Consider the following 72,089-nt stretch of genomic DNA (forward strand, 5'->3'; position numbering starts at 1 on the left):
ACAAAGGCAAGCATTAGAGCTGTCTGCTGAGGTGCCAGTGCTAGAGAATCCTCCCTCTACCAGATATGGGACTTTGAGGGCCTCTTAATGTAGTTCTGGCTCTTCCCCCCCTCCCCCCTGGAACAAAGGAGTTGGAACAGGAATAAAAATTCCATCCTTGAAGCCTAAAATTGGTATGATAGTTTGTATGACCCCCCCATCATTGCAGCTGCTGTCGCCCATCATTTTAGTATTTCAGATTTTGGGAGAGTAAGAGGAGAAAAAGAAAATTCCTGGATTCTGCCTGCTCTGTTGGTAGACGAGAGTATCTGATAAGGATTCCAGACAGACCAAATGAAGAGCTTGTTGTCCCTATACGTAAAACAGTAATGAGATAATGTACTGACCCTGAAGATCTATTGTAAAAGGAACTTTCTTACCAGCTGGGGTTTTCTGATCTCACTCAGTTCTAATTTTCATTATTTTCAAAATATATCATGTAACAAAATCACTGTCTACAGGTTTTCTTACTTTATTATGGCAAAGACCACCTTTTTACTTTCATAGAAGAAGCTCCTAATAATATGGTGATGTGCATGGGTTCTGAAAATATTCAACTAAAAAGATAGTGATAACTCTTGTTTGTGATGACCACATCTTTTATGAATTCTTGGGTATTTTCACTACAGTGAAACTGCGAGTGGTCACTCCTCTAGTGTAGATGGGATTGGAAAAGAAAAATAGACTGTAAATAAATAAATATGTATGTATGTATTGTGACAGACCTAGATCAGCCATCTGCTGCTCACTGGTGGGGGGAATACATGCTGGAGCTTGGGTGAACAGCTTTCTCTTTCTTGAGTAAAAAAAAGGACAGAATAATCAGGCAGGCACGTAGTGTCAATGAGAACTATCTAGAAGCCATGGGCCAGTTAGACACCTGCAGCCAATTAAGACCTGTGGTGCTGCTTTAAAAGGTCTCATCCCAGCCAAGGAAGGAGGAAGGAAAAGAGTGAAGGACAGGAAGGAGGAAGCGCTATGTGGAGGTGTGGGTGTGGGTGTGGGACTGATGAGAAGTTCCTAAGGAAAGGTGCGGGGAGGGATTGTTTGTGGAACTGGCCCAGAGAAAAGCTACCAGATTGAGTGTCAGAACCCTACCTGTTGCCACTATCTTAGGGTCCCTGGTCCGGAACCTGGAGTAGTGGGCGAGCCCAGGTTCCCTCCAACCTCCCCGTAACATCTCAACCTTTCTCGAGAAGGGAGATCAGGACTCTCTTATGAACTAGCCTGTGATGAGCATAGATCAGTAGGCTGTGGCTCCTGCCTCTTGTAAAGAGAAAGAGGCTGTGTGGAGGAGCACAGCGAGCCTCTGAGGCTAACACTATCTGCCAGGAGCCCAAGACTCACGGGGAATAGCCAGAGCTCTGCCACGGTATCTATGCATTTATTTGTAACTTGAAGCCTCATGGAATTCTAACTATGATCAGCAGCCCGGAACCTTGAGTGCTATCCTTCCACATGGACTAGAGCCAGCGGTTTGACTTGGCTCATGGGTCTTCAGCGGGTCATCCATATTTCATCCACCTATCCTCCATAGGAAACCAGTGTTATAATAAGGCCCAGGCCTGAGAAGTGCTTATTTCTGAGGCACTGGGTGTCCTACTGTTCCACCTTGCAGAATTAATATATAAAACCAGACAGCAAGGACAGAAAATCATGCTCAGTTCCTCAGTAGTAGAAAAACGGTGTTTCCCTTTAAGTGTGATTGACAGCAGTGGTATTGTCAGTCAGCCTTTAAGAGCCTTCCTGCGTGTGTGAGGCTTGCTGTTTTCTAAGCAGTCCTGCTTACGTCATCTGTGTGGGTTAGCTTCCATATATGGGCATGGTGTGTATGTAGGGGGTTGCATATCTTCATCTTCCACAGTTGTTTGAAGGGTGTGGGCAAAGGCAGGACTCCAGGCTCCAAGAGTGAGGAAAAGAAATAATTTGGTTTCTAAATTGGGAATGGACATGAGTGCAACTGAACCACAGAAACTCTTTGGCCAAACCCCACAAATTTGGGGATGTTGCTGAACTGACCCTATCAGAATAAAATGGTGATGTATAAATACTGACTCTGGATGGTTTTAGTGTTTTGCTCTTACAATGCAAGTATTTGTGTGTTAAAAACAGTAAGAACAAGACATCTGAAAATTAGGATTCTGTGTCAGGCTGTCAATACCCACAAGCATGCAGCCTTTCATTAAAATCTGTTTGACATTTTTGTTATGCACAGAGAGCCAAAAAGATGCCAAAAGCCTGATATTTGTGATCACATCCTCCTGCTAATATAAGACACTGCAAAGGCGATTGTATTAAAACATTCTTTGCAAAAGACTGAACAGTAAAAATAAAAGAATAAAAAATAGACTTAAATGTGAGATGATAATTCTAGATGCTCTTATTGGGTGAAGTAATTTTCCTTTTAACTCTTCATAAATATGTGAAATAATAAGTAACATGTTTAATTCCAATTTTCCACAAGGGTTTTCAAACCTAAGAAAATTGTGCAAAATTTAATCATTCAGTGAAAATCATGTAATGATCATGTGTCACGTGACCTGGCAGGAGAGATATTATTATGTCACAACACCGTGAGTAAATTATCTTACTGGTGACTCGCTTAAAGGTCATGGAGATCATCTGATGCATGAGATGGAAATTTCTCATGCCAAAACAATATTGACAGCTTATCAAGCAGGGAGGAAAGTACAATAATAAAATAGAATGTAAGGTAAGATAACACTTGCTACTGAAGGTAGAAAATACGACATGGCATTTCAATTTTAAGGTTATAGGCAGGATGATATGGTATGAAGGTTTAGATGCAAAATAGTGTAACTTGCATGTGAATTTATTGGAGTAAATACAAATACAGTATTTTAATGTATACATACAGAATATAAATATATAGTGGATTCTAAAAAGAAAGGGACACAAACATGGTACAAACAAAGGAGCACTGAGATGGCCTACAACTTGCAAGAATCTTGGCCTCCTTCTTCCCTTTTTATTATAGTTATTCTAGCATGGATGGAGAGATTCAAATTTCACCAGTTTTAGTTGTATTTGTAATTCTGTCACAAGAATTCCCTATTGCTTTTATTTAGTTTGATTTATTGACCATATCCATCCTACCATTTTACAGCTTCAGCAAAATGTAAAAGGTGGAATGGCCAGATACACACAATAAAACATATTGTGGTATGATGCAGTACATTAGAGAGAGAGATTTGTGAACTATACTGGACATTAAAGTCCTCCCATTGTGTTTTCACAAACATGTTGTAATGAAAGCAAACAAGTTGAGTGCGGATTGAGGATAGGAAGTTTCACTGAGGTTCTGATTCATCAAATCATGGATGTTCTTGTTGTTAAACATTGACTAAAGGAGTGACCCTTGTTGAATCGGGCCTTATCTTTTCATGCCACAACTTTAAAATTTAATCTTCTTGCTTCTCTTCTCGTTAGAGGCAAGAGTCAGCACATTCATATTTACCTTTCATATTTGGTGAAACTGCCATATTACTTTCATCAATAACCCTCCCTGAACACCAAATTAATTTGAATGAATTGACTGCAAAGATGTATGAGGCAAGATTGAAAGCATAATAGCACTGAATCGGTTTGGATGACATGGTTGTTTAAACGGTGGCAGGTGCCACAGCTTGCTTTACAATCATGCTGCCACTTTTGGAACCCAGTGGTGGAGCCGCTCTGTCGATAGCAAAGGTTGGGAATTTCTCAAAAGAAAGGATAATGTGAACAAGTCCTGAGAGACATTTCAAGAGAAAGGTTCTAGGTAAACATTACTGGAAAAGGTCTGAACAAGTCTGGCTGACATCTATCCAACAATACATTTTAAAAAGGGAGACCACATTAACCCAAATGAGGCAGTGTGCTGATTATATGAAAATCAGAAACAGGAGTATGGTGTGCATGCACAAGAAAAGGTGTTGAAAGCTACTTTGAAGTCTCTAGTTTTATATAAATATATATCTCTTGACTCTTTGCCTCTAAGGCCACTCATAACACTTGATTAACGAACATTGTTTACTCAGCTTCTGAATAGTTATTTTGCAGAAACAAGTTGCTTATTCATACCATTTCTCCACTGCTAGCTCTGTCCACCAGTTTTCTCCTCTATTTTTTAAAAGCACTTGTAAAAGGGCATTAACACCCAGAAAGTATCTGTTCTAATGCAGTATGAACGTTCAGGATAGCCAGTGGAAAATACATTACCTTTGAGTCGAATCTGTTTGGTTTGAGAAATCTGTTTCTTGTCTGGTGTAACAGATTGTCTGGAAGAGTGTACTGTACCTGCTACCCACAGGTCATTACTCAATGGAAATCACACTTTAAAAAAGCACAGTGTCAAAAGCATGGAGGAAATAAATCAGGCTAGATCAGAGATCCCTCTCTGTGCATATGCTTCTCCAAGCATTTGTATCTGGTTCAGAATAAGGTTAGCTTCAGCGTGTGATGTTTCACATCTGTGGATGGGTGTCAAAATGCTGCCAATTCATTTTCTTATTGGTACTCTTCTCATTGCTATCATATCTTTCTAATGTTCCTTAACCCAAATTAATAACATCAGGGTTTTTTTTTCATTTGTTTCTTAGGACTTTTGTAAATGTGAATTTAAGGATTTGGGGGATAGATCATCAGCTAGTGTAAATCAACATGATACTATTGGCATTGATGGAGCTGAACTAGTTTATATCTAGTAGTGATATAATTTCTGTTTTTGTTAGATGAGCATAACAAGGGTCCTGCATTTTCTTTTCAAAACTTGCTAAGAAAGAAGTTGAACCTGATTCTCTCATGTACAATAAAAGAAGATATCTCATCTCTTTGTCCAAAGAGACAATTTGCAAGTGTAGCATAAGGAAGAATTATTGTATTCTTGGTACAGCAGTCAATGACAAGAAAGACTGTTGAGTAATGAGATTTTTCTTGGTTATTTGCGGGCAAATCCTGATGGTGAAAGAACACTGTGGCATCTCCCTCACAGTAACAAATGGAAAACTCTTCACTTTGGACAGAAAACCAGAGAGTTAAGGAACATTGGAATGGTGATATTAGATCAGATCTGAAATCCACCTTCTCTCATGTTCCATCATCAACAATGGCCAGCAACAGATGGTTCAGAGAAGGTGTAAAAATCTTACAATTGCACATGTGAAACAGTCTACCTTCCCATTAGGTTTCATCCTGATCTTGAATAGTTAGCTTATAGTGAATAGGCTTAAGCCCGAAAGCATGACGTTTTCACGTCCTTTCCAAAAATGTAATTATCGTTATCTATTATAACTTTGTCTATTCTAGCCACAGTAAAAGATGAAGGCTTAGGAAAATATTTTGGCTCCAAAATATCCTGTGAATATTCTCTACATGGAGTCATTCATACATGTTTTAGTGAGACGAAGGAGTCAATTTGGATAAAATTGTGCATGTCTGAAAACAGCTATCTGGAAGAGTGTAGGTGGGCTGGTTATTCTTATCACGAGCCACTATTTGACTTGTGGACATCATCTAGCAGCTAGATCAGGAGTGGGCAATAACTTCTGCACAGCTGTGTGTACCAATGGTCGTAGTTCCCATTGGCCATAGATGGCCATTCCCAGCCAATGAGAGAGGCGAGAAGTGGTATGGACCGGGACACCACTTCCCACAGCTATCCATTGGCCGGGAATGGCAATCTGTGATCACTGGCACCTGTGGCCGTGCAGGTAAATATAGTGGTGAGGGCCCGTCAGAAGCTAACCCTAGTGAACTGGATCTGGCCTGCGGGTTGACAGTCACATTAGAAGTGTCTGTTATAGCTAAACTGAGTCACAGAATGAATTCCAGCAGTACTAGTAAATTCTGGTACCATGTAGCAACTGTTCCATTCTTTGGAGACCTTGGATATCAAAGATTCTCAGCATCCAAAATCCATGGTGCAAACTCCTGAATTCATCTATAAAGGATCTAAAAAATAAACATGTTGAGTGCCAAGTATTCACTGTATCAGAGAAAATAGAAAAGAAAAAGCATATACAAAATAACACGCTCAGCCCTGCCGATCATTCAGCTTGGAATGGTTTGTTGACAGTTACACAGTTCCTGAGTTTTGCTTTGAATTTCAAGCTCCTTTGTAATAGGGCAGTGCTAGCTACCCTTTGAAGGTGCCAGAGGTGAAGGAACACCAGGGATGTGGATGTCTGAGCTCTTTCATCCCACTACTCAGAAGAAGGTATGGGACAGAGGCGAACAGGACATGTTTACTATAGAATACCAGTCAGTGCAGGCCCCAACAATCTGAAATGAGGCTCACTTCTTGTGTGGAGGATTTCAGGACTAGCTCAAAATATCTTAATATTTTTTAGAGCATTAGCTGAACCTAGTGGGATGTCTTTAGTTTCCAAGTTTTTAAAAAAAGCTCACACAATTGTACATACCATGAGGCAATGCTGTATCCCCACAATGGGACTGCCACTCCCTCACATAGTCTATCAGAACACCTTTTCTTCACTACTCAAATTCTAATTGAAGCCTTTGACAAGGGGAGTTGTTCTTAGACGCTTCCAGCTTTGCTTCTTCAAGAGTCTACTCACTGGGAGCAATGCACTCATTTTTGTAAGAAGAAAGATCCCTTAATTTGCTATTAAATTAAACAGTGTCAGTACTATTGCTGTAGAGCTGAGCGAATAATCCATAATGAATAATTTATTCAACAAATTTAGCTGCTCTCTCTGTTCACAGACTATCTGGAGACAGATCACAATTCTTTGAAATTATTGATGGATAAATTTGCAGTTAACCCTTCCCCCAATTTTGTGACTTGATCCTGCACAGCTTTGAATACCTGAACTCTTTGCCAGTCAAGGTGTGCAGGTCAGCTGTGGCAGATCAGATAAGTCTAATGTCATTTCTGGCTGGATCAGCATATGAACACTTCTGGCATTTTTTTTTAAATTGTTTCTTCATGCAACTTTGAAATGTGCCTTGTACAAACATTTGCCCAGCAAAACTTGATTGCTCCAAAGTTTACAGAAAGCAAACACAAGGGGGAAACCAAGGCAGCTACGGTATATTCATTTAAATGTGTGAATGAATATTTGCAGGCATTTTTTTTTTGCTCTGTTTGGCAAACTTCATCTAGAACAGTGAAACTCGGACCCCAAGAATTCAGGAGCTAAATTAGCCATCAGTATCAAGAGTCACAATAGTGTGAACTCATTATTTCATTTATTCTATATACATATATATAATTCTCACAGAAACATGACTGAGGAAGTATTATTATTTTATCAGCTACCTTGGAAAATACTACATTAAAAACATCCTGACTGGTTAATAATTAAATCACACAGCATTTTAATATCATGTGCTCCAAAGAGCCATAGGAGACACATTGAAGAGCCACTTGCAAATCATGAGCCTCAGCCTGAGTATCACTGCCCTAGAACATCCAGAATATACATTTCAGCTACTGCTAGCTGTTAACTTTTGTTCCTGCCCTGGCATTTCCCCGCCCCCTCTTAGTTTTTTGATATCCAACAATAAAGTAAATATGGGGAATGCAATGCATTGCCTAAGGCCATGATCCTACAAAGATGTACACAAACGATTAAATTTCTACACTGTAAGTAAACTTAAGCATGTGAATTATTATTTTATTTTTAGAATTAGTGTCTGAAGAGTGTCTGCCTACCAGTGGAAACTGGTTGGTGCTGATCAGCCAATTTTCCTTGAGTCTTGCTTCAATCCTTTATGCTTACGCATGGGGAGCTGGCTTTTGTTTCCATATGGGTAGTTAGATTAGATATCACAGGATATTTTCCCTGGTTTTTGAAATGTTATACACATTTGGTTTCATCTTGACATGGAAAGGGTCAAATGGCATTCTTTGAGTTTCTACTTTGGGAGCTGAGTATGAATAACCATTGAAACTGTCTCCTGGATATTTCAGGTATTCACATCCCCTTAAAGCAGAGAGCAATCCCAGGGAGTAACACCACTCATTAGAAAAATAGTACTTAGAGATGACAAACAGCACTTCAGATTGAAATGTAACAAGGTGGATCAGGAAATGCTTTCCTTTATTATGAGGTATATTTGTCTGTAGGATGCTCAGAAACATTTCACGAGGAGTAATGGTAGTTTGGACTAGGAAGCCTAGTCCGAACTACCTAGTCCGTGCCGCGTGTAGCCGCGCGGCACGGAGTCTGCACTAGCGGACATTTAAAAATGGCGGCGCCCGGCTTTATGCAAATGAAGACCGGGAAATTCAAAATCCCGGGCTTCATTTGCAACTCCAGTTGCCTACATTACCACCCTAGTTCTAACTAGGGTGGTAATGTAGACATACCCTTAGTCTTTAGACCCTAAGAGACAAGATGCAATTCTCCTCTCAGTCTAAAAAGACATACAGAGCTGATCTTGGTGGAAAATGTCCAGTTGATTTCAGTGCAGGACAGGGCATTCAGTGAGAAAATAAAGGGATACAAAATGTACTTCCCTGGATGTTTGCATGTCAAATACATTTCCTTTTTCCTAGCTGATTGACAAATTTTCTTTTGTTCTCTTTCTGTGGCATTTTCTGTTCAGGTAGGGTAAAGTGCTTATTCCTTTCCTATTCAAAAAGGATTTCAAAGCCTTAGAAAAAGCAAAGAATGGTCCTTGTTTATTTTTGCAAAGTTTTAACTGGTTCAACGAGGAACTAAGCCTTGTTAAAAGGGATTTTACTATGGGTCATCTAGAGTTTGAGGGGCTCCAGAAAAAAAAGGGGAAGAAAGCTAGTTTTTACTTCAGCAGGCTCTTGGCCACATAAAGTCCCTGCTTCCAGCATCTAACTTGCTGAACCCTAAGGCTTAGCCCTGCTGGACAGAACCAATTAATAGGAAAAGCCAGAGTAGCTTAAGGGAACTATTAAAGAAAAGCAAAAGGGAGAAATCCTCTGGGTAAATGGGGATATGAACTGAGGACATTTTAATTTTTTTTTATAAAGTAATGTTCATGCATTCTATCCCCTAATCCTCATATGCTTATAAGCATAAAAAGAAAGCAGCACAATTCTTTAAGCTACATTGCAGGTTTCTTTTCATAATAATCGAGTCACCTATGTTTACAAATAAGATATTATTCAACCAAATAAGATCTATTGTTGAAAGAATCACTGATATAACTTTGATAATAACAATAATTGGTAAAATACCAAAGAAAACTTAATTAACTTAGGAGTCCACTGTCAGTTAATCACTTTTGAAAATGGGATTTAGGTTCCTAACAGATTTAGGGTCTTGTGAGCATTTAGTATGTGTGTGTATATGCACTCACCAAAACTCATGACGTATGCTGCGTCAACTCTGTTATATTCCTTTATTAGTAATATCTCTCCCTCTCTCCCCCATTGGAAATACACGTAAGAAAATCATTTTTGGTATCAAAATTTCACCTTACCCTTAATTAACTTCTAGTATTTTAAGACTACAGCCTTCAGCTTGCTGCATGTGGGTAGACTCACACACCACTGAATTACTTGGAGTTCTGTGTGAGCTCAGGAGTCCACCACTGTGGGATCAATTGTAAATAATGAATTAAAAAGCTCTGTGTAACAGCAATATATGTCAGACTGGGCCTTGGAACAGAAGGTCATTGGAGGCTAATTCTTATCTAACTGAAAGAGGGGAAATGTAAATATTATTGAACTACTTTGTGCATTTTTACGGAATGGGTAAATGAAAGTCACTAAAGCCATAAAAATTAAGATACAAAATTTCAAAACTAAGTTTACAGTTAATTTTATAAAGCCATACTTAGGCAATCTAATGAAAGTTACTTACATGTCTAACCACAGTGTTAGGAACTTAACTTTGAGACTGAAAATTTTGGCAGAATCATTTCTTAAATATTACTGGGACTAAAGAATGTGTCTATTCTGAAATAACAATGTGTGTGTCTACGCAGCAATTCCGTTATTTCAAAATAACTCGAACTAATGGACGGCTTGTTCTGACTTCTGTAAACCTCATCCGATGAGGAATAACTCCTCTTTCAAAATAGCTATTTCAAAATAGGGCATGTGTGAATGCTCCACTGCTGCTATTTTGAAATAGCCCTGCCCCCCAGGGCCATTTTAAGTAATTTCTTCCCAGTGCTTCCTGGGACTTTAAATCGAGGTAGCGCTTCCCACATTAGGGAAGCCTGCCTTAGACTGATTTTGAGGCTTCCCTGTAGTGTGGGAATAGTTTCCTCTATTTCGAAATAAGCTATTTTGGAATATATCTTCCGGCATAGCTTATTCCAAAATGAGTGTGCAGTGTAGATGTACCCTATGAGAATATTATTCCCATCAATTATTCTCTATTATAAATGGCAAAAGACTTCCAGACTTGTATGAAGCTTCAGGCAATGCTTCTGTCTTTTAGTGTTTCTAAACTCATGAATTTTAGGAGACAACTTTAGAATCCATTAACAAATATAATCCACTTCCTGTCTGCTGGACCACGATCACAGGGCATACTCACCTCAATATTGCCACTTTACACTGTTATTCCACTTAAAGCATCAGAACCTCAGGAGGGACCAGGTATGATATGCAGTGAAGAAGGTGGTATAACATAATGATGCTATTCATCGTTCTGCAAGTATTTACATCAATCACTGTATAAGGATTTATTTCCAAGCCTCTTTTTTTTTTAAACTTGGCCTAAGTGTGGGTTCAGATGGAAGTATGCAATGCAATATGGAGAGGATCTTGATCTTTTCCTTCTTTGCCTTACTTGTAGAAATTCATTTCTCTTCTTTTCCCTGGGATGACCTCCAATTTGTTTTCTATTTGAAAGGCTAAGTCCATATGGCAGATATTTTCAGGCTTCAAAGTCTTTTGACCTTTTGAACAGTTTCAGTCTCAATTTCATTAATGAAAACACTTCCCCTTTTTCTGAATACTTACAAATGAGATATTATATTTCCATACATTTTATTCCCAGCCACATCTGTGAATCTAATATTGATCTGGAGTTATCTGTGATAAAAAGTTATTAATTTTGACAGATATAAGGGAGAAGCTAATATCCTCCTTTTACAAATACCTAATATTAAACTCTAGTGATGTAAACAAGAACTTCAGAATGGCTAGAGGTGTGTATGGAAATGATATAGGATCGAAAGTTGATAATGCAAAAGGGAAAGATTCATTTTAGAAAATTGATAAAATTGATAAAATGCATTGCCTGTGAAATAAGTGTAGGAAGAGCAATTTAGAATTAGGTATCTGTTATTCTCTCCATCAGGGATAGAAATACAACAGACTCATAAGGGACCAGATTCTATTCTGATATAAACCCCCCATAACTGGTGTAATTCCATTGAGTCAGAACAGAATTTCTCCTATAGTTTCTACTCAAAAGACATAAACGTAGCATTGAATCAATCTCACTGTATAGACATATCTATATTAGTTATTTTGAAATAACTAACTTCAAATTAATAACTTCCAATTTTACAAAATTGAAATGGCATGTCCTCACTACAGGGAAGTATCGAAATTAGTCCAAGGCAGGCTCTATTAATATGGATGTGCTACCTCAATTTAGAGCCCCAGGAAGCAATGGAATAATTCATTCAAATTGATTTGGGGAGTAGTTATTTTGAAATAGTGGCACCGGATCGACCACACTAAAATTCTTTCGAAATAGCTATTTCAAATTAGTGTTATTCTACGAGGAAAGCAGGAATACAGATTTCAAAATACATGGCCCATTACAGTAAAACTCCATTAGTCCAGCATCCAATGCTCCAGGACTCCTGATGGTCCGGCACCATCAGGAACCCGGAAGTGCTGGGGCAGCCGGACAGGCTTCCCCCATTCAGCTGCTGCTGAAACTGACCAGCAGCTGAATCGGGGAAGCCGGGAGCAGAGCAGCTGGGGTGCTGCCGGGTTGGTCCGGTAGCGCTGCCCCTCGGGGTTGTGGGACCAACCCGGCAGCACCCCAGCTGCTCTATTGCCAGCATCCCCGATTCAGCTGCTGCTGAAACTGACCAGCAGCGGCTGAATCAGGGACTCCTGGGGCAGAGCCTGACTATCGTAAGGGGGGGCTATGAGGGGTCTGGGGTGGCTTCCCCTCCCACCCCACTCCAGACCCCTCATAGCCCCCCCTTCCGATAGTCCGGCATATCTGATAATCCGGCACCCCCTGGGTCCTAAAGGTGCCAGATTATCGGAAGTTTACTGTATTTTGAAATAATGGGCTTGGTTGTGAGGACGCTCCGCTTTTAAATTCGACCTAGGAAGGGTTATTTTGAAATAATGCCCTAGTATACACCAGGGCCAAGTGACCATAATTCCTTGACCCCTGTTAGTAAATCTGAGGATAGGATGTTGTTGTTGGACAATAGACGATTAAGCTTCTTCTAAGGGTATTTTTGATATTTCCTCCCTTAGCAAATGTCCTCTTAATTTTTATGCTCTGTTCAAACTGACAAGGAAACTACTTTGACATATTGGAGTAATACTACATCTCTGCTGCTAACTATTCGGAGATCTGTCTTTGGAGTCTTCCTACAGATATGTTTTTGGCTCTTCTTAGGGATCAAATTCCAGTATTTTATCATATTTGGGTTTTTTCTGGATTATCCTAGGGCAGTTGTCATGATAGAAGATTCTGGAATGTTTGGAAGTTGTTAATTTGTGATGTGCTGGCAGAGAGAGAGTTAGGAGTTGGTCTGATATTCATACAGTTGTGCTGTTTGATTTGATTTAATTTTTTGTTATGCCAGACATCACTAAAGGCTTCAATACTATAACATTCAGGAAGTCTGTTCCTGTTTTCCTCTTCACACCTGACAACACTTGGTCACATATATTTCCACACAAAATTGAACCCATGATATTTCTAATCCCCAGCCTGTTTCTGGGATTTTCAGCTTTCCCGAGTAGTTTGCAAAAATCTGGAACATTCTTTACTCATAGAATGAAAGCTGCACGTAAGGTACCAGTACTGACTGGTCATGGCATTGAGATAGCTGCAACAGCATGTAACATGGCAGGTGAGATTTAATAAATAATTTGTTATAATAATAGAAAATCCTTGGAGGTTTCTAAGCTCCCACATCTCTATTTTTTAGTGTCACAGATACTTGCTATCATGCATATTGCAGTATTGAGTTTATTTTTTTTATAGATACCTTAAATAATTTTAGGTACTTTTAAAAATGGCTACAGTAGCTCTTTGGGCAGATTTGATATAAAAGGATCCTCCCAGACAGCCTCCCCAGGCTTCAAACTTACTCCAGGTAGATCTCTTAGGCTATCAACACGCTTACAACAAGGAGGAGACTATTCTCCAAGAAACCTTCTCAGCAATAAAACAAACTAAATTTCTCCCCACTATCTTCCTCAGAAAAAATTGTCAAGATTAGGAGAATAGCTAGGTCTACACCGGGCCAAATAGCAACAAAGCCTCTTCCCAAAAAGAATCGGAAGAAGTCAAGGTCAAAATGACCTTAGCAAGTTAGAGAAATGGTCAGAGGTAAACAGGATGAGGTTTAATAAAGAGAAATGCAAAGTGCTCCACTTAGGAAGGAACATACATACAAGATGGGAAGCGACTGTCTAGGAAGGAGCATGGCGGAAAGGGATCTAGGGATCATAGTGAACCACAAGTTGAATATGAGTCAACAGTGTGATGCTGTTGCAAAAAAAGCAAATATGATTCTAGGTTGTATCAACAGGTGTGTTGTAAGCAAAACTCTGCCGCTCTACTCTGCACTAGTTAGGCCTCAGCTGGAGTACTGTGTCCAGTTCTGGGCGCCACATTTCAAGAAAGATGTGGAGAAATTGGAAAGGGTACAGAAAAGAGCGACAAGAATGATTACAGGTTTAGAGAACATGACCTATGAAGCCAGGCTTCATGAACTGGGCTTGTTTAGTTTGGAAAAAAGAAGATTAAGGGGGGACATGATAGCGGTTTTCAAATATCTAAAAGGGTGTCACAAGGAGGAAGGAGAAAATTTGTTCCTCTTGGTTTCTGAGGACAGGACAAGGAGTAATGGGCTTAAAGTGCAGCAGGGAAGGTTTAGATTTGAAATTAGGAAAAAATTCCTAACTGTCAGGGTGGTCAAATATTGGAATAAATTGCCAAGGGAGGTGGTGGAATCTCCCTCTCTGGAGATATTTAAGAACAGGTTAGATAGACATCTGTCAGTGATGGTGTAGACGGAGCTTGGTCCTGCCTTGAGGGCGGGGGGCTGGACTCGATGACCTCTCGAGGTCCCTTCCAGTCCTATTATTCTATGATTCTATAAGATATGCAAATGCGAGCACGATTTCTTCTGAAAAAATCTGGCAGTGTAGCAGTATTAATGTCTCTCATAGTGTGAAGGCAGAGCAAAGGGAAAAGCACATTTCAGAGGTAAGGGCCCTTCACTCAGAACAGCAGGTTCCTTTTCTTTTGTAAATATTACAACGAGCCCGCTTTCATTCATAATCTCAAAGTGGTAAGAGCATCCTCCCAGTTTTACAGAATGGAGAACTGAGGTAATCAGATGGGTATTTAGCCTGAGCTCCTCAGTCAAAATTGTTGGAAGGAGAAGGCACATCTCTCAGCTAGACTAGGCCCAAGTATTTCCCAGCCTGGGCTCAAGGCTGGTCCAAGGGCAGGAGAGATGAGCAATGGGGAATGGAATATCCATAAGCAGCTGGAAATCCAGTGAAATTGCAAAGTTGTAGATATATGAAGTTAAAAGAACATACTCCCTTAGTATGTAACTTTGGTCTTTTTGTATGGTTCCTTCCCCCATCCTATATTATAATCTCAGTTTTATCTGGGTTGAGTCTCAGCCAATTAACCTTCAGCCATGTCCCAGTTTACAATAGGCACTGCATACATCATTCTACAGCAGGGCTGAGAGAGATGGAAATATATAATTGGATATTATAGTATACTGCAGCTGTAAAACATACTTCCTTACCAATTATCCCAACGGCCCTATATACATACTGAACAAGAAGAGAAACAAAGAGAGCTCTGTGAACTCACATAACAGGGTCTTAAGCATAGACGAACAATTGCATTGTGCTTCTTGCTGAGCTTTCCCCCAAAGGAAAAGAACAGAGGATCACTTGCTGGTCAACACAGAGAATCTCTGGCCAGTCAACAACAGTCCTTGATCAATGGCATCAAAGCTGACACATTTAGAGGTCCGTCTACATTGTATGGCTATTTTGGGATTCTGGAGGTATCCCAAAATAGCTACCCCATGTCTACACAAGCTGCCCATTATTTCGAAATATCTTTCAAAATAACAGGTGCACTATTTCAGCATCCTGGTAACCTTTGCTTCATGAGGGTTAAGGGATGTCTCAAAAGAGCACTAAAAAACCCACGAATAGTAGCACTTTAAAGACTAACAAAACATGTAAATGGTATCATGAGCTTTCACGGGCACAACCCACTACTCCTCTGAAGCTTCAAAATAGCATATTATTTTGAAATTTGGCACTATGTAGACTTGCCAAATTTCAAATTAAGCTACTGTGAAATAGATTTGAAATAAGATACACAATTTGCACTGGGCAAATTGTGTATCTTATTTCGAGTTTAGAGTGCTGTGTAGACTAAGGATACGTCTAGACTACATGGCTCCGTCGATGGAGCCATGTAAAATAGTTTAATCAGCATAGTCAAAGAAGCGGGGATTTAAATAATCCCCACTTCATTTAAATAAAAATGGCCACCACGCTGTGCCGACGATCAGCTGATCCGGCACAGTGCAGCAGTCTAGATGCAGCGCACTTGACAAGGGAAGCCTTTGCTGACTGCTCCAGTATGCCTTGTGAAACAAGGATCAGCTGATCGTCGGCATAGCGCGGTGACCATTTTTATTTTAATGAAGTGGGGATTATTGCAATCCCTGCTTCTTTGACTATGCCGAGTAAACTTCTTTACATGGCTCCGGAGCCATGTAGTCTAGCCATATCCTAAGAGACTCAGTACAGACCTGTTATTTTTGTCCATGGCACAGAAAAGCTTAGTAGCCTGAGCCAGATACACTAAGTATGGTTTTTGTGCTCTACCCAGACCTAACACCAAATTGACTGTTGATAATGCTGGAATTGTTTGGTCACCATTTGCTTAGCTATCTTCTCCCCTTCTAAAAAAGAAGATTCTAAACAGTTATTAGGAATAAGTAGTGGACTCTTAAGGGCCATCTGTTCATATTTAATATATAAACAAACACACATGCTCTTCTTAATAAACGAAACAGATCCATATTGATTATGTGTAGTTTTCCTGTGTACATACATAGAGCAGGAATGTTCAAATAAATCCTGTGGTCTTCTTATCAGACAATAGGTATCTTCATAATGGTCATCTTGGTTTTGGTGTCCTTTTTTGTTTACATCTTTCATTATCATCTTTCTCTTCAGTAGCATGGCTTATAAACAAAAAGGAGAAGAGTGTCTTGTTTCACTGGTGACTTTAATAGATTCGTTACTGTCCTTAAAGTCAGTTATGATTGTCTCATGTTTCAATAACTCTGCTCTTGATTTACTGAATACTTGAGATAAAGACATGGATGAAGAGATTGATACAGGAGATGGGACCCAGCAGATAGAATCCAATCAATTATGCAACAGTGATAAACCCCAACAGATAGATGGAATTTATATAATGCCTCTTCTGCTTAGAAAACCAAAGCAAACGAACACCCACATGAAACTCTGAGTTTTGTTTAATTTTTTTTCTTATGGTTATAGTCAATGTACGAAGAAGGTCTGTTTTGTTCTTTGGAAGTATTGGTCATACTGAAGATGAGGCTAAGATCCACAATGTGATTCCATATTCCTCTGCCCTTTGTGATCTCTATCTGCTTTTATTGTTAAAAGGATGGCTAGGAAATCTCCTCCATATACTGTCATCAGCATTATGATTAGAGAAACAACACCTACAGAATCTATTATTCATTAAGTGTAACCAATATATAATTTAAAACAGTGGGTTTTGTCAAATAATGTTAGGTCAGCATAATTTTCTGCCTATTACTAATATCTATAACATCTTTGCCTTAGTCAGCTCTATTTAAATATGCAATCATTTACAGCTTTTGACTATATGTGTGCGCACTCCCAATTTCCAATATTCAACTACTACAAATTTTATGCTGACATCAATAGCAAACTATTAAAGACAGTATTTCATTATTGGTTTTTCATCCCAAAAGTTATTTACAATTATATACTAAGCACTAATATTAAAGGAAACCATTTAAATGAGGTGCTATCTGCTTTAACAATATGTCTGTCACAGAATGAGATTGTGTTTAAAGATTTTATCAAGAAATGGTTGTTTGCTGAGGTTATGTTTTGTCCATGAAATATGCATTTCATATCTCTTTCATTTCATTAACATAATTTAATTTGTGCTTTGCATTTTGTGCATAATACATATTTGATTTACAAAACAAATATTTCCATTAGAAAATGAATTTCATGCAGGCAAAAAAGCAGAACCAAATGATGTATTGAAGGAAAATAAGAAGAAATGAAATGCATTTTCTCAGTCTATTAAAAAATCTATGGCATTGACAGAAAGTGCACTTAGTGCTACATTTAAAAAATAGCACATATGTCAATGTATTAACAAATAGAATTGGAAATACAAATATTTCCCTATATCAAGCCAAGAATCTCTTTATTTTAATTGAGTTGATTTAAAAGCCCAACTACAATTTAATTTTTATTTCATGATGTGGTACAGTGCCTAGTGCCATTACATCCATGTAAGATTTGCAGTCAATATATACATATATTTTACCTTTTAAAAACTTTCTATTGACACCAGCAATTAATATTTTAATAGTCTGAAAATGTGAAATCATTTTATTTACTGGTTGTCTTTCAATATTGGGTAGGTGGGTGGTGGGAGGGAGTCGTGAAATCTGACTGAGAGAACAATTGCATAATGTTTGGGAGACTGCTATGAGACAGATCCCAGCAAACAATGCTGCAAATGGAATACATCAGATCTACAGATCACTACATAGTCTGATCAACGTATTCGGCGTTTCACTTATGAGATTAGTATAATGAGAGGAGAATCAGACCCAACTTGTCCTGATGAAATATTTGGCATTAGCTATGAAGAAAACTAATTGAGTTGAGTGTCAAAGTTAATATATGCCTATGCCAGCTTCTGCATAAAGGTGTGTTTTCCTTAATTTAGTTCAGAAGAACTGGAGAGGATCTGGTAAAAACTTTTAAAGGCTCTTATTCGTATATGTGCTGTTCATATAATTCCCATTGGATTCAATGGATACATGCAAGAGGTGAAATCCTGGTCCCATTGAAGTCAATGGCAAAAACTCAATATTGACTTGAATGCGGCCAGGATTTCTTTCACCCATGGAACACAACTCACTGTCTTGAAAGTGGTAAAACATATTAAAATAGTCTGAAAGGATGATCTTTGTGGAAAGTCTTTTTTAAAATTGGGATTATGCCCATTGTGAAGCATGTGAACAGAGGGCTGGGGGCTGCAGTCATGGCTTACTAACATAAGGGCTGTTGGAGGTTATTAGTAGCTGTTAAAAATAAGCTGCTTTAGGAACTGAAGAAGCACAAAGATTGTGTGAAGCTACTTTAGCTTTCCCACTCAAATCCTGGGCTGAGCAGAGTTCAACTGGACCAAAAATCCAGGTCACTTTGTGCATCTACCTGTGTGGCTTTAGACTGTTTGCACTGGATTGCTCTCTCTCTGGAGCAACAATTCTACAAATAAGCAAAAATCTCTCTCCTTACCAGATAGTAAAAAATATAACAGAAACCTTAGGAGCAAGGTTCCCTCTAAACTGCGTGACAGCAAGGCCCCACAGATGCTTAATCAGCCCCACCCAGCCAGGGACTGAAGGCTCTGCTCACGGAGCTGCCTGCTGTGGGAACGGCACTTTGCTACAGCAGCAGCTCCCTGCTGAAGGCAGAGCAGCGAGTCTCTTCCAGCCAGTAGGGAGGGGACTATCTCTGGCTGGGCAGGACTGATTAAGCAACTGTGGGGCTGTGCTGCCATGCAGGTTACAGGGAACGTTGCTTAGGAGGCTGTTTAAAAATGGTTGTCAGATGTAGCCCTTATTGCCTCGTGACACATTGTTTGGAGTGACTCTCAGCGCCAGTCTCAGAAAGCAGCACAGAAACCCTGAACTAGTTGTATGGTCTATAGATAGGTGTGACCAAACCAGTCAGGCCCAGTGACAGGGAAGGGCAAATGGGGCAATTACCTCATGTCCCAGTGATTGGGGCTCCTGCATGTCATGCAGGGCCCTTTAGAATCATGCTCCAGCCAGTTCTGAGGGCCAACTGGGGTTGGGAGTGGGGGGAGTGCCGGGCTTTCTGTCCATGCCCCATGCCTTTCAGGAGCATGGAGCTACCCTCTCCATATTACCCAGAGGCCTGGCAATCCTGTTGACTGTCTTGAAACTGGTAAAAAGTGTGACGTCCTAGAGCACTACACCATGGAGTCACAGGCAGTCTCCTTGGTCATTCCAGTCTATCTTGCCATCCAGTGAGCTGGACTTAGGAATAGCTGGCTGATGTACACCAAAGATCATAAACATTCAGGTTGTTTCCAGTTCAGCGAAACCAATCTGTACCTTAGATCTCAAACCAAAGACAACGCTTGTAGCCTATTTTACAATAAACTATCTGAGGATTTATTAACTAAGAAAAGACGTGAGAGAATTATTGAAAGGTTAAAGCAGTCAAGCATATATACCCAAATGAGTTACAGTCTGTGGTTTCAAAAGGTGACAGAATTGTAGTAATCTGTCAGCTCTTACTGTCTTTTAGGGCTAACTCAGGTTGACCCTGGGTATCTCTGTTGCTGTTTTGTAGCTCCAGCCCTGTGAGAATCCAAACAATAAAAGATGAAACATTTTCTTATCGGCTGTTTTTATTTCCTTCTTCAGAATCCAAGCTGATGAGATGCACGTATCTTGCTCATGTGCATTAGGGGGCAATTAACAAAGTCTTTATATGGTGATGTCCCACAATGGCCCATTTAGTCTGGCTAGGCCTTCTTGATGGGCAGGAGATGACTCCTCCTGAGTGGGTTCAAAGCTTCAGAGCAAACATTTTTACTGTTACAAAACAAACAATTAAATATTGTCTTATAGCACATGATAAAGATATATTAGAAATGAGACTAATGCATGCATCAACTTGCACTCATTTAATATATTGTTAAAAGCCCTGTACCCTCCCTATACCTACTAACACACAGTAGGGCTGCCAGTTTTCTAATTGCACAAAACCAAACTCCCTAGTCCTGCTGCTGCCTTGAGGCCCTATTCCCCACTCATAACATTTCCCCTACCTTGGTGGCTTGTTCTTCCCCATCCTCACTCACTTTCACTTGGCTGTGGCAGAGGGTTGGGGTGTGTGTGTGATGAGGTCTCTAACTAAGGATGTGGGTTCTGGGGTGAGGGGCTTAGGGAGGGGAATCCAGGCTGGGGCCAAGGGATCCAGAGCACGGGAGGAGGCTTCAGTTTGAAGCAAGGTGTGGGGGTGCTGGAGGGAGTGCAGGGTCCAGCTGGAGAGTGCAGGCTTTGGGGTAAAGGGGAGAGCTTGGGTTACCTTGGGTGGCTTCCAGTCAGTAATGCAGCAGAATTAAGGCAGACTGCCTGCCTCTCCTGGCTCTGCGCTGTGCCTCAGAAGTGGCCAGCCAGTCTGGCTCCTAGGCGGGGACAGGAGGTGCCAGGAGGCTCTGTAAACTGCTCACATCTGCAGGCACTGTTCCTGCAGTTCCCGTGGGCCACGGTTCGCAGCCTAAGACCAGTGTTCAGGATGGGGGGGGGTGCAGCATGGAGTCAGGACAGTTAAGGACACTGCACCACTGGCTGGAGTTTAATGACCACAACTACCAGGGTCCCTTTCTGACAGAGTATTCTGGTGAAAAAACAGACATCTGGCAACCATTAAACATGGGCAGAACAGACTGGTTTCCAGCAATGACATTGTCAATGCTCAGCTGAGGCAAGATCTGGCACCTGCTCTGCCAGCATCATACATTATAGAGTTCAAGGCCTTCGTGTATGTACATCCTCACACTGATACAAATACACTGAAGTCAAGTGATAGAAGCATGGAAGTCAATGTGGACAGAATTTGGCTTGGTGCTTTCATTCATTCTGGAACACATGGGTCCAATTCTGCTCTCAGTTGTAGTCACACAGCATCACAGAAGTCTTCCATTTCTACCTGACTGGCACAGACCAGAGCTGAGCCTTAGTTGCTTACCAGGTTTAACTGTGTCTGGCTTATCCTGGGTCATTGACAGTATTGCCAACATCATGCATTGAAAAAAATATGAGTGAGGCCCCCAAGCCCCACAAGTTTGTCTTAAAACTCATAGGGTTAAAAACCAAGGAACTATAATAAATGTTGGGTCCTCGTTAGTTACCTTCTGGTCTTCACATCTTTGAAGTCACATTTTCAAGTATTTCTCTGCAATAATAGGAGTTAGAAAATTAACATTAAAAAAGAAAAGAAAAAAGATGCGATTCTGACAAAATACCTTGACTTCAGAAGTAAGATTTTAAGAAAAATACAGAATATCATGTGACATATGATACAATCATGAGCGTTGACAACACTGTTCTTTAATTCAACTACTGGAAGGAAATGGAGACTGAATTTACCAGGACCAGCCATACTACACAACAGTTTTAGGAGAGGAAATGAAGAATAACTCCTCCATTTAAAACTTAAAAGATACTTTAAGAGAGGGTAGAATGTAAATAGATTAGCTTAGCTGGAACTTTGCCAGGACTCTGGGACTAATACTCTTACTTTTATAAAAAGTGCTTGGAATAATGACTGCTGGTAACCGAGTCCTCTGTGATGTACCTAAAGCAAACTGAATAAAGTAGGAATACACTGAGAAAACCAGATGGAGGTTAGGTTAGGAAAAGGAAGGAGAAAAAAAATAGCATGGTAGAGAAGGTGCAACATTCGGAGAATTAACCTAAACAAAGGCACCACTTTAATCGTACTAACTCTTGTTAGAAACATGCCCAGTGTTGTTATAGTATTCACTGAAACAGAAGAGTGCTGCCTATCTACTGATAACTGCAACAACCAACCACTTCTTGCAGCATATATTAGTCTTCCTTCCAAATATTAAACAGACCTGACTTGGCTTAAATATGAGCCTATTATAATAACTATAATATCTGAAGAATTCACAGATCAGGGTCTCAGTCTAATAGCTCACAGTACATGCCAAGTTCTGCAGGTCTAATAATTAAGTTTAACTGCTCTTGCAAACTCAACTTTTTGCCACTTATGATGTGTCTATGTTAATACCGTGCAAGGACACTTTCTTGGAGTTGATCCATTCTGATCCCACATCCTCACTAGCAACAAAGAGGTAAATTCCCTTCTAAGGGGTCTCATTTAGGCCTTCAAAACAAACAAAAAAATAGCTATAGGCTAAACTGTACTCTCATTTTCACTGGTAAATCTAGACTAACTCAATTGATTAAACCTCAGCTGGTCAGTTAAACCAGCTTCACGGTCCCTTTCAGCTGGCACAAAGAAGGTTGTAAAGCAGCCAAGAATTTGGCCTTCAGGGTTTCCTGGCTGGGTTAGCTATATAACTACAAGGGTGTGTTCAGTGTACTGTCCCTTTAAGAGTGGAAAAATTAGCTCTCCTAACCATTCTGGTGGGGTATTCTTTGTAGTCCGAGATGACTGCCACAAAGTGACTCAAATATACTGTTTGCTCATGGAGACTTTATTTCTGTTCCTTTATTCCTCTGCTGTTTCTCTGTATCTAAAAATAAAAGTCAAGCAGAAGTAAAGTACCTTTTTGCTCTTTCTCTGTGGAATAACATCACCCTGGCTCCACAATTGTTATTTTTAGTGTAGGGCCTACTGTGGCTCTGAGTAAGGAATCTGGAAATGGACACAACATACTAAGAGCAGTTTTAAGACAAAGAAATCCCCTCTCTTTTGAGCTTTATTTTACAATAATAAAAAAAGATATGCATTTCCTTTTGGTTAGGTCCGACCTAGTATATATTGACTGCTAATTAAAATACGTGTTCTTAGGAGCATTAAAAATTCAGTCTTCCATCCAACTTCGGAAGAAATGACTAATACCAGTGTAATTACTAATTACATATACCTAAATTCATAAGAGAAGATGATGAAGGCTTTTGCAGAATAGTTTTAAAACTAAAACTCCACCTACCTTTGTGGTAATATTAGTGTGTCAGAGTTGTCATAGAACTGTTTTGAACAAAAAAATAAAGTATGTCTAAAATATAAAAAGAAAAAAAAGCTTAATGCCTGCATACACAAAAGCAATGATCTAAGGGAAATCACCAGTTGCTGTTCTGTGAGGTATAAAAATAAATTCTTGTCTCCTTTACTTTTACATCCACTGACAAGTGACTATATTAGCATTAAGCAAAAAAGCAGATGAAAAGTAATGTCTTTTATTTAGCACCTACCTGAAACATATTTGAGTTTTCTGCACAGGGGTTTGAAATCATGTAATAAGACATTGTGTGACAATATCTGCCCATTGTGCATTCACTCTAGTAGGCAACATTTTCACCAGCTCTTGGGAGCAAAGCTAGAACAAATAACTCCATACTTCTTCATCTTTTTTTTTTCAACCTTGTCAATTTATGTGTCTATAAAACTCTGTGTTTGTTTCTTAAAAAATAGTAGGGGGCTGGGCCCTCTGCTTGCTATCCTCACCTACCACCCACCCCCGTCTCTCTGGCCACTTTCACTTCACTGAGAGATCCTGTTGATGCTGATGATGTGATGATGTCATTCTGTTGCCCAGCAGGAACATTCTATCGTCTGGCAGGAAAAACTTTTTTATATATAAAGAGAGAGAAATGAAGTAGTCTGGTGGACTACAACTCATTTTAATATACCTAAAATTTTGAACTATGCATTATTTCTAAATGAAGCACATGTGTGCTGCAGTGTAGAAAACATAAATGTGCTGATAGAAGAGACTCCCCTTGTTTGTTAGCAGTGATATTGGAAAAAATCCATCTCTCCTAGCAGGACAGTCTCATCATATTAAAAGTTATGGATTTCTTGCTTAAGCATTCTACACTAGCTGTAGAGCTGTATAAACTTACTTCTGCTTATCAAGCAAGCCAACAATACACAAACAGAAAATTTAACATCTTTTAACATTTCTTCCTTCATATGGGAGTTCTTCTGAAATGAGTTCTTCAATTATCCTGATGGATCTGTTTAGTGAATTGGTACTGTTTTCTGGCTTACAAAGCCAGTGCATTACTATGCAACACTGTGTACTGAAATGAGATCAACATCATTGCATTACTACATTTTAAGCAGAAGTTAGCATGTTATAAAAATTATAAAGACAGACTCACAGAGTTAGGTATTCCAATGATGAATAAAAAAAGAAAAACCTGATTTACACAAGATGACAGAAAATGATTCATTTCAAAATAAAGTAGCAATAGTGTTTAATTTGTGTGTGCATATATATTTTTAAAGTGTGGTCACTTTATTTTGAAATGAATCATATATATAGCAAGAATTACTTACTAATGAATTATCAGAAAATCCATTCTGAAAATGTTTTTGAACATCCATCTTTGTGCTGAATGTGTGATACTACTATGAAAAATATTTGCATCTGTAACTTTCCAAATTATTAAGCCACTAAGGTTTTCCTATCTCAGAACATTTTATCAAGACAATTAATTCATAGGTGTCCCATCCCTACCCAATGATCTTTGGTTGCATTCATGCGTCTGTGTGCGTATAGATTTGTAGTCTTTACATTGTAAAAAACTTCAGAATTGTTTGACCCTGTAAACACAAAATTCATGTCTCTCACCCTGGGACAAAAGCATTCTTTTTAAAAGCAGCATATGGGCAGCCTTGGACTGATGTTAGTTTATTGTCACTGCTTGATAACGTTTAATGGAAAAGATACAAGAGTGCCAAAGAATTTTAATTATTTTTGTGATAAAGTTATATGTTCAGCCTTGAAAAAGTGAAGATAATGCTGGGATTCATTATTATTCCCAGTGTGTTTAAACAGACGACACAGAATGCAAACAAAAGCAGATGAAATTTGAAAAGTATTATCAATATTGCAGATAGCAGATGCCCTTTCCAATCAGAACAAGCATATCTTCTATAGCAACTTTATGGTTGAGTAGTTTATTCATTTCGATTAGAAGGTTGTACGTTTCTAAAATATGTAGATGGTATCTAGAAAACCAACCAACCAGTAGGGTCATTTTGCTTGTTTTCCTAAATTTATTATTTCACTTTTGCAGACTTGATCTGAGGTGCATTAACATAGGAGTGAAATCTTATTATGTCAAATTCTATCTTGTATATGACCTTTCATGTGTTTCACTATGGTTCTGAGAGGGAAATAGTAAGTGGTGTCTATTCTGCAGAGTTTTACTAGAGTCATCCGTGTGATAGTATAGTTAAAATAGGACCAGCTTTTCTGGAAACTTTCTCTATTTGTGGTTGTACAACTGGGAAATAAAACTTTGCTCTGCATGAAGCATGCCACTGAAAGTTTTATCTTTGGTGCAGTTTTTGAAATAAAATGTGAAGACAATTGGTTAAATTTAAAATTTAATACAGATTGGAAAAAGGCCTGTTACAACATCAAATACAATTCCTTGCCAGGACATCAAATCTCCGGATAAAAGACTTTAAAATGGGTAAAAAAAATATATAATAATAATATCAAGATTTTCAAAACTGTCTGCCTAACATTTAGATTCCTAAGTCAAATAGAGCCAGATTTAATGACAGAAGAACATCATATATTTTAGTGACACATTTTTAAAGCTTTAAACTATTATTGCAGACTTATACATTGTCTATTTTGAAAAAAATAAACCTTAAAAGTTGTTTTGCAGCATATTTTAAGCTATGAAATCAGAACCTCAAGGCCCCAATTCTGCTAAGGGATCTGTAAGCATAGTCTTTGTATGGGTGGATCATGGGAATTGGGGTCCAGTTTTAGAATCTTCAGAAATATACTGAACAATTTCCTACTATACATTCTCATGCAAGTCCTATTTTTGCATTAACTTTTTGTCTGTTCAGTAACATCCTAGCCAATTAAATATACTTGTGGACCTGAGCCATAATTAAAGTTGCAAATCTGTAGTCCACTTTAAAACTGCAAATTAGGGACTCTCTATACATAAGCACGCAAACTAAAAACAAGGCTTACTAAAAAGAAAAAAAGAAAGAAAAAAAATCCTCATTGGAGAGGATTTTAAAAGACTTCTTTGTGACCTTGATTTCAGGCATCAATATAAGGACAATGAGTTCTTTTTAAAAAATTGCATTAACATTCAGTGCTTGAGCTTGATAAAAAAACCCCAAAATTAAAAAAAAAAAAAAAAAACACAGAAGAAAAATCAGGTCAGACCTTACGTTTAAGGTCAATGGGAGTTTTTCATGAATAAGATGCTATAATGAAAGTAAGCATTCCCACCAGTGATTATTGAGAACCAAGGAAGTTGTGAGAAGCTCTGCTATTTATTTAATAAGGGCCACTGTCAGAATTCTCTCTCACTTACTCTAAGAACCAAGTTCAGGTCCTAGTGGGATGAAATGGGAATGTAGTTACTATGGCCCAGATCCACAAGGTATTTAGGCTCTTAATTTTCTTTAATTCAATGGAAATTAGGAGATATCACTTAATTTGTAATGAAAGAGGTACTGGAGTTTCAGCCATTTTTTTAATATTCATAACACAGCAAGCCCAGAGCTATGAACTGCCAACCATAGAGGGGCCAGCACAAAGTAAGCTCTGTTTGTAAAGCTGGGGCTAGCTGCTGCCTGAATCCTATATTTCCCAGGGTACACTTTGTTTGAGTCTTCCTCATTTAGGTACAAACTTTTTTTTTCTTTCCAACTTAGCCTCTCCAAGGGGGCAATTCCCTTAGACCAACAAAGAAGGAATCTCCTCAAACAAAATCACAGCTCAGGTGAGTTCATTGAATACAACATGCACAGTCCTATCAAAGTCAAATACAGCAACCACCCAGTTATTACCAAACCCATGCAAAAACAGACTTTGCAGGTGTGAGTAACATAAAGAGATTTGATTATAAGTGGCTCTGAAACACAAATGTTTCCAAAGTTTAGGGAAAGCAGTAGATGTTAGAATATGAGCTCCCCTAATCAAGATTTACATTATGTGGGCACATTTTTATAACTCCTATAAATCCTTAGCACATGGTTGGGGCTGAAATAAATAAATAAATAATGATGTGCTAAGCCAAAACCCCAGATCAGAACTACCCTGACTTTTTTTTTTTTTTTTTTTTGAGGATTAGGGAACTGGATAGTTGAAATTTTGACTAGAAGCTAGAGCCACATATTGCAGCTTGTGCTCACTTCTGGTGTTTCTACAGGACACTGCCCTCTTTATTGCTAAAGAACATAGCTCCCTGGTTTCTCTTTAAATTTGGGTTTCCTCTGATGAAGTGACTGGCTGATTTCCAAAGTGATAACTGCCTTTTTTCAGCTGCAAGGGTATAGCACCATCAGCTTGTCTCTATTACCCTTTTGCAGGGCAAGCTGGGCTTGTCAAAGGCAGCCTTTTGTATTCATGAGTAATACATTCTCAATTCTTCTACAGAGAAAGGAAGAGGCTCAGATGCCTGATTCTCCCAGAAAGGATCAATTCCTCACCCTCCCTGGAAAGTTATTTAAAGAGCACTAAAGACATGCTCTGAAACAAACTTACTGAGAGGTGAGGATGGGACATGGTGTTGGCAATTCCTAGGATTTTATTATGAGTTTCATGTTGTTGTCTTCATAAGGCCCTGACTCACTTGATGGTATAAGAATTTCAGCTCTCATTTAAGCAAAGCACTTGTTAGCTCTCATGATTGTGAGAGAAGCTTGACAATGTGATCCCGCAAGGCATGAAGCCCTCCCCCCTGCAAATAAAAAGAAACCCCATGTTTGCTATTTTTAAAATGTCATGATTTTTATATTAGTGATTGTTGGGAGGCCTGACTCGTGATTTTTGAATGCTTGAGATTGGCAGTGCTGGAAACAGAGTTTGACTCTCTAAAATAATGGTAAGAGATTGAACTTGATTTTCTGTATCTGCTTAACTGGTATATGTGAGGGTTGCAAATGGTTAGTCTGTTTTGTCACTTGACAGCAATCAGTGTCCACTGATTTCTGTGGTGTAGGGCTGCATTCATGCAGAATGCTGAAATATGGATGGTTTGAGGTGCATCAGCTCAGTCACCTCAGCTACTCAGATTTGCAAAGCGCAAAACTTTCCGCTGCTGGTGTCTTTCCTTCATTTGACCTCCCAAGTCTTTGGGATGGGTCAAATGTCCCTGACTGCAGTTCTCTTTGGTCTTTAGTCAGCAAGCTTGTTCTTTCCTTCCACAAACCCCTGAGGGGTATAAGCGGGGCAGTGTCTACACTAATCTTAGAAACAGACTTTATTGAAGAAAGCCTGATCTACCTAGCCAAGAGGTCAGCAGGAGCTCAGGGCAACAGTGGGGATGGGGTTCATATAGGCTCAGGTGCTACATAAGATACTTAACTGTGCTGCCTAACCCAAGCCCTGTGATATAAACCTTACCAAATTCACTTCCTATAATCCATGCAATCCGAAGCCAGCAAGGTTTGCACAGTCATGAGAATATGAGATGCACATCATTCTAACCCAGTTTCTATATTAATGTCCCCAGTATAGCTTTCACTTTCCTTCTTGTGAACATTATTAACTCTCTCTGTCTTGCCTTACAGCCCTTATTGTGCATTTAATATAATTCTGTAGTGTAATGTTACAATATATACATACCTATTGTTCGACTATTGCATAGGCTGGGTGCTGTTTATTGTAAAGCCCACATCAAGGATCTGAAATTTCAGTGCTTGGAAAAGATTTCACCATGTTTATGGTTGTGCAGTGTCATTCAAAACACCTTTGGTTACTTAACAGACTCACAAAATAAATGTTCTCTATACATATAAAGGCATTTTTAGAAAGTTAAATGTTGAGTGCTGTAAAATGCTTAGTCATAGTCTTCCCAGCCAACAGAAAAGGGCCTGTGACTACTCCATGCCTTGCTGTGTTGGACTGTGATAACTTTAGGGAAAACCGTGTCCATCAAAAATGACAACTTGTGCTGATCTGCTGCAACATGCTCACAATGCCATCTGTTAAAACACGTCACCACTATATGTATGGAGATGTATTCTACAACAGACATAGGTCTGTACCTCAGAGTTGCTGGGATGCAAGAGGCACACAAAGGAAAACTGTAATAAGTGCAAAGTATAATTCAATTTACTCTGAGAACTGTCAGAGTCAGTTAAATCAGCCCAGTTTTGATATCATTATTTAACCACTAGACTAAATAAGATTTGTGGAAGTCCAGCACTGAATCTGCTTGCTTGGTGAAGTTAGATGAGCAGCGCTAGTCATCTGTTCAGTTTAATGCATGAATGTGATGGTCATATCAGAAAAACATCTTAAATACAGACAAAAAGCAGACAAGATTCAGTGGAATTGTGCAACTGTTGGTGCCCTCAGCATAGGCAAGGCCTGGACTTAGGTTACAGTTCCTGTTTTTTGTCTCCTTCATCTGAGGTCTTGAGTTGAGCTAGTTAAACATCCACTCTTCCAATTGTAAACAAAGGTGTGGGGTCGCCAGAGAATACAGCTGCTCCAGCTGTGTAGTTTTGATAGCTATTTCACTGTGGAGTCAATAATCAGAACAGTGAACAGTAACATACATCCCTCTGGTGAATCAGAGGGAGGGACAGTTTTCCAGATTCAGGAAAATGGATTTTAAAAATGAAGACATAATTGGGGGGAGGGGAACAAAGGTGTAAAATATGCTTGGAAAAGCTCACTGGGTAGAATATCATCTATTGGCTCAAGCAGTTTTCCTGGTTAAGTGATCTGCAAAATAACTAGGTGCTGCTGGAAACATTTGGGAATATTAACACTGCAACTATAGTACAACCAGAGCTAAGGCATTTTTTTCAGTGAATTATTATGGATCTATCTCTGTTGGAATCCAGAAGTACTGAAATACAAGGGAGAGCTTGGTTTGGTATTTCCAATGTAGCTAGAAGCAGAAAGCACTGGATAAATTCTTCTTTTGATTTTTTTTCCCCTAATTTTCCCTGTTAAAATGTTCTGAGAGGTGATTTGGTTTTTTTTGGTGATTTGGGTTTTTAAACTGAACCTGAGTGCCGAAGGGTGGGTTAAACCATCCATGAAAGTTTGTTTAGTTAACATGATGGATTTTGAACATTTGTGCTGGATGGCTACATACTGTCTATAGGTACAAATAATTAAGAATATGGTATTGGTTAGGTCCCTTACAAAGGCGGTAGCATTGCTGACAGAAAGCATCTACAATAACTGACATCATCTTGGAACTACACTTCCCTTGCATTCCAGAATACATACTTTGGTGCTGGTTTCCAGATCCACTGGGGTATCTTCCAGAAAAATGTTTGTATAAGATTTTCATGGAAAAAGATTAAAAATATGTGCAATGCTTCTTTGAGTAAAGAAGGAACTCAAAAGTCACCACGGGTGGAGAGAGAAATGTCAAGTAACCACAGAAATGGTTTTGCTTGTGACAGCAGTTTGTCACGTTCAACGAGTGACGGCCTCCCATAGTGATACTGTAAGGAACCGCTCTACTCAGAACAAGCTTGAGACAAAACCAGTTAGAGAGGACTTTGACCTTTGGCATTTCCTCAGTCTACTCAGGCTTATTTTGCGTGTGGTACATCTACTTGAATGATCCAAACCTTTCCTCACTTATACTAATATAAATACGAAGAAACAGCCTTATGAGCATCTGCAGTTTTCACGGACCTGAACTAGAACTCTGGGGACACAGCACTTCAGGCCAGAAAGCCAATGAAACCAATGGACTTTTTCCAGATTTAATACCTGTATAAATGAGAGCCAAATTTGGTCTGTTGACTTCAGTAGATTTACTCCAAATCTACAGTGATGAAAATGAAAGCAGAATCTGGCTACCGGTCTCCAGTTATCATAAGGGTGAGCCTTGGTTTTCTCCCACTTGCATATTAAATGTGGAGATAAATGAATGTGTAATGGTAATTTGCAGCCTGCAGATTGTATTAATGTTGCTGAAAACACTGTTGCTGTTTATGATGGGAAAAATTAGAACCCAAAGGCCACAGAATCAAATATAATTGGTTAAAAATAAGGAGTAATATTGATTAAAATGAAAAACAGCATTCCAGCACTTTACCATAGAAAAGTATGTCCCCAGGTTCCTTGCATGTGCCCTATGATTATACAATAGATTTAAAATCTCTGATATCTACATCAAAATATATTCTACAGCTGTAGGAAACAGCTCTGAATTGTTAACCTTCTCTCCAGGTATTGGAGGTAACACACTGTGAGATTAGATGTATATTTTTTTCAAGATATGCCACCCATTGAGGAGTCCATATTTACATCTTTTGTTGATACTTTTTATAGATTAAAAGAGTCTCTTTACTGGGTGATAATTCTGTTAAGTACTATAATTTGCTGCCACTAATATATTTGTCTGAGTCCTAGTTTGAAAAATATATTTGAAACCACTTTATAAAGTCTCATAATTGCTTCTTTGTAGAGCTGGTATAATGAGTAGTTTCTTTATCCAGCCTTTATCCTGTTAACCTTAGAGGTGAGTGACTGCTTGCTGGAGTAGTTGGGGAATGTCTTAGCACTGTTGAGCCATTTAATTTCAGTACTAATTTCAGAGTGGTGACACAAAATTGGCTGAGAAAGCTTTCCGTTATTTCAAGGGTTTTCGGTTAACATTGAAGCAGGGCCTGATTCACTAAAAATAAAATGGAAATAGACATATCGATGATTTTTTTAAAAAAATGCTGAAATTGATCCACCTGTATGTGCCCAATCTACATTAAAATTTACCCTGCTGTTGGAGTTTTAGATGGGAACTATGTAATTATACTTTAGCATATAAGAGAGGTTTGGCATCATAAATGAGAACTTCAGCTATGACAGTGCTGCTTAGCTCTGCCTGCTCCATTTAATGCCAGCATTTTCCTTCTTGCTCAATGGAGTCATGATGCTGACGGGAGAGAGATCGCCCTTCTGCACAGTGTGAATTCACCAGACGTATTACAGGTGCAGCTCCATTATATTGCAGGTAGCGCTGTAGCATGGACTTGCCCCATGAGAGATCGCTAGTGAAAGGAAGAAATGCAAATTGTTCTGTCAAGTTTCATCCCTATTCCATTTAGAAACTTCTTAAACAGTGTATCTTGAAAAGCAGAGTATACATATCTTCCATTTACTGCTCCATCCTATTCAGTCTCAAATTCAAGCTCCTGACTGTCCAGCATATTATCCAAAAAAATTTCCTATCCCTCTAAAAATATGGTCTTATTCTTCTAAATTTCAATTTTAAAATCTGAATGAGTGAGAGATCCAGGATGAGAGATGCATTAGCAGAACTGATTTCTCTTGTTACTAGTTCAAAAGGCTTCAGTATGCGGCACAAATGATTCATAAGTATCCATTGTTCAGAGTTCAGGATAAAGACTTCAGCATCAAAGCTCTGCTTTAATGTGTGCTCATGTATTTCTTTTTTCAGTATGAGCATTCATTTAGATATATATATATATATATATATATATATATATATATATATATATATATATATATATAAAATCACATGAAATTCAAACTTGTTTAAGCTGCAGTTCTGGTAAATTGCTCAGTTTCTCAAGTTAGTTTAGAATGCCATGAGAGCTATACAAATGGCTAAGATTTTGCTAGTATTGCAAAAACCTAGTGCTTAGGTATCAAGGAAGAATTGTTTAATCAATACAAGAGCAAAACAAGTGATCATTTCAGGTGTCTTCTGTGCTGGACATGATATCAGAGATGACCCAGTCTCAAAGGAAGATCTTGAGAATTAAGCCATACAGAAGTTGGACTGTTTCGCTCTTGCCAAGTTGGTTGTAGATTGGACTTTATCAATGGAAGAAATAATGAGTGCTGCTAATTTATGGGCAGATTTTTGCATGAGACTATAGGGCAGTGAGAGGTATCCCAATGTGTAAAAATATTTCCAAATGTTTGTTGTCAGGTGAACTGTGCCCAGAATTTCTGCTCTGGGTGCTTCTTTCATTTTTAATGTTTCATAGATCTGAGGCATTGTCACTGTGTTTTCTCCTGGCATCCTGTATCATGCCTGAGCATACTGAATGGGCTCTCTCAAACCTTTGTTATCAATGAAGTACAAGTCCAATGCAATCATCCCTTCAATTATCTCGTTCACATCAAGGGTCACCAGATAAGTGCTGGGCTAGTATTCTTTGAACATTTCAGATACTGTTATTTGCTTTTTGGCTGTACATGTATAAACACTGGATAAAGATGAAGATATCTCACATTTTACTCTTTTTATTCTTGGAAAATACTTTGCTTGCTCTACTAAATGGTTCTCTCTCCCATCTCCTTAGTTTGACTTCTTAAGGCATTAGGTGATAAGACTATTGGGCTAAATCCTGTACATTCCAATGGGAGTTTTGTCCAAGCATCTGTTGAGTGAAAGACAAGGGTTTGGTTCATTGTTGCTCTGTGTTGTTGGGCAGTCACTTATACCAGTACAAAGAGAGTGAAAATTGTTTCCATTCCAATTTCACAGGGATTTGCACTGAATGAGGACCCTGAGTAAGGGGGGGGGGAGGGGATCAGCCTTTGCCCCATACTGTTAGGAGATACATTACTGATCAGTTTGTTTCTATTTGCATCCGTGTTGATGGATTATAATGACTTGATCAATGTAGTTTAGGGCTGACTTAGAAACTATTTCCTCGTCTGAATGTTGTTCTCATTTGTATTGCTTTTCAAGAGGGGCTAACAAGCAGATAGAGGAGGCTTGTTTCTTCTCTGGTTTGTGCAGCTGGGTAATTTCTCCCCTCCCCAGTTCATGCAGGGGTTATTTTAAGCTATTGCTTCATGTATGGCAAGTGCACTTACTGTAAAAGTGGTGGGTCTGGAGGGTTGTCCTTGTTATTATCATTGAGCTGATATAGATTTAGGATCCAGACAGTCTCTCCTGGTCAGAGCAGGCTTGATTTTTTGATTCTCATTAGTGGCCCCAGTGGAACTCTTTAAGACTTTACATTGCAGGACAGAAGAATAAAAGTCTGATATTGTGCTATTGAATTTAAAAATGGCAGACATTCTGAAGTTTGAGTATCTGGGCTAGTGTAGTGAGAACTGTGTGGCTTACTTGGTTAAGGCCATGAAACCTATGTACTTTGTGAACAACACAGCGATTTAACATTTACAGGTTATGATACTGAATACATTAAAAAAGTGAGACAATAATCTGTGGGGCTCCTGATAGGACAGTTGTTCTCAAAGTGTGGTCCGTGGATCACTAGTATTCTGCAACAGTCTTGTAGGTGGGCCGTAGGCTCAGAGCTGTCCTCCTTCCCCGCAGTAGGGAGCATGCACCGGTGCTCCAGCCCCGTGCCTCTCCTACATGGTTGGAGCGCCAGCTTCCTGCTGGGGAGAGTCCTGAGCCTTGCGGGCCCAATCCAACTCGTGGGAGAGGAAGTGGCTCTGCACGCTGCCACTTCCCCTCCCCCTGCCTGGGAGATTAGAAGCACAGGAAACTGCTTGTCTGGAGGCTTCCCCTACTGCTCCCATTGGTCCAAATTATGGTGAATGGGAACAGTGAAGGGGCAGTGCCTGTGAGAGGGGTGGCATGGACCAGGTAAGAGCCCCCTGATGTCCACAGTCCCATCCTCCTCATGTACCCCCTTCCTCTGTGACCCTGCACACACACCTTGCTCCTGCACCCTCCTTTCCACCCAGCCACCCCCACCCCCAGCCTGCTCCTGCATCCATTTTGTCATCATGGGTGGTTGGTTGGTGGTCCATGGAAAGGTTTGCAATGAGCTGGGTAGGCTGTATAGGTTGAGAACCACTGCAATAGGAGTTAAGTGGAAAACTTGGGCTTTTGAGAGGAAGATCTAAATCTATAAAATATTTCTGCTTATTGGGGCAGAATTCTGAATAAGTATGGCTGTGTATCACCAGTTTACTGGCATAAGGTAACTAAATACATAGCAAAATAAAGCACCGGACGTAGGTAGGAATCCTCCAGTTGCATAAGGCAGCTATCAGCACTTAGGATGCATCTACACTGCACTGTTATTTCGAGATAACTAGCGTTATTTCAGAATAACAATGCGAGCATCTACAAAATAATTTTGGAATAATGGATGGCTTATTCCATCTGTAAACCTCATTCTATGAGGAATAACATCTAGTTATTTTGAAATACAGTAACGTGTTTGTAGATGCTCCACAGCTGCTATTTCGAAATAACCCTTCACCAGTACCATTTTAAGTCATTCCTCCCCAGTGCCTCTGGGGCTCTAAATCAAGATAGCATGTCTACATTAGGGAATCCTGCCTTGGACTAATGTCAAGGCTTCCCTGCAGTGTAGACATGCTATTTCAAAACAAGCTATTTTGGAATAACTATTCCAGAATAGCTTATTTCGAAATAAGCGTGCAGTGTACCCATACTCCCTTGTCTGTTATTCCCTGACCACTCCTAGATCTCAAAGCACTTCACAAAGAAGAGCAATGTAATTGTTCCCATTTTACAGATGGGGAAACTGAGGCATAGAGGTCAATAGTAGAGTCAGAAATAGAACTCATGTCTTCTAAGTCCCAGTTGAGTATTTTAATCACCAGATCACATTGATGTGGCTGGGCACAAGTGTGCCTGGCTGATTCCCAACTGCTACAACAATTCCCATGGGCTGCAGTAGCCAATGGAAGTTAGAGCAGCCTTAAGGATTTTCTGTTTCTCACTGGGAACAGAGTGGCAGCTACTGGCCTCAGCTGTGAAAAGCTAAGAAAACCTTGTCCCTGGGCTTCTGCTGAGCACAGCTTTGCCACTCTGTGGCTTCTGGCAAAAAAGTTCGAGATCCAGGATTCACAGAGAAGGCTTGTAAAATCCAGGGGAAAGCCTTCACACAGGAAGGAACTTTGTGACGTGCAGGCATGCTAACATATGAGATAAGAGAATTTTTTTGGAGGTGTGAGTGGCCATTTGAAGGTACGAGAATCCATGTGAAACAGTCACTAGCTCTGTCACTGATCAGCTGTGTGACCTTGGGCAAGTCACTTCACCTGTCTATACCAAAAATGGTTTTACCTAGATTATAAACTGTTCGGAGCATGGACTCTCATTTTGTTGTATATCTGTACAGAGCCTAGCACTGTGGAGTCCCAATTCTAGACTGGGGCCTCTACATGGTATCACAGTGGTTTATTATTATTATCGTAATACTGCCAACCTCAGACATTCAGCAGCCGTGAGTAGCTTACGACTCACCATTAAAAAAAAGAAAGATGGAATTTATGTTCTTTTTGTTTGCCTTTGGTTTTCAGCATTTTAGGGATCACTTGGGATCATGGGTTTTGAGCTTTTCTCCACAGTTATGAGGACAAGAAACTTTTGTTTCCTCTCTCTTAAATGAAAGTTGAGATACCGACATAATTACTTGACTTCAGGAACTGGAGCTTTAAGAAATATTCCAAAAGATTTGTGATAAAATCACAAGAGTCAGCATCTCTTACTAGGAACAGAGTTATTGGGACATCAGTCTTCAGTTCAGAGAGTCATTTTCAAAGGAGAAAACTGGAAATACATTGTGATGAAAGAAATATGGGACTCAAAAGAGGGGAAAATCATATATTGTTCATCAGCTATAATTTTTATTAGCTATTTTAATGTTATGGGAGAAAAGTGATGGGTGAAAACCTCTCATTATACCCACTCTCCCAAAACCAACCCTCAAACCACATCACTCCACAGGCAAGTTACTGAACAGATACAACTTCAATCTCTTCATTAAACAAATGTTTCATGGTTGTAAATTGTAACACCCAGCCACACAAAATGTATTTTCATGCTCACACATTTCAGGCTTTTTGAGTGTCACACATTTGTTTTGGTGATTAAAGTTTTAAATTAACTAAAATACTGGAGAAAGAGAGTTACTTGGACAACCTGAGGAGGAGAAATGCTAAATTTTCTAAAGGAAATATCAAGGCTCTGAACTGATTGCTGTGAAAATTCATTTCAGTCCCACCTCCTCTTTTCATTAGATGTTTTAAAGCTGCACAATCTGTGGGTTGACAATAGGAATGCTGTATGACTCCAGTGGTAGCAATCCTCATAGGCCAAATTTTGCTTTTTTACAGCTTCAGTACAGTTATTGCAAATTCATGCTGGTGTAAAGAGCAGAATATAGACTCATGATTTACGCTGGCACTACATAAATGTATTACTAATTTTCCTCATCCTTCAATCTTTATTGAAAGTTCACAGAGGTTAATTTTTGAGTTTTTAACAATAATACATTGTGTTTCTAGAGTACCTTACAATGGATATTCTGAAATTGCTTTTCAGATATGATTGAATTACAATTCAGAGTCGCCTTTTGAGATGAATGATGATTATTTCCCTTTTACAGATGGGAAAACTGAGGTTTAGAGTTCTGGATCCAGTTTTTCAAGTGCTTGCTAAGCACTTACAAAAGGAACCCGCTTTTCAAAAGTGCTCAGCACCTAGAGACTCCCACTGTGAGTGAAGTGACTTACTCAATGTCATGCAGAACATGTGTGTAGAACACAGAACTCCTGACTCCCAGTCTTGCATTTTTGGACACAAGACATTTTTTACCTTTAGAATCATTTAATTTTACATACCAGGAATTGATTCCTTTTTGGCTTAGATAGAATCTGCTGCCTGTATAGGCCCTTCCTTTCCCAAAAGGTTCTAGTAAAATCTGAACCCCTTCCCACCATCATCTCATACACACACATTGCCTGATAAAATTCCTCCAGTATTTCAACTTTTGAAAACTCCAACAGGCAAACAGCATTGGAAAATCAGGTTGTTGCTACACTGCTCAATTCTTTGTTCCTTAGGAAGTCAATTGTTGGTAGCCAATGTATTGATAGATCTCGTTCTCTAAAACATCACTTAAAACTTGAAATAGTGGTTTGATCATTGTCAGCGTGATCCCACTAGCCAGTCTTGGGTGGCATGGATGGGGAAAGGCTTATGGTTAGGCTTCTTTACACTGCTAAGGTGTAGAAATAGCTTAAATGATTTTTGAGTTCCTTTAGTTGAACAAAAGGCACTCCCCAGAAGGTGATTATTTCCAAACAGAACAGAGCCTAAAATGAGATGCTGTTATTTCTCCTCATTAAGGCAATGCTATCTATCTTTGGCCTCCATTACAGTAATATCTGTGTGCTTTTTCAGAGTTCAGCATATCCAGTTGCACAATACCTCTGGGAAGGAGGACTGTACTATTATCCCCATTTTACAGGTGAGGAATTGAGGCACTGAGGGTATACTGACACTGCATTTAGAAACCTGTGGCTGACCCATGCTAGCTTGCTTGGGCTTGTGAGACATAAGCTAAAGGTCTGTTTAATTGAAATGTCAATGTTCTGAGACAGGTTGCAGTCAGAGATCTGGGGCCCTCACATCTTGCAGGGTCCCAGTGTCCAGGCTGGAGCTTAAATACAAACATCTACACTGCAATTAAACAGGCCATTAGCTCAAGCCCCACACAGCCACAGCTGTTTAATTGCAATGTAGATAGACTCTCAGGTTATGTTTGACTTGCCTGAGGTCTCACAGTGAGTCTGGGATGGGGCAGGGAACCAAACCAGTGTCTCCCAACCATTCTTAGAACTGGACCAACTTTCATCTCTCTGCCTCACACTCGGTTTTGTTTCTCTGTAGAAATGACTAAAGAAGTGAATGCGCAGAACAGCATACCTATATTCTCTCTGAGTTACTGTCAGCAAGTTCAAAAAGCCAGTGAGCAGTTCATCTTATCCCGCTGACTCTCCTCACCAAAAATGTATCCCAAATCTGGAAATAGAAAGTTTAAATAAGAGAGGCAGCACAATCTAGTTGTTTAAGAATAACACTGGGAGCCACGGGGCCCGGTTCTCTTCTTTGCTCTTCCATAGATTTCCTGTGTGAATCTGAGAACAGTATATGGCCTTTCTGTGACTTTGTCTCCCTATTTGTCAAGCAGCCATCATAGCTACCTACCTCTCAGGGATATTGTAAGGAGTCACTCACAGATGTAAAGTGTTAGGTTTTGTTTCACTGTATTCAGTTTCATTTCAATTATTTTAAGCACCCCTGTTTTGGCTTTGGCTAGTCACATTTAGGAATTGGGTCCAGTAATGGACATTCAGAGAGATAGTATGCCTTAGTGAAATGAACATGATGCTAGGAGCCAGAAGCTCCTGAGTTTTAAATCCTAGGTATGACATTGATTTTCTCTGTGGCTTCAAACAAGATACTTTCTTCTGCCTGTTTCTTCATTTGTAAAACAAGGACACATATCCCTCTTCCCCCGGCACCTCCCAGGGGTGTTGTGAGGATTAATATATGTAGAGTGCTTTAAAACCACAGTATGCAATTCATTGTGAGGGCTGCACAGTATTAGAAACGGTGCTCGCAATATCAAGAATGTTATATCCTTATCTGCATCTCTTTCCCCTTTCTCAGAATTAGTGTCTATATGGTACCCTGTTCATCCTGTTGTCTATCTCTCTCGGTGTTTCTTTTCCTAAATGTTTTACAGTCCAGCCAATGGGGTTTTGTGCAGGGTATATGTAGAGGATAACAGATGATTTTCTTTCTTAGTGAGCTATGTTGTGCTCTCTTTTGTTGCTCATTATTCTATATAGCATAAATAGTGTTACAGAAACAGGCTGATATGTTTTAAAGTTAATGGGTCACTGATCAGCATCTCAGAAGAGATGGTAACACATTTACCAAAAATGTGTTTCCGTCGATTGTCTTGTATTCCTTAATACATTTTATTAATTAATGAAATCGAAGAGTCCTTCGCACAGTAGGTTGGAAGAATGTGATTCCACCTCACTGTATAATCATTATTGCCAATAATGAGTGTTTTACTCTGTCACTAACATTAATCTACCAAAAGAAACACATACCTTGCCCACTTAGCCCATGGTGTCTTTCAGAAAGATATATGATGTGATGCAGGAGTCATTAGGTTAAATACTCACTTCTGTGAATAGTGATAAACAACCCAGTCTAAATGGCCAGAGCAGTCAGGAGGCTGCTTTCAGAGATCCTTAACATGCATAGATTTAAAAGTACACACACAGTTCTTTTCTCTGATACTGCCATTATCAATGGTTCCCGGTCTTTTGGAATCTGCACCTCCCTGAGGATAAAGTGCAGAGCAAATCAGTTAGGCATAGCCGAAGAAGGGGCATTTTCATACTTTGCCTTTTCATTTAGATTTGATTCCTCAGAAAAGCCGCGTAAAGGGTGTTACAACTGCTTTGATACGGATTCTAATTATGAAAAGTTAGCCCCGGTAAATAGCGTTAAGAGAAAAGAGCACAGAAGGGAAAGGGCCAGGGAAACCTTGACTCTCTCAGTGCTTCCAGAGGGCAAGCCTGGAAAGCCTCAGTTAGTGTTACAGATTCCATGGCAAAGCTATTTGAGTGGCTTTTGAGGAAAGGATGCCTGTCAGTCTTATTGTAGCTCCTTGGGGAAATAGGTTCTACATACAGAAGGGGAGGAGAAACTGGAGTGAGGCATCTGTCGTTCTTTCCCTGTGTTTATGATCTTTTAAGATAAAAATGAAATGTCAAAAGTTTTGATGTTCTTCTTCAACCGGCATCTTAAGGGTGGCTGATGTCTTCTGTACCTCATTGTAATTACTTGTGGTGTGCAGCCCTCATTGGTTTCCCTTGTATAAAACACACAAGGTCTGTTCTTTTTACTGTGATTGGTATGAAACAAACAGCTGTCCATGTGTTGCACTGAATTTAATGCACATCATGATAACAAAGAATCTGTCTCAGAGGAGAGTTCTTTTGAGATGTGTCTAGTTTTGGATTTATATATTTTATTAGATATCAGAGCATGTCATTATTGCAGCTATTGGTTAGAGCCACTAGGACTCCCATAAAACTAACAAACACAAACTGCAACACTTACAAAATGCAGTAGGCACACACAACCTGGATCAACCTAATTTCAGCATAGCAAACACAAAACAAAAGCTGTATATGACTTCTTAGCCTTTGTGCACATCTGCATTATTATAAATGCTAATATAATTCTGCAATGATAAATAATTAAACAATTATGGTCATGAATCAATAAGTTTAGCACATTTTTTCATCAGCAAATTGTACTGTATAAACAAGAAATATAAATTACCAAGTCTAATTTTCACTGAAAATTGTAAGCATTTTATATCTAATAATTAAAAAAGTATTATCATTCAATGTAAGATATTTAGAACTTTAAAATTTTCCACTTTTAACCAAACACCATTAAATTGTCATGTTTTATGTTTCTGAATCTGATTAACATTTTGAGATCTGACTTTTGTAATCATTCTCTTTGTTTCTCCCCTCCCCCTCACCTTTGGTTGTTCCTAAACACAGTTTATAAGCTGGAAACCAGCTTCAGTTAACCCCATTTAAAATACTTTTTAAAATAAAGATGTTATATAACCTCTTTTCTGTTGAAAAAGCTAGCTCTTTCAAACATGCTCTAAACAAAATCATAGAAATGAGGGACTGGAAGGAACCTCAAAATCATCAAATCCAGTCCCATGAACTGTGGTAGGACCAAGTAAACCTAGACCATCCCTGTCAGACATTTGTCCAACGTGCTGCTAAGATCTTCCAGTGATGGGGATTCCACAGTCTCCCTTGAAAGCCTATTCCAGAGTTTAACTACTCTTAATTATAAAGTTTTCCCTAATATCTAATCTAAATCTCCCTTGCTGCGGATTAGGCCCATTGCTCTTGTCCTACCTTCAGGAGAACAATTGATCACCCTCATCTTTTTATAACAGTTTTCAAATACATTAAGGCTACGTCTAGACTGGCATGATTTTCCGCAAATGCTTTTAACAGAAAAGTTTTCCGTTAAAAGCATTTGCGGAAAAGAGCGTCTAGATTGGCATGGACACTTTTCTGCAAAAGCACTTTTTGCGGAAAAGCGTCCGTGCCAATCTAGACGCACTTTTGTGCAATACAAATCTGAGCTGTCTACACTGGCCCTTTTGCGCAAAAGCTTTGCGCAAAAGGGACTTTTGCCTGAACGGGAGCAGCATAGTATTTCTGCAAGAAGCACTGATTTCAGACAGTAGGAAGTCAGTGTTCTTGTGGAAATTCAAGCGGCCAGTGTAGACAGCTGGCAAGTTTTTCCGCAAAAGCAGTTACTTTTGCAGAAAAACTTGCCAGTCTAGACACAGCCTTATAAGAGTTGTTACCAGGTCTTCCTTCATTCTTCTTTTCTCAACACTACATATGCCCAGGTTTTTAACATTTGCTATAGATTAGTTATAGTGACCTTTCATCAGTTCTGTTCCTCTCCACTGGACTTTCCAGTTTGACCACATGTTTCTTAAAGTATGGTGGGCAGAACTGGACACAGTATTCCAGCAAGGTCTTACTATTGCTAAGTCCCGTGTATATCCCAATATGAGGGAGGCGGGAAGAAAGCTTTTAGGGTATGTCTACGCTACAGTGTTAATTCGAAATATCTTATTTTGAAATAAATGATTTCGAAATAACGTGTCTACACACAAAATGCATTTCGAAATAGCCTTTTTCTATTTCAAAATACCGCGTCCACACTGAGTGGATAGCGATTCGGATTTAAGGCCGGCTGGAACCAGGTCAGGCAGGGCATCAGGTCAGGACCTACTGTGTGGGGCTGCTGCCTGAGGCTATCTGAGGCCTGTGCTTAAAGGGACACCTCCCTCTGCCCCGCCCTGGGCAGCCAGTTCTCAGGTGTCCCTGCTTGCTTGCCTGCCTTGATGAGGGACAGCAAAGCATTTGTGTCTTGGAGTGTTCTGGTTGCCCTCTCTCGGGATAACATGGAGCCAGAGCTGCCCCTGGGCACTCTGGTGTGTCTTGTGGACGCGTTGCTATCAGCCTGGTTGCACTCGCTGCAAGCTGCCATCCAGGGGTGTCCATTGGGGGGCTGTCAGTATCCAGGAGGCCCTGCGGGAGAGCTTCCACCCTGAGGAGCACTCAGAGCCTCTCTGGTCTGCCCCGCTGGGGGCTTGTGCCTCATTCCTCCCTCACATCTTTCCACGTACCCCTCCCCTTCCTGATGTCAAATAAAATACACGTATTTTCAAAAACAGAAACTCTCTTTATTTAACAAAAGTGTGAGGGGGGGCTGAAACTATGGGGACACTGGGGAAAGGAGGTGGGAGGGGAGGAGGGAGCTGCAAGGGGGAAGCAAGGGGAAGAAGGGGGAGGAGAAGCTCAGGGGTGGGGGGTCTCGTCAGGCCAACTGCTCCCAGCACAGCGGGTGCGGGGGCCTCGGCATTCCTAGGAGGATGGGGTGGAGGGTGTGGAGGTTGAGGAGGTCAAGGCGGGAGGGGGAGAAGGAGTGGGAGGAGGAGCGGTACTGGGGAGGCAGCAGGCTCTGCACCAGGGTCTGTAGGTGTTGGCAGATAGCACAACCCTGGACATATAGCTCCCTCCGGAATTCCCAGTTGTCCTGCACCAGTGCTCCAAGGTGCGGTGCAGGGCTTGCAGGACCCCCAGGTGCTGCTGTCGGTACCCCTGCAATGTTCAGGTGGACCTGCATGTCCTGGGCGGGGTGGTGCGCCCTGCACGTGCAGCTGGTGCGGCTGTGGAGGAACAAGAGAAGTGGTCAGTTCTCTCTGAGGACACAGTGGGTGAAGCCCAGCGCCCCCTCTGCAAGGCGAGGATGACCATGCCCTGCACCGTCAGAACTGATGTGCTTGCACCGAGGCCATGGTCGGAATGTCTGGCTATCTCCGGGAGTGGGAGTTGCCCTGAGACTGCACCGTGCCCCTGTGCTGTGTATAGTGCGGCCGAGGTGGGGGGAGATGTCCCCTGCCTCTTTTTAGAAGGGGCTTGTGAAGGGAGGGCATCCTGCTGTGTCCCACCCCGGGGTCAGGAGAGTGTCATGTCTCTTCACACACACGTGTGGCTATCAGGCCACGGCCCCTGGGTGTCAAGCAGCTGGAGCCACCTGCCTAGGGATGGCACCGCACATGCTTGCACATGCATAGGTTGCTGCATGATCCATGGTAAGCAAGGCCCACGTGCACGGTCCCTGGTCTCCCTCCCCGCCCCCCTGGGAAGAGGACAGTGATGGCACTCACTTGGTGTGGCCTCCCCGGACGACTCTGGTGACTCCGCTGCTGGGACAGCTCAGGGGTCTTGTTGGCCTGGCACCCTCTGTGGTGGCTACTGTGGCTCCTCCTCCGCACCCTGGTCAGGGCCCTCCGCTCCCAGATCAGTGCCCCCTGGGGTGGCATGGACCGTCCCTTCCCCATGATGCGGGCCAGGGCGTCAAAATAGGGGCAGGTGTCTGCATCTGTTGAGAAGCTGCCCCGAATGGCCCTGGCATACACCTGCCACAGCTCCTGCTCCTGGGTGCACATGTGGCCTTTGGTGGTCATGGTGGCAGCTATGCAGCCGTACACGGTGGCGTTCCTCCATCTAGTACGGAGATCATGGACATTGGAGGCCTCCCCCCAAACCTCAATGAGATCCATGATCTGCGCACTAGTCCAGGAGAGTGCCCGCCTGGCTGGCTCCTGGGAGCTGGGGAATTGGGTGGGGAACAGCTCACTGGCACTGGCTGCCCGGCTCATACTGGGGCCAATGGGTGAGGGTCAGTGACTGCTGGCTCTGTGCTGCCAGACCTGTAGCTGGCACATGCACTATGGCCAGAGTCTACCCCTTTAAGGGCTCTGGGGCTGGGGGAGAGGAGAGGAGTTTTCCTGGTTTGGCCCAGAGTGGCCACCAGGGGAAACTGGGAAGAGCTGGAGGCCCCCTATTTTGAAATAAGCATCTACACAGCGCTTATTTCGAATTAGCTATTTCAAATTTGGCGTTATTCCTCATAGAATGAGGTTTACCAAATTCAAAATAAGCGCCCAGCTATTTCAATTTTATTTCAAAATAGTGGTTTGCCTGTGTAGTCGCTAGGAAAGTTAATTCAAAATAATGGCTGTTATTTTGAATTAACTTTGATGTGTAGACATACCCTTGGAGTACGTCTAGACTACAAGCCTCTTTCAAAAAAGAGCGTCTAGACTGCAACCTCTTCTTTCGAAAAAATTAGTCATTTTTTCGAAAGAGAGCACCCAGGAAGTCTAGATGCTCTCTTTCGAAAAAGCCCTGTTTGCATTCAAGAATGCCTTTTTTCGAAAGAGCACTTTTGAAAAAAGGCGTTCTTCCTCATGAAATGAGGAGTACCGCCGTCGAAAGAAAAGCCGCATTCTTTCAATTTAATTTTGAAAGAACGTGGCTGTAGTCTACATGCAGGTGACGTTTTTTCGAAAAAAGGCTACTTTTTTCGAAAAAACCCCTGCAGTCTAGACACAGCCTTACATACATATTTGTATTTAATCCAAGGCTATTGGGTTGACTCTAATCTTCCCAGCTCTTTGATCTCTGGTATTTGTAAAGAACTCATCACCCCAAATATATGGCACTGCCTATATCAGACATCTTGGTTTTAGTGGGTTTTAATTTTTTTTCTTTTGCTGAAGTAGAAATAAGGCTAGATAAATGTAAGTCTACTTTTGCTATGCAAATATGCATATTTTCTCTCCTTAACTAGATCATACACATATTAATACTGTAAATCAAGGCTCTCAAACTCACGGCCTGTGAGCCATCTATGGCTGGATCATATCTGCAGTCCAGCCAGGGAGGAGTCTTGGCAGCCCAGAGGTGTGTGTCTGTTTCCATCCCCAAGCTCTGCCTCTTCTGAACCCCATCCTGCTCCCTCACTACACTCCATTCCCTGAGGAAAAATGGCTTTGGGGATTATCAGGAGGGCCCAGCAAGGAACAGCAGCAGTAATTGGACCTCACTGTGGTGGTAGGAGCTTCAGGGAAGCAAAGCAAGTGCTACAGCCCTGCGCTAGGCCCTACCCAATAACTCACAAGGTCTCATCCCTTGTTGGACAGGGTGTAGTGGGGGGGGGGGGGGGTAGTGACAGGAAGGGGCCGGGCTTGGGGAACAGGGACAGACGTCCTCCTTACAGAGAGCCAGGATTCACAGGCTGGATTGAGAATATGCTCTGGCTGTAGATGGCAGCCTGCAGCAAGTGCAGCCAGGCTGATAGCAACGACCCCATGAGACGCACCAGCGTGCCCAGGGGCAGGTCTGGTTCTATGTTGCAGAGTGCCGTGGTGTCCTGAGGGAGGGCAAGCAAAGCACTCTGAGACACAAATGATTTGCTGTCCCTCAGCGAGGTAGACCAGCAAGCAGAGAAACCTGAGAACTGTCTGTTCGGGATGGGGGGGGGGTAAGGTCCTTTTAAACACGGGCCTCGGATAGCCTGAGGCAGCAGCCCCACACCCTAAGTCTGACCCTGATGCCCTGCTGGCACTGGTTCCAGCCAGCTTTACCTTCGATTCAGGGTCCACTCAATGTGGACGTGCTATTTCGAATTAGAAAAATGCTATTTCGAATTAGTTTTTGTCTCTAGATGCGTTTTCAAATTAGCTTAATTCGAATTAACTATTTCAAATTAAGTTAATTTGAAATAGTGCCGTAGTGTAGACATACCCTTACTTCTGTGCTGACTTCAGAGCTGAGCAGCCAGGAGAGTAGCAGCTCTTAACTGGGTGCCCAGCTCCTATGATCATGCCACTAACCAAAATGGGCTGTGAAGTTGTGTTTCAAGAGCTTCTATGTAGATTTCAGCAGGTAGACACAGTAGCAATACTCTAACTTTTATCCACCAGGCATTTAGCCTTGTGTATGTTGCATACCAAGCTCCCAAATAGTAGTTCCATTTTCATTTTTGCCTGTGCACCTCTGAGCCAGAATCCTTCTCATGCCATGAAAAGTGGCATAAGGTGCAAGAAAGGCACTGCCATCTTTGCTAATTCTTAACTTACGGCTGGTCAGAAGCAAATTCCTTCTCTGGAACTGAAGGTTGTGTAATATCCTGGGAAAGATAATTTCAGATAGATTTGCAGCAGCGGCAAGGCTTTCTCCATCATAATCTGCAGGTGATTAAGATACCCATTGTTTTGATTGGGGATTCCCCCAATAAAGTGTTAACATTCGTTCATGCCATTTCAGATAACCACTTACCTTAGGTATTTAAATCCATTTCTTGGTTCAAGGGTCCAAGAACATTCTGTCCAGTTTCAGTGCTCATTTGATAAGGAAATAGTCATTTGCATCACAGGGAAATCTTAATAAATATGTTTTTAGAAAATGAAATAATAATAGTCAAAATCATCTTTGTTTTGCTTGTAGTGCTGCTTGGGAAAATCTCTGGGGATGGCATTGCACTTGGTTCCTCGCCTAAAACACACATGCTCCCTTGATCTTCCCATATCTTCTTCCCCCCTGCCCAAACTTTCCATTTTTGGGTAACTATAAGAAAGGAAATTACATATGGAGGCTAAAGAGCTTCACTTGAGGTTTCTTCTTCCTCCTGCTGCATCTGCTACTCTTCCTCTAGTTTTTCCGGCGTGCTGTATTTCTATTTGTGGGTGTAAGTGTCTTTGCCTCTGGTGCCAATGTCACTATTCTTGTGGCATCCAGATTTTGTTTTACTGTATGGCTCTTAGCAACATGTTTCTTGCATTCTGCTCATTCTGTTTCACAGTTCACACTTTCGGAGTCTAGAGATATAGCTCACGCTACATACTTGCTTTTAAGCATTCTCAGTAAGACAAGGCACAGATTGAATTTGAATTCATATACTTTCTTTATATGGAGTGTTTCATTTACAAGATAGTCTGTGTTTACACTGATTGACTTTTTCATGAATCCTGTATACAGTATATAGCTAGGCTCCAGTGTGAATAATTCACAACAAAGATCGATACAGTCTTTATGTGAATTCAGTTTATATGGGCTAAAATGTATAAAATTTTTCAAATTAACATAGTTTCTTTGCTTGTAGAATTCTTGTCCTTAGAGCATCATCAGTTTAGTGTTCAACTGGGAGGACAATATCCATAGGATCTTACTGTTTTTCTATTTCTTTTAGAAAGATTTGGGTCCTGTGGAGTGGTGGTATTACCATCACAGATTTTTTGACGTATTTATTTTAAAGATATTCTAAAAACATTTAGATTTAGCTTACAAAACTGGATTACATGATGCACAGCAGGTTTAAAAAATATTTCAAAGATGTTGCTTTCATGCTTCAAATCCTTGAAAAGCTAAATACATTCACTTCTGAAACTAAATCTTGGTTTTCACTGTATAAAAAAATAAGAAAAGTGTTTAATAGCACATATGGCATAATTTCATTTGACATCTGTTTTGTAACAAACAATATTTAGCTCACTTATTTGCTGAATGATACAGTACATACTGCAAACAAAAAGTCCAATGAACATAGTTTGTAATATATCAATATTTATTGCAAAAGAATGCAAAACTTAAACATTTAAGTGTGTTATTGATTGTAATATGCAAAACATTGATTACTACATGCTGCCAATGCAAAGAGAGTCTACTGAATGCCTTATGGGGTTTGAAAATTAGGTAGATTTCTGAAAGAATAACAGATATCCTCCCACTGGTGACATTTAGGCTTATGCCCTCTCAACCTAATTTGTGTCATCTTATAGGAGACAGCTGTCAATATATTTAGGATGGTTTAGCTCATAACAGCAAAAATGGTGAGACTATTGACTTAATTGCATGGCGTGATTGATTCTAATGGAAACAACATTTAAAAACTCAAAATGCACTTTCTGTTGTCAAGCCTAATAGAATACCATAATGAATTGAAGCTTTGTACACAAGTACATTGTACATTCTGAAAGGGTTAGTAAAGGACAGCCGTGTTTTTGTGCAGTTTTATTTTTGTTTATTTGAAGTTAAACTTAAATTAAATTATTTGTTTTAAATAATATTACAACCAAGAACTAACAGAGGAACCCAATCAGATATAAACCAGTCCACGATGATGATAACAGAAACAACAAAAGGATAAAATCCTATTATTAAGAAAAGAGAAATGTTCAAGTAAATTAGTTGTAGGTGCCAAAATAGCCACACATTTCTGCTGCGTGCCATTGCAATGCCTTGAAATTGCCTTGTATTTCTCTGCTGGTCTGACTGGTACAATAACTTGGATTTGCAGACAATGAAATACATCCAATTGAGCACCTCCTTAATATAGTTCTACAGTTTGGAAGGACGGCTGGTGGATTTCATATGGCCTGTGGGTAGACTGACCCACACCTTTGTGACCAGCAAAACCCTACACTGCTGCTCAGCTTCTGGTTACTTTGATTCTCTGTTGTAGGGCCTTGCTGTTCCAGGGCTGTTAGCATCTTACTATGTATTTTTTATGATAGCACTGAAAGGTCCTTGCAGAATTATTCTCAGTACTGGATGAACACATAACAGAGACAGTCCCTGCACTGCAGAACTCTGATCTAGGTATACTGTACTCAGAGGCAACAGGCCAATCCAAAGGGTAGCACTGTGTAACGCTGCCTCTTACTATCCTTGCTGCCATGATATGGAAGATGTGGACATCCAAAGTCATGGACAGTTATTTAAACATTTTTTTTTCTCCACAACATCCCCATTTGATGCTACTGCTCGGGGTGCTGGAACAATCTGTATGGGGGGGGAGTTGAGAGCCAAACTCTGAGTCCTATGTATGATGGGGACCACTTCAAGCCAGAGGGGGAGCAGTAGCATCTCTAATTCCAGCACCTGTGCTATCACTGCCTCTTCCTGCCTTTGAATTAATATTTCCCCCAGTATTTCCATGATGAACTCTTCTGAATCTATTTACAGAATTAATATCCATCCACAGTCTCTGCCTCACCATCTCATTCGTTAGAAGCTGGTAGGATGCAATAGCATGAAACAGCCACTGTGCACTCAGGAAAAATCAAGGTGTAGTCCGAGGCCACGTCTACACTATGAGTTTTCTCAGCAAAAAATATGCTAATGAGGAACTCATTTGCATGAGTTGCAATCTCATTTGCATATTTGCTGCCAATCCATTTTTGCACTGGGGTTTTTGCGCAAAAACAAGCAGTGTGGATGTTTTCTTTTTGCACAAAATCCCCTTTTTCCACAAGATCCTGCAGAAAAAAGGGGTTTTTACACAAAAAGAATACATCCACACTGCTTGTTTTTGCACAAAAACCCCAGCGCAAAAACGGATTGGCAGAAAATATGCAAATGAGATTGTGACTCATGCAGATGAGTCCCTCATTAGAATATTTTTTGCCAAGAAAACTCATAGTGTAGACGTAGCCTGAGACATGGATATTTGCTTTATAGAGAGAGGGAATATGCTCTATACAGAGAGGGACTATTCAAAAAGTGCTATGTGATCCCCAAAATGGGCATAAAGGCAAGTCTGGCTGTAAAGTCCCATTGAAAGATGATGATCAAGCAGTGCTGCTCCTCCATCCAGAATTGAGTTGCAGTCTCAGTGCCGATTATGTGCCCAAATCCCAGTTCAGGACTCAAACTCATTTGGATTTAAAGCTAAGATATATTTCCAGGACAGCATTGAGTTGTTATGGGTTCACCCCATTGCCTTTCTGGGATTTTGTGTAATTATTTCTCTTGTTTGTTACAGTAGGATACTAGCCTCTCACTTTTCACAAGTTCAAAATGTGCTACAAATCTAGCTCTTTTCCACCTTCAGGATTCCGTACTCCACCTCAAGGTTGTACATCTTGCTATTTAAATAAAGATGTTCTGCAGCTTGCAGCCCAACACCCATTGATTTCTTTTTTTGATGATCTAGCAATGTTTACATTCTATCAGGGATTAATAAATTGTTACAGATGAAATGCTTTTCTGTTGCAATAATTAAAAAGGTATGAAGAGCTGGACCCATGACTGAACAATGTAAGTTCTGCAAAATTAAAAGCATCACAAAACTGGAATAAATGTTAATAATATTTTGGAAGCATAATGAAAAGCTGTGGACATTTAAGGGGGGGGGGGGAAGCCAGAAGAAAGGGGAAATCGTTTTTATAGACCTTAATTACACCAGGGTTGTTGGTAAATTTACTGTAAAAGATTCGAATGGCCTGAGTGAAACCACATATTTAAGCCTTCTAAATGAACATTTCTGTTTTTTGAGTAATTTGTACCATCTGTGTAAAAATTTTGAGCCTAAAAAGAAAAAGCAGTGGAACAAATGTTGGTTCCATAAAACAGTCCTAGTTCATTGTTGAAATTGTCACACATTAACATTGCAGGCCATCTGGGTAGACAAAAGACTCTAACCAGATTGCTAAAATGATTTTATTGGTCTGGTATTAATCAGTATGTGGCATAATATTTAAGCAAAAAGAAATGATGAGGTGAAGTGGAGTTCCTGTAACCACCCTAACTATGCAATAGTTGCGCAATGACTTTATTACACCATGGAGTGCTATGTTTTTAAGCAAGGATCATAATTCTAAAATGTAAATAACAAGCTATCTGAGATTTCCAATTTACATTTTAAAATAAAATACGAAACTTATAGAAGTCATGATTGGCATATTGAGATTCAGAGATTTAAAGGCCACAGCATGGTTATATTAAATTGTGGTATACCCACAATCATGTTGGAATTAACTTTAATTTCTTTTTGTAACATTGTAAATCAGATTACACTTCATCTCAAAGAATCCTGAACTCATGATTTACAATTGGTTTCCAACATTCTGCACCATTGGGCACAATGCAACAGCTGGAAATGGCTGCTTGTCATGTTCATTCTTAGACGTGCTTACTGGCTATCTCTTCAGAATCCACTCTAGCAGCTTCTTCTCTTAGGGCTCATCTAGACTACAGGGAACGGTCGAAAGAAGATATGCAAATTCCATGGGAATTTGCATATCTTCTTCCGATTGTACTTTTGAAAGCCGAGCTTTCGAAAGTGAATATAATTAAGATGTGGCTTTTTCGGCAAACTGTCCCCTTTGTCGAAAAGTCATGTAAACCTCCTTTTTTGAGGAAAAGCAGCTTTTCAATGAAGGGGGCAGTTCGCTGAAAAGCCGTGTCTTAATTACTTTCACTTTTAAAAGCTCTTCTTTTGAAAGTGCAATTGGAAGAAGATGCATATCCTCTTTCGACCATTCTGCATAGTCTAGATGCGCCGTTAGTCTGATGTGTTTCCATTCCCATCTCTCAAGCCCCACCTCTTTCTGTTGCATAGTTTTTTCCCTATGCTTCTCAAATACTCAACATTTATCTTCATCTCCTTCCCCATCTTGAACATCCTTCTTGCCTCTCTCCAACTGACTCGTCACATCCACCACAAGGCCCTTCTTTTCTCTCTAGCTTTAATACCTAAGCAATATCAATAAAACAATGAAAATCCCTTACCCTTGTACTGTTTCCAGTGTGTTCTCTCAAGATGCTCTTGGTACCACTTAAGCCTCCCAATAGTGCTAACATTGCATAGTTGGTTGGGAAAAATGTTCACTCTAATCTTTTCTATCCGTGTGTGGATTTTTTCCCAACTGCGTGTGGAATAAAATTGTATATGTACAGAGGCATGTACAAATATGCACCACCAATAGAAACACAAAACCAAGCTGTGGGCACTCTGCTAATCAGCTGAGTGGCTGCCCAAGCACCCAGGTTTCAGGGAACACTGGTTGGGAATGCAGCCAGGACACTCCTTTTGTATCACAAAGGTTCTTGGAGTGTCTCTGCATAGCTTGGTATGGCACCTGCAAAAAAAAAAAAAAAAAAAAAAAAGAAAAAAGCAGCAGCAGCAGCCAGGCTGGAGGTTGTCCATATGATGTGCCCATTTACATGGATCCAGTGGCCCCAGTGCCCTGCATAACAGCTACAAAGGGGATGTGACGGGATTGCTAATCTAGCCTGTACATTGGACTAGCAACTATGTTCATGTATCTGCAGGAGGAGAAGGAGCAAGAAAGCTGTCTAGCAGTGCCACGCTCGTGGCTCCAGGTTGCAGCTGGATTACACCACCCCAACCCAACTGCCCACCAAGGGTATGTCTACACGACGTGCTTATTTTGAAATAAGCTATTTTGGAGTAATAAGTCCCAAAATAGCTATTCAAAATATCATGTCTATACTACAAATGCTCATTGAAATGGCACCAATCTATATATGTAAGCAGGGGCTATCAGCCAGCTAACAAGAGAGAGCTTCCCTGGGGTGGGTGTGTCCACTACAATTGTTTAGCTCTGCAAGACACTTAACTGTTAACTGTTGATATGTAAATACAGCTCATGCCAGGATGGGGAGGGAATACGAGGTGTGGCTATGTAAATCCAATTCAGCCAGGGCTGATGGAGGATCAGTGCTGGAATGGAATGTGGGGTATTGTAAATACTTTGGGGCTGTTGTGGGGGTCACAAATCATGCAACCCCTAAATGTGGGAACTGTAAAACATGCCACTAGTGCTTGCAGGAGAGACCCCACCATTATTGTAAGAAGTCTCCCTTCCAGAGTTGAGTGAACTGAGCTGGGGGGAAGGTTAAAGGGCTTGAGTCAGCCTGCTTCACACCTGCCAGGTGTGAGCTGTAAGACTGGCCCAACCTGCCCCTTTTCCCCCTTTGTGTTAAGGACAGACCTAAAGCAGACTCCATGAGGAGTCTTTTTTTCTAGTCAAGCTGGAAATCTTTTGCCAGTCCAGGTGGTGGCTAAGGAGTTGAAATCACTAAGAGCTGAAATCACTGGTTTGGCTGGGAGTCAGACCCTTTGCAGCCAGCGAAGTGGCGGCGGCCAGCAGAGTGGCTGGTGGGAATCACTGGCTGGTGGCGTGGCATGGCTGGTAGGAGCGGTGGCAGGTGAGGAGTGGCGACCAGCACCAAGGAGCGGCGGCAGGTGAGGAGCAGTGACCAGCGGTGTAGCGTGGCTGGTAGGAGCGGCAGCAGGCGACCAGTGGAGCGTCCGGTGGCGTGGAACAAGACAGTTGGTGGAGTGTGGCGGAGTGGCTCGTAAGGTGCCCCCTATCTATCTCCCCACCCCCCATTTCTATCCAGGTTGGGAGGTGAAACCCTGCGGGTGAACTTTTGGACTCTGGGTGGCACTGACCAGGGACAGAGGCTTTTGAGGTGTCGGACTTTGGGGCTTATTATTAAAATGACTGAAATCTTTGTTAACCAATCATTTCTTTGGTTTACCTATTTTTAAAAGATAATATAGCATACATGGTCCTAGAATTACCTAATCATTCTATAAGATAAAGTTTAATTGAAATCTAGCTAAATAAACCACTTAGAATTGCCAGTTAACATTAGATTGCTAGGAATGTTGCAATGGATTGACTGGATTGTCCTGAACCTTCAGTGATGAATGGTAATGGTAGGAAAATGTCACTGCAGCCACACAAAAGTGTTGCGTTATCAGCCACATACAAGTGAAATGCAGATTAAAATTCCATTAACGTAACCAATTAAACATATGAATAAACAAACCAATGAAATCAATAACAATAGCTGTTGTATTACAGAAATTGTGCTTTACTGTTGCTTATTTTGCTTATCAGAGAGCTGTCTGAAAGGACAATGAGTGTGAAGCATATAGGTGTTGAAAAAGCAAAAGACAAGTGTGCGTATAGTGTGCTGCCAAAAAATAGGGTGAACTACCGCACCGCAATGGGTGACATGTATAGTAACATTTTGGGGTAAAAGAAGGTTTCACCTTCCTAGCTACAGTCTGCATTGTATGATTCTATTGTTACACTTCCCTCTCAACTCCTTTTAGTGAATGCTCACAGGGGCACAGATGACTCTGCTATTCTGTTCTGCACTGTGTTCCGAGCCTCCTGTATTTCTTGGTTCTGCAATCAATGCATATTCCCTTATGGTTGAGAATGTAAACCAAGAACAAACCAATGCTTTAGACTATAAGAAACCTAAAAGGAAGGTATGAACCATTCCATTCAGCTCAGAAAGTTATTAGAGATTGATCAACCACTGTCTAAATAGCAGCACTATTAACTATTTCGCTGCTAATCATTTTAATAGGAACATTCAAATAATCTGTGTGACCTCAGTCCCAAATTCATCATAGATTGTGGCAGAATCCAGGTCTTGCCTTGGAATTAACATAATACTTGCTGCAGACTTGGGACATGACTGATGTGGTGAAAGCAAATAAGGAAAAATTATATATTTGTTCCCATAACATAGGAACTAGGGGTCACCAAATGAAATTACCAGGTAGCAGATTTTAAACAAACAAAAGGAAGTATATCTTCATACAACACACAGGCAACTTGTGGAACTCCTTGCCAGAGGATGGTGTGAAGACCAGGAATTTAACAGGGTTCAAAAAAGAACTAGATAAATTCATGGAGGTCAGGTCCATCAATGGCTATTAGCCAGGATTGGTAGAAAAGGGTGTCCCCAGCCTCTGTTTATCAGAGGCTGGGAATGACAGTGGTGGGATCACTTGATGATTCCCTGTTTTGTTTATTCCCTCTGGAGCACTTGGCATTGGCCAGTATCAAAGACCAGGATACTGGGGTAGATAGTCCAACCCAGTATGAATGTTCTTATGTTGTTATGACAGGTGATGTAGTCCTTGATTACCCAGTGTAACACATTTCCTAAATTACTTTAGCATATGATCATTTTTAGTCTTGGTTCATGCACTGACTTTAAGAACATTTTTACCCACCTGAACAACTGTATACTTCCACTCAATATCTCTTTTTATAATGGAAGCTAGCCTAGTTTTCCTGGCCCTGGTTCTTCCTCAGCTAGCATCATGAAGCTCTTTCTCTTCAGTACTTTCAGTCAAAGTTCATATGAAATGCCCAAATTCTACAGAATACTTCACTGTGGTCTCTCCATGAGCAGCTTCAGATTCTGCCTTGGATCAGCATCAGGCTGTTTACCAAAATATCTGTCTCTGTTGCCTGAGAGGACAAAACAATATTTTAATGGAATTCATAGTGTGAGGCAAACCCACAGCCAAACCATCTGCTGCTTCAGTGGTCCTGAGGTGAGTCTCCTCTGAGAGCTGCGGGGTTGTTGCTACATGCCTAACTTAGTGCTGGCTCTGGGGGAAGAGTGACTCAGCCTTCACGTATGTGGCAGCAACCTCTCCTAGCATAGAGCCTGGGTCAGGCCATCCCTAGACCCCTGTCTTCCCCAGCCTCACCAGAGTTGAAGATCAGCTTTGGAAACAGCACTACCCTCCTGCAGCCTTGCTGTGTATGGGACTCTCAAAACTCCCAGCCTGCTGTTAACTCTGTTCCTGCCCCAGCCTTCTCCCAAGCCCTGTTCCAGTCTTGTCCTTGTCCTAGTCTGACCTCCTCCAGCCCTGTTACTGACTCAGGCCTGCCTTGCCTCCATTTCCAGACCCTGTTTAACCCTCAGACTCTCACAGTCTAGCATCAAACTTTGGCCTGTATCTAGATCTGGTTACAGTCCCTGGACTTTGATCACTTGTAACCCTCTGGCTTGCACCTGGACTCTTGCTCGGGTACTTGTCCTGGCTTGTCTACACACTAATCTTGGTTCTGACCCCAGCCTGTCCCCAGATCTTGATTCCAGTGCTGTTGTCGGCCTAGTCCTGACTCCATACGCACTACCAGTGGTTCTTGCTGGGGGTGCTCAATGCCCCCAACAACTCTAAGCCCTGCTCCCACTTGATCCCTTCCTCCTAATCTCTACCTCCACCTCTTCCTGCCCCTGATCCACCTCTTCCCCCCCCCCTCCAAACATGTCCGGTCTCCACTTCTACCCTTCTCTCCTAGAGCTTGAACAACATGAATCCGCTGTTCAGGGCACTCAGGAAGCGCTGGGAGGGAGGAGGAGGAGTTGGTAAGTATGGGGCTCTCAGTGTGCAAGAGGCATGTGGGGAACATGGTGCAGGGGACCTTGCCATTAGTGAGTGCTCCACACCCATTAATGTTTCCTCATGAGTGGGTGCGCCAGCCCCATAGCAACTTACGTAGTTGGTGCCTATGCCTGACCCTACATCTGATGTTGACCTCTGCTCCAACCACTAGACCTGACTACTGGGAGGCAGCACCTGACACTTAGGCTACATCTAAACTACAAATCTCTTCCGATGGCATTTTTTAAAAAGAATCTTGGGAATATCTTCTTCCGATTGCAATCTTCTTCCGATTGCATTTTTGAAAGAGGATCTTTCGAAAGTGAAAGTAGTCTGGATTCAGTTTTTTTTCGGAAAAAAACGCTCTTCCTAAAAAAAAGGAGGTTTACGTGGTTTTTCGAAAAAGTTTTTTTTTTTCCAAAAATCTGCGTCCAGACTACTTTCACTTTCGAAAGATCCTCTTTCAAAAATGCAATCGGAAGAAGATTGCAATCGGAAGAAGATATTCCCACGGAATACCGTGGGAATTTGCATATCCTCTTTCTAAATCAAAATGTAGTCTAGATGTGCCCGTAGTGATGAGAGGCAGGAAAGCTAGCACATACGTGTTGAAAGTCTGGACTTTTCACCTTCAGATTGGAGCCACTTTCATCATTTTTGGGCAGAGGAAACCTCTAAATGCCCTACAGGTCTCAACGAAAGCTTTGGCAGCCAATCTTGTGGCCAGCAGACCACCAGTCAAACAAACAGAGATCATGATCAGAAGGAATTGCCTGCTCTTAGAAGATTTGGTCAGTCCCGTCAGCTGACTCCTGCTTATCTCAGCCATTTTCTAGGCAAGAACTGGAATAAGTGATTTATTTCCTAAAACCTCACATGGTTCCTGTGCTTAATGCCACACATGAGGAGGTCCTGAATACATGAGCTCATCCTGTTGTAACTTTCTGCCAAGATCATAATAATTGTCTGACACGCTTTTCAGTTCCAAAGGTCTGGTGAAGGCAACATATAGAAGCACTTCTTAAGCTTGGAAGGCAGGTGGATGAGCTGAAGATCTTTTACCCGGTGTCTCTGATTGGCATCGCATTTATGCTGCTTGAGAGAATGATGCTGAAAGGAACGTTGCCTTTAATTGAGCCATAGTCACCTCATTGTCATGCAGGGTTCTCACTGGGCCATAATGCTGAGGGCCAAGTGATGAGACTACCATTTTTATTGAGGTCACCTTTGAGGCAGGACAGAGAGTCCGCACTGCTTTGGTTGTCCTTTTGTCAGCTTATGATGCAGTTTAGCACTATGGGCTCATCCTAACCTTCTACTTGCTCCTTGCCCCAAGCAAGAAGATGGTAACATGCATTATGCTGATGATTTTTTACAGAACACTGATCGTCAAGTGTGGAGATGATTCACATTGATCACATCGTATGAACAATGGGCTTCCCCAGGGATTTCTGCTTGCTTTTTTATAGAACAACAGGCCACAGAGCTGACCTGCTGCCCACCTTGTCAGCTAAGTTTGTGTACGCTGGTGAGGTCTGCCTGGCAACAGCCAAAAGGAGCTTTTAGGAGCTGGAATCCTACTTGACACCTTGGCCAAAATGAAGACTTGAACTAAATACACTAAACATGGTGCATAAAGCTGTTTCTGCCGCAGCAAATTATTAGCTCCCCTACCGCTGCAAGTCCTTTGGAACAACTAGCCAATCTTTTTTTTAAATTATGCCCATCTTATTTTTGGATAAAGCGTGGCTTCTCCTCGTCCTTTCAGCAACACATTGAGAAGACGGGTTAAAATCCAGTCAAGAGTCTCAGTCTTCCACAGGTTTGCTGAAAAATCACGGGGCCGTAGTGCTGTAACCTTATGGACATCCACCAGTGTGACATCTGCCAAAGTACCAGTTGTGCCTGCTGAATACTGTGCAGCTAGGTGAGCAGCTTGAGTGGTGCTTCTGGCAAGTTGGAGTCAACTCTCAACTTTGCCCTTATCACCACTGGTGTTACCTGGTCATTTCCAGTCTCCTTTTGTTAGAAGTGAGTGCTGGGCCCTGGCTGCGTTACTGTGTGCAGCTTGCTTCACAATGTCCTCACAAAGCCTCCTCAAAAATGCTGGCAAAAGTGAAGATGCCTCTTTTCTGAAATAATAGTTCAATCTCTCAGCGCCAAGTTCTGGTGCGGGGGCCAGCTTTTGGATCATTGGCCCATTGCTTGGCAACTCAGAATTGCATCCCCTTGTCTTTCCAGATCAGCTCTCTCAAGTCTCTGAGAACAACCGCATGAACAGGAAGATTTGTCTTTGTTACAAGAAGATATGTTGTGGTCACGGGCAGTTTAACGTACACCTTTAATAATGAGGCTTCTTGAGCTCCCCGTCCCGCCATTTTGGAGCTCAAGAGCTGCCCATTTTATCATTCTGATTGTGGATAGATGCATTCAGCATCTCCTGATGATGTTGTCGTGGTAGTGGCTGCATCACTTATTCAACATCTGATTCATTGCCTGTGCTGTCAGAAGCTATACACCAGAAGGTTCTGTTTGCGTTCTTTTGAACAGAAAGAGACTGAAGGGCTCTACATGGCCTTTTCCTGGAAACATTCTTCAACAGAGGAAAGCTCTATTGGCAGGCCTATATAGCCATGACTATAAGGAAAAACAACCCCAAATTAAAAGGCTGTAAATATGAATTACATTTTGGAAAAATGAAGTGAACTCTAGTGCCCATTTTGGATCTGCTGGCTTTACATGTAAAAGATATTGTAAGGTTTCTCTTGGGGTCTGGGGTTTTAAAGCCTAAAGACAGAAAAGTCATTTCACCACAAAAGTTTGTCATTGTTTCATAATCTCCATTTGAGCAGCCTGGTGAAGCATCTCTGTTCTACTTACCTTGTAAACCACCTTCATACAGGTTCTGTGTTTAAGAACTCACTACCAATTTCCAGTCAGGGTCCCTTCAGTGCTGTATCCTAAGAACAAAGTGGCAAACAGATTCCTCTGGATTCCGTTCCTAAAGCCGGCTTAAAACTACATATCAGCATGTCCCACCATTTTGCTTACATTTTCAGAATTGTGAACAGAAGAAGTGACATTTTTAAAATATGGAGGTGGACGCTTATTATATGAAGAAAATGTGGTCACTTTTCAATAGATTGATTATATTTGGCTTCCTTTGGGGCATATAGGAATGGAATTCCAACATCGAAACTACTGATAGGGAGATTTCTTTATGTCGGAAAGAAGCCTGTGTTCCCTGTAAGCTGAGCATTTGGCAGCCATCCCAGAGAGATTCAAATGCCAGAGTGCCCACAGCTAGCATCATGTGTTTCTACTGGTGGTGCACATTCACACATGCATTGGTACACATAACAAAATTTATTCTGCACACGAATGAAAAAAGTTAGAGGGAACATTGATTAAGAATCAGATGTTTGCATTACAGCATCAAAGATCATGCCTGAGCCAAAATGCTGAGCTCTAGGCTTTTAAATATACTGGCCACATAGGAAAGATTCGACTTGATAACAAATCAAGCTTTGTCTAGAATTCATCAGCCAGTGCCAGTGCTTAAGCAATTGGAAGGTGCTCTCTTTCTAAATGCAGCTAGCTGAGAGACTGAGGGGGTGACTATTCATTTATTTGTATTAAAGTGGCACCTACAGGTTTGAAGTGAGATCAGGCATCATTCTGCTAAGCACTGCATGGACATGGAGCAGCAGACAGAAAATAAGTTCTTCATGATGGAGACTAAGAGTGGCTATGTCCACATTGCAATTAAACTCTTGTAGATGGTGCATGCCAGCTGGCTCAGGCTAATGGACTGTTCAGGTTCCGTATAGACATCCAGGCTTGGGCTGCAGCCTGAGCTCTGGGATACTGCAAAGCGACAGGGTCTAAACAGCAGTTAAATAGCCCTGCAGGTTTTTAATTACAGTGTAGACATACCCACAAACAAAGATTAGGAGTAGAAAGGGAAGTAGATGTGGGGTGCATCTACACAGCACCTCAAACCCGAAATAAGCTATGCAATTTGCTCTATGCAAATTGTGTATCTTATTTCGATACTCTTTCGAAATAGAATATTTTGAAATTTGGCATGTCTACATAGTACCAAATTTTGAAATAACACACTCGTTTGAGACATCCTTTAGCCCTCGTGGAATGAGTTACAGGGATGCCAAAATAGCACGCCCATTATTCCAAAAAATATTTCAAAATAACAGGCAGTTTGTTAAGACGCAGAGTAGCTGTGCAATGTAGAGGTACCCTGAGTTGTTTAAGGTCACCCAGAAACAAGCAGGACTAGAACCCATTTACTCAGAATCTCAATCCAGTGAGGATGATATTGCCTCAGGGTACCACTTCGGGGTGACATGCTATGAGACAAAACGAATACATTCAGGCCCCAACCTGCATCACTTATACTTGCCTATTTCCTGGGGATGTTAGTTTTGTAGGATCAGGCCCTACAAATTAGGAACTTAGTGGAGAGCTTGAAAATAATTTTATAGTGTGTTCTTAAGACTTATGTTTGTGCCTGAGGCAGTGCTGTATACTAAGAAATTAACAGCAACATTTTTTGCTTGCTTCCTCTGTTCATACAGTATATTCTCTCCAACTTTTTTTATTGTAATTTTCTCAGGAGCATGTAGTCTACATTGTCTTACTGAAGACATACATGTTCTTTTAAGTAGTCATTTTGTTACACTAGCAGGTAAACCTGACTTGTTTACACTGTGCTGTTTTCTATTTTGTGCTGTCGAGGAGCCAGCTTCTGTGAGAGAAGAAAAGGAAGTCAGGAGAGAAGAGGAATAAGAAAGGGGCAAGGACAGAGGGATTAGGGCAGATCAAGGGGAAGAAGAAATACTGAACAAGAAGTGCAAAAGGGAGAGATTTTACAGAAAGAAAATCTCCAGTCAAACATGGCCAGTCTAAGGTTTTGGTTTTTTTTTCCTGGGGAAGCCAAAGCTTATGTGTGGAATGCTTTGGCTCAAAGGGAATGCCAAGATTCTCCATTCTGCCTTTGAGCAAAACATTTTTGTCTCTGTAAGTTGTATTTAAGGATGGGCAGTGGCACTGCTGCTGCTTTGTCCGGCTGTCAAAATCATTCTGGGAAATGCCAGCCTATTCAACTTTACGAGTAAAGCGTCTTGTGTTTTCTTTTTAGCACTGATCCTCAAACAGTATGTGCATGTGCATGTGCATATGATTCTTGTTTTGTGACAAGGTTTGATGAAGTGGTTAAGAATTGTTGTAAATTTGAAATTATCTTTATATTGGCCCCTGTTAAGATTTCTGATTATTGCTGTTAATGATTAGATGTGGGTAAAAGGCTTTTCCCAAACCATTTAAACTAAACCAGATCTATCTGCTGCCTATTGTCCTTCATGGGACATCGGGTGCATTCTATTCAGTGATGGATCACCTCCCAAGATGTCATAGCAAATGTTTATTGACATGTGGAGTTGACAAAGTCCTCTTTAACAATATCTAGCCTATTTATTTATTTACAGCATTGTTACCACTTTGTTTACATTACAGCACTTAGTGCACATTTTCACAGTTACATCATACTGGCTCCAGGAACATCACTACGCAGGAGATCAGTTTACTTGTGAGATGTGTTCAGTAAACTATCCTATTTCTCAAATGTGATCAGTGGAAATGTGAGCCATTAAGGATGATGATTAACTCCAGACTAAGGCTTTATTCTCAAATGACAGTTTATTTCCCTCATCTTAGCATAAGAAGATCCATAGCCCACATATGGCTCAGGAAACAAGCATATGACTCCATTTCAATGGGAACTAAATGAATGGATGAGGATGGAACATGACTTTATGCCTAACAGAGGAGGTGAAAGTACTGAGAGAGAGCAAAACAGAAGTATTTGTTCATAATTCCTTTCTGTTGTATCCTGTGCAGCCAACTGCTTCTTTACTGCTAAGCGACATGTGAAGTATTTAATCCATATTAATAAAAGAACAATACAATATGAAACAACCATACCTGGGGTCTTGTGAAATTGTGAGGTTTCTGTTGCATGGCTAAAGAGGCATACTCAACACTTCTTTTGACAAGATGGCATTTATTGATTACTCCTAACAGCAACAATTAAAGAAGGAAATATACAAGAAAGGAAAGCAACACTATAATCATTAGAAACTTGAAATGAATATGATGAACTTTAATACTTCCAAGTCTGACACAAAATGATCAAAGCTGTCGCACAATAGTATTCTTATCCAACTTACATTCTGGGAAGGTGTTAATTTTAGCAGAAAGCCCATTTTTGAAATTGTTCTTGAAATCTTTGAACCAAATACATTTGGTAGAAAACTGCTCCTAAAGCTTGCAATTATCAGATTGCCAGTTCCATCAATGATGGCCATTTTGAAACAGAAAAAATAGTAGTGGAAGAGAAAATGCTAGCACTGATGATATGTGGTTTGAGAGAAATAGCCATAAATACATGTATTTGTAGCATGTCATAACAGAGGAGACAAATAGAACTGTACCATGTCCTTACAAACTGACTTGGAGTTATGGGTGTCATGGCATCATTCTCTAAGAATGTTCCTTTGTCCGAACTAGTGCCCGGGTGAGTGCATTAGATGTAATGTATAACATTGACTTATGCTCCTGAAAAGCAAATTTCATACTTTCATGGCTGTTTTCATCTTCCTTTCCAGACATTTATTCAATAGAACACCTTTTTTTTGTCTTGGGCTGGCAACAAGAATGTAACCTCTTGACAAATCTCATCTTTTGTCTCCCTCTCCACTCTCAACCATTGCCGGATGTCAAAATTCCCAACCTCTGATCTTTAAATATATCCGTGAAGAATGAATCATACAGAGCCAGAAGAAAGGATATTTCAGAAGTTAGTATCCTAGTATCATATTTGGGAGACCACAGTTCAGTTTCCCTACTGTGCCATGTGTTTCACATATAACCTTGGGCAAGTCACTTTTCCTCTCTTTGCCACCATTCCACATCTGCAAAATACATCTCACAGGGATGTTGTGAAGGTAAATACATCTAATTATGAGGCAGTCAGAGACTGTGGTGAAAAGGGCAATATAAGTACCCAAGACAGACATTCTATTGCTCTGACATCCTTACTTAGCCCTTATCAATAATGGGAAAGTATGTGTTTTTCTACAATACTAGTGCAACTGTGTCAATGCTACCTCCAGTAGAAACTATAACGTGGATAGGACACAAGCTCTTTAACCAGGATTAGGCAATATAGTGGTTTTATACTGAGAATTGTCATACTCCTGCTGACAGCTCCAGTACCTTTACCTATCTCTTTATGACTTTAATCCGGACAGAATTTTGTTCCCTAAGTCTGAGCTAGAATAAAAACAAAATCAGAACTATTGTGATGAGCTAATATCTACTCGCACCTGGGGGGAGGACGGAACGTCTAGAAGGCTTTTTCTGAATAAAGGTTTTACTGTAAAGAGGAAGAGAGAAAAATGAGGCTGTAGGGAAGAAACTACATTGACTTTTGTAGTAAATTGATTTCCAGCTAAGTAGGTTTGAATTTCCTAAAGTCAGACCTGAATTGAGATATAACATTTGTTTTTGATGACAACTCTATCCTGTACTATTCAATGTCAAAAATGTATTTAATTTATTTTTAGTCACCAGGATATCAATAGAAACTTGTCAAATTAGTAGTGCACTTCTTTAAATGAAGTTAGTACTCCGGATAGGTTACTATGGAAAATAGAACAGAGAAGAGAAACTCTGCCTGAAAGGTAAAAGACAGATGTTTGATTTATAAAGCTATAACTATTAGAACCAAACTTCAAAAGTAAAAACTACACAAAATTGTAGCATTTGGAGGATTTGCTATAAACCGACACCCAAATAATTGTAATTGAAAAGTTCACTGAGGTTCATAAATGTTTCCAACCAAGAAGAGCCCAGTTTTTAGCAAATTTGGGAAAATTAATTTTTTTATTACAAACTCATGTTCAATTTTCACCTTAAAAAAAATCTCAACATGAAACAGAGCTACCCAGGAAACTCATGAGGACACCAACTTATGAGGTTCAGTAAAAATGTTTTGCAGTTACTCCAATGGTGGGAAGAGGCTGAGATTTGCCAGGGGTTACTTGGGGTTTTTTTTCTGCTTTTGCTAGTTAATGAATGAAAGGTTTGAAAATGAAACTTACCAGAGAACTTAGCAAAGAGTTCTCAGTTACTGGACAACACATACCTCTCACATGAAAGAACAAAATATTTTCTGCCTTATTTTTTTCTTGGAGAGGGGATTGCAGATGAGTTTCTTCAGGGAATTTGGTATTTTGAGATTCAAGTGATAGATTGTGCATACAGTTCAGGGCAAAGAAAATCTCAGTTCTTGATTTTTGTCAAGAGCAGTTTTTAGGCTGAAACAAATATACACCATAACCAGTGGAAAAGATTCTTAAATATTTAAGCTTTCTTGTAGGCTGTGTCTACATTGGCACCCTTTTCCGGAAATGCTTAAAACGGAACAGTTTTCCGTTATAAGTATTTCCGGAAAAAGAGCGTCTACATTGGCAGGATGCTTTTCCAGAAAAGCCCCTTTTCCGGAAAAGCATCTGTGGCCAATGTAGACGCGCTTTTCCGGAAAAAAGCCCCGATCATCATTTTCACGATCGGGCTCTTTTTGCGGAAAAGACTACTGTGCTGTCTACACTGGCCCTTTTCTGGAATAGTTTTTCCGGAAAAGGACTTTTGCCCGAATGGGAGCAGCATAGTTTTTCCAGAAAAGCATTGATAATTTTACAGTAGATTGTCATTGCTTTTCTGGAAAAGCAAGTGGCCAGTGTAGACAGCTTTCAAGTTACAGGCAGTCCCTGGGGCTATGTCTAGACTGCAGGCTTCTTTCAAAAGAGGCTCTTTCGAAAGATCGCGTCTAGACTGCAGGCGGATCTTTCGAAAGAGAAATCCGCTTTTTCGAAAGAGAGCACCCAGCGAGTCTGGATGCTCTCTTTCGAAGACGGCCTCTTTACATTGAAGAACGCCTTCTTTCGAAAGCTCCTCTTTCGAAAGAAGGCGTTCTTCCTCGTGAAATGAGGTTTACCGCCATCGAAAGAAAAGCCACGTTCTTTCGAAATAATTTCGAAAGAACACGGCTTGAGTCTGGACGCAGGGGAAGTTTTTTCGGGATAAGGCTACTTTTCCCGAAAAAACCCCTGAGTCTGGACACGGCCTTGGTTACGTACAAGATAGGGACTATAGGTTTGTTCTTAAGTTGAATTTGTATGTAAGTCGGAACTGGCTCCAGATTCAGCCGCTGCTGCTGAAACTGACCGGGGCTGACTACAGGAAGCTGGTGGCAGAATTGCTCTGCCCCCAGCTTCCTGGAATCAGCGACTGACTCTTGAGCCTGGGACAGAACAGCTGGGCTGCCAGGTAGGTCCCTGCAGGACCAACCCGGCAGCACCCCAGCTGCTCTACCCCAGGGTCCACAACAAAAGCCTGGTCTGCTGGGGGGGACGCACTAGCTGTGTCCCCCCCCAGCAGACCAGAGGCACCGGGAGCAAAGCCGCAGCGGCTTTGCTCCGGGTGTCCCTGGTCTGCTGGAGACGGTCCTCAGCAGACCAGGGACACCCGGAGCAAAGCCGGAGAGGCGGAGGGGTCCCGTGCCTCTGAGGCTTTGCTGTGGCAAAGCTTCAGAGGCGTGGGACCCGCCGCCGCTGCGGCTTTGCTCCCGGTGCCTCTGGTCTGCTGGGGACCGTCTCCAGCAGGCCAGGGACACCGGGAGCAAAGCCGCAGCAGCGGCGGAGTCCCGCGCCTCCCCGGATTTGCCAGAGCAAAGCCTCAGAGGCGCGGGACCCCTCCACCTCCCCGGCTTTGCTCCAAGTGTCCCTGGTCTGCTGGAGACAGTCCCCAGCAGACCAGGGGCACCTGGAGCAGCTTTTCTCACCCTGGAGGTCGAGGTGGCGGGACCGCTGCGCTCTGGGCGGTCCCGCTGCCTGCGAGCTCCGGGGCGAGAAAGCCCCGTACGTAAGTGCGGATCCGACATAAGTCGGATCCGCGTAACTCGGGGACTGCCTGTATTTCGGAAAAGCGGCTGCTTTTCCGGAATAAGTTGCCCAGTGTAGACACAGCCGTACTGTACAGCATATAGCACATATTTTTTCAAACTATAACAACTTCTGTGGGTATTAACATCTGGGGCTTTTTCCCCAGAAGGACCCTTAATGGGTGCTTAGATATCTAAGCCCAATTTGCTATTTATGGTGGCTTTGTGAAATACACTGGTACTCTTTGTCCACTTCCTAGCTACTACTTCATATTTCTGAGAGGGCTTCTCTACTTCTTCCACAAAGAATTAAAGCTATTCCTGCTTACAGTCAAAGCTCTCCATGTACTCCTCTGACCTCATTTCTTTTGCAGTCCCATCCCCCCATTTTCTTTGCAAGTCTTAAAATCTGCATTTTCCTCTTAGCCCCCTTCTTTCTCTCCTTAATTCCACCTTCTTTCACATCACTCCTTATGCTCAAGACACTCCCCTGATGAGTGAAGGCCCAGATCCTTCTCCCTTGAAGCACTGTGATACCCATCAATTCCACAAAAACTCCCTCAGCAATGGCAACTTGCAGTGCTTGACCCCTGCATTGTGCCTCTTCATGGAAACTCTTCGGGTACGTCTAAACTACATGGCTCTGTCGACGGAGCCATGTAGATTTGTTGTTTTGGCAAAGTCAAATGAAGCCGCAATTTAAATGATCGCGGCTTCATTTAAATTTACATGGTTGCTGTGCTGAGCCAACAAACAGCTGATCAGCTGTTTGTCCGCTCAGCACGCTAGTCTGTACGCTCCCCTGCCGACATCAAAGCCCTTTGTCGGCAGCCCCGGTAAACCTCATCCCACGAGGAATAACGGAGCTGCAGACAAAGGGCTTTGATGTCGGCAGGGTTGGGTCCAGACTAGCGCGCTGAGCAGACAAACAGCTGATCAGCTGTTTGTCAGCTCAGCGCGGCAGCCACGTAAATTTAAATGAAGCCGCGATCATTTAAATCGCGGCTTCATTTGACTTTGCCTATGTGTCTAATCTACATGCCTCTGACGACAGAGGCATGCAGTCTAGACACAGCCTTCAAGGGGAGAGCCTTTTGTCTTTTAAAGACTGTATCTGTATATTAAAACATATTTAATTGGAAAGCACTTTGTAGGGTGGTGAATCTATATTAATAAAAACCTATATGTGGCGTCATTATAAGCAGTCTCTGTCAAAAGGCCAAGAATCGAATGTACAATGCATCCTGGCTAACGCTGCAATTATAAGAAATCTGTAGGGTAGAAAACAAACAATAACTAACAACAATAATAAAGTGCCATCAGAAATTATTCTGATAGAAGCACATTTTAATTCACTAATTAAGACAGGTAAAAAGCTTTTCTCTTCTTTTTCTTTTGCATTAGAAGTTAAAATCACTTGTATGAAAGTGTTTTTAACTCATTTTTCAGGTGCAGATCTCTTTCTCTAGAGCGTTTTCAGTCATGTTATGCAAATGTCTGTTTAAATTACATGGGGTATTTGTTTTCCATTTCTACCCTGTAAAACATAATTTTAATACAAGTTATTTGTGAAATGCACATCAGAAGAAGGAAATAAGGTTCAAGATGGCATTTCTATGGTAATTTTACTGCAAATGTTGACCATGTTTTCGCATTTGTCTGTAAAAGGTAATGCAGATTGTACATAAGGTATATTTCAAAGACCTAATATTATATGCTACTAATTTAGTAAAGTAGCATTGGCTTCCCTTTGAACAGCTAGTCTAGCACTAATCATACACAGTAAAATAGATCACTATATTGAATACACTTTTTAAGAGGCAGTCACTGTTCTACAGTGTTCCAAACTGAAAAGGATCTTAAAGATCAAACACACTCACTCTCTTTGCTAGAACAAGCCTTTCGGCCTGGGTGTGCTGCCATACATAACATATGAAGCAGGAACAAGCTCCCAGAAGATGGGGCAACAGTTGAAAGTTGGCCAGCACAGCTTGGGAAAGTGTATAATTGGAACCATAGTGTGTGTGTATAATGTATGTAAATATGAAGCAACACATGCATGAGAGAACAACTGAAGGTGAAGTGCATACAGAAAACCTAAACAAATCTTTAAAGTGATACTTTAGAGGTGTAAGAAGGAAGGGACAAGGGCAGAAATAGTCTGCTCTGAACTTTGCAGGACCTGATGTACTCAGCCCCAGAGAAGTGCCTGGTTTACACTGGGTGAGACCTTCATGCTGCCTTGTTAAATGTAGAACTGCAATTAAAGTCCCAGTTCCTATTTTACATTGATTTGTTTAATAAATAAAGGTTAATTGCATTTTAAAATATATGTGCACATTTGCTGCATGTGAAGAGAATAACTGATATTTTCAGCAAGTTGAATAAATAATAAAATGTTTCCAATTCAAACCATATTTAGCACAATTTTCTTTGCCTGATATCTTTACTTTGTTAGTTCTTCTATCTGTAAAATCCAAATGGCAATTTAAAAACACAAAAGGCTTGCAGAAGTGATTGAGTTCTTTGCACTTTTCAATCCTATTATTTGCACTAAAGTTTGATATATCTGCTGCAGTATCATGGAGAAAAGGCTTTTCATAGACTCAAAAACATATAGCTGATACATGTTTTATTAAACATTACTAAATATAGCTCCTTAAACCCTTATTCTGTCTGTAATGCTCTTTAAGTATCTTTTCAGTGTTGCCTTCACTATTAAGTCCCTGGGCTTTGGAAATAATTTTGAGAATCTTTCTATGCCACAGACTTTATTTTTCAAAATGTTTCATCTTCATGTTCTGTTTGCCTGTCATATGCACTCAGGGCCCAAGCCTATCAAAGTCAGTGGATGAATTTCCACTGAATTAATTAGATGCAATATCAGACCACCAGACTTGGTGATAAGGCAAAGTCCAAATATAGTGTCAGAGGCATAGCTGTGTTTGTAACTTTAAAAACGAGCAGTTCTGTGACTAACAAAAATATATATAGTGTCATGAAATTTCATGGGCAAAACTCACTTCCTCGGGTGAGCTGGAAGCTGGAGTGGAAATAATAGGAACTCAGAATTTATAACCAAAAAAGAAGGGAAGAAAAAAAAAGATACCTAACAATTGTAGGACTGGTGCTAATGAGGCTAATTGAGTGGCCTGGAAGTGTCCCATACTTAGCTTTTGATGTAAATGAGGTATTAAATGCAGGGAAGACTGGCTATATAATGCGACATCCAGTTAATGTCTTTAAGTCTAGGAAAACAGTGTCACATTTTCATATGAAGGTCAATTCCGCAGGCACTCTCTCTAATTGGCTTGTGAAATTCCTTTGTGGAATAATGGCTATTTTAAAATCCATTAATGAGTGCTACCTGCCTGGGTACTACAACTGACAGGTACCTTCGCCCCCCCTTCTTTTTCTGTTATAAATTCTGTGTTCCTATTATTTCCACTCCAGTTTCCCATTCATCTGAGGAAGTGGGTTTACCCACGAAAGCTCATGATGTGTTCTCTCTCTCTCATATTATATATAAATATATGTATATATGTTAGTGTCGAAGGCTATATCTTCACTGGCAGCTTCTTGTGCAAGAAATGTTTTTCAGAAGAATTCTTGTGCAAAAAGTCTTCCACAAGAGCGCGTCTACACTGGTATGTGCTTATGCGCAAGAGCATCTATGGCAGTGTGGATGCTCTCTTGCGCAAGAAAGCTCTGATGGACATTTTAGCCATAGGGGTTTCTTGTGCAAGAAATTCATGTTGCCTGTCTACACTGCCCTCTTGCTCAGGAGGGCTTATTCCTCGTGGGGAGAGAAATAATTCTTCTGAAAGAAGCCCTATTTTCTGATGTTAGACTCTAAATTTACTTGCTCAAGAACGCGCATGAAGTGTAGACACCCAGTAAGTTTTGCTGCCAGTGTAGATGTACCCTGGTATGTCTACACAGCAAAGTTATTTCGAAATAACAGATGTTATTTCAAAATAACTTTCCTAGCATCTACACAGCCAAACCGCTATTTCAAAATTAATTTTCAATAGAGGAGCGCTTATTTCGAATTTGGTAAACCTCATTCCATGAAGAATAACGCCAAATTCGAAATAGCTAATTCAAAATAAGCGCTGTGTAAATGCTTATTTTGAAATAGGGGGCCTCCAGCCCTTCCCAGGGTGCCCTGGTGGCCACTCTGGGCACAACCAGGAAAACTTCCTCTCCTCTCCTCCAGCCCCAGAGCTCTTAAAGGGGTAGACTCTGGCCACAGTGCCTGTGCCAGCTCCTGGCCTGCCAGAACAGAGCCAGCAGTCACTGCCCCTGACCCAGTGGCCCCACCATGAGCCAGGCAGCCAGTGCCAGCCAGCCCTCCACTGCTCCCCAGGCCTAGTCCCCCAGCTCCCTGGAGCCTGCCAGGGGCCAGAGAACGTGGGCGCCTTCCTGGTCCAGTGCAGAAATCATGGACCTGATTGGGGCTTGGGGGGATGTCTCCAACATCCATGATCTCCGCACTAGATGGAGGAATATGGGCATCTACAGATGGATGGCGGACAGTCTGGCCACCAAAGGCCACATGAGCACTCAGGAGCAGGTGCGCATGAAAATTAAGAAGCTGCTGCAGGCCTATGCCAGGGCCACATGGGGCACCTCCCAAACAGGGACAGAACCTGCCCCTATTTTGACACCCTGGATCACATCCTGGGGGGCGGGATGGTCCCTAACACCCTGGGGGTCATTGATCCTGGAGAAGAGGGTCCTGACCAGGGCATTAAGGAGGAGCGCCAGGAGCCCAGAGGGAGCATGACATGCAGCCGGGACCTCTGAGCTGTCCCAGCAAACCAATCACCAGTGTCATCCAGTGAGGCCACATGTGAGTGCCATCACTGACCCCTTATTGTGGGGTGGGGAAGGAGACCAGGGACTGTGCATAAGGGCCCAGCTTACAATGGATCACATAGCTACCTTTGCACATGCGAGCATGTGCCATGCCACCCCATGGCACGTGGCCCCGGCTAGCTGCCACACAGGGGCCTTGGCCTGTTAGCCACATGCGTGCGTGAAGAAACATGGCATGCTCCTGACCCCAGGGTGGGACACAGCAGGACGCCCTTGTGATGGGCTG

At 41.1% G+C, this 72,089-nt stretch overlaps 1 long non-coding RNA gene across 1 annotated transcript; it reads left to right on the forward strand.

Annotated features, from left to right (window-relative positions):
* Nucleotides 1-2,632: 2,632 nt before the first annotated feature.
* On the forward strand, nt 2,633-28,502 carry LOC112545475 (uncharacterized). The gene is made up of 3 exons (XR_016350546.1): nt 2,633-2,752; nt 26,969-27,036; nt 27,693-28,502. It is a non-coding gene; the product is annotated as an uncharacterized LOC112545475 (long non-coding RNA).
* Nucleotides 28,503-72,089: the final 43,587 nt, after the last annotated feature.

This window comes from Pelodiscus sinensis, chromosome 12 (assembly GCF_052426305.1).
Source record: "Pelodiscus sinensis isolate ZL-2025 chromosome 12, ASM5242630v1, whole genome shotgun sequence".
Taxonomy (NCBI): Eukaryota; Metazoa; Chordata; order Testudines; family Trionychidae; genus Pelodiscus; species Pelodiscus sinensis.